Consider the following 72,089-nt stretch of genomic DNA (forward strand, 5'->3'; position numbering starts at 1 on the left):
AGTAGAAGCCCAACTTCTAGCCTATATTCCACCAAGAAAGATCAACCCACCTTACCCCGATTGGTACAAGCCTCAGGACAAATGTCTATACCATTCGGGAGCACCAGGGCATTCAACAGAGAACTGTCTAGCTCTCAAACACAAGGTCCAAGGCCTTATTGATGCTGGGTGGGTTACTTTCGATTCGACAGCGCCCGACGTGAGCAAGAACCCTCTACCGAAGCAGGAGTAGAGAGAAGGGCAAGCCACAATAGGGCCTCTCCTTAATTTTCTTAATTTTCTTTTAGGGACTCATGATCAGTACCCGAGATCATGGGGACCTTTCATGTAAATAAGGGTTTTGTACATATATCAATAAAGAGGCATTTTTCACACATTATTCTCTCATTTTGTTCTATTCTCTCTCTCTCATTAATATTAATAAACTCTAAACCTAAACAGAACCAATAAATAATTATGTCTGTGATTGCTTGCTCTGACCGGAATCCGAAAGCCGAGGATGAATGGGTTGAGTTGGACAGTGATGAGGAGACCATCTCTCCGGATCTGCAAAGGCTGCTAGATCAAGAAGCTCGTTTACTCCAACCGTATCAAGAAGAACTGGAGACCGTGAATTTGGGGCAGGGTCAAGAATTGAAAGAGGTCAACATTGGGACCCATATCAGTGATGGAATAAGAACACAGTTGATTCAATTATTAAGGGAATACAAGGACGTATTTGCATGGTCGTACCGTGATATGCCCGGATTGGACTCTAACATCGTTGAGCATGAGTTGCCATTAAAAGAAGGGTTTCGACCCGTTAAGCAAAAGCTTCGACGAATCAAGCCCGAATGGTCTTTAAAGATCAAGGAGGAGGTGGAAAAGCAATTAGATGCGGGATTCTTGGTCGTATCCCAATATCCTGAATGGCTGGCTAACATTGTGCCAGTCATCAAAAAGAATGGGAAGGTTAGAGTGTGTGTTGATTATAGGGATTTGAATCGCGCCAGTCCAAAGGACGATTTTCCCTTGCCGCACATCGATACACTTGTGGATCACACTGCCACAAACACACTCTATTCCTTTATGGATGGATACTCGGGGTATAATCAAATCAAGATGAATATAGAAGACCGCGAGAAAACTTCTTTCATCACACCCTGGGGCACTTTCTGCTACAGGGTGATGCCTTTTGGACTTAAAAATGCGGGTGCCACCTACCAACGAGCGATGGTGACGTTATTCCACGATATGATCCACAAAGAAATTGAAGTATACGTGGATGACATGATCGCAAAGTCAAAAGACGAGATGGACCACATCCAATATTTGAGAAAATTATTCAATCGGCTTCGTAAGTATCAGCTTAAGCTAAACCCGGCTAAGTGTACTTTCGGAGTTCGGTCGGGTAAGCTTCTCGGGTTCATCGTCAGTGAAAAAGGCATAGAGGTGGATCCCGATAAAGTAAAGGCAATAATGGAAATGCCTCCTCCTAAAACTGAGAAAGAAATTAGAGGATTCCTCGGCAGGGTGAACTACGTCGCAAGGTTCATCGCACAGCTGACTGACACGTGCAAGCCAATATTTAAGCTATTGCGCAAGAATCATTCCGAAACTTGGGATGAGAATTGTCAACGAGCTTTTGACAAGGTCAAACAATGCTTGGCCAATCCACCAGTATTGGTGCCACCTGTCGAGGGAAGGCCATTAATCCTCTATCTGACAGTGCTTGATGAGTCCATGGGAGCCGTGCTAGGGCAACAGGACGAAACTGGAAAGAAAGAACAAGCCATCTACTACCTGAGCAAAAAGTTCCTTGATTATGAAACCCGCTACACGCCATTAGAAAAGACTTGCTGTGCGTTAGCGTGGGCAACACAAAGGCTCAGGCAGTACATGATAAGGCATACCACTTGGTTGGTTTCCAAAATGGATCCAATTAAGTACGTGTTCGACAAACCAATAATCACTGGGAAGATTGCCCGATGGCAAGTGCAATTATCAGAATTTGACATCATACATGTCACACAAAAGGCCATCAAGGGTAGTACCCTAGCTGATTACCTAGCACACGGGCCGACCAATGACTATCAATCCCTTCAGGATGATTTCCCCGATGAGGATATAATGCATTTACAACATGAAGATCCCAAGGATGATACGTGGACCATGTACTTTGATGGAGCCTCCAACATACTTGGACAGGGGATTGGAACAGTACTAATCTCCCCACAAGGAAAGCATATCCCCCTAACGGCAAGACTCAACTTCGACTGCACAAACAACATGGCCGAATACGAAGCTTGCGCGTTAGGAATCCAAGCAGCAATCAACAATGGTATCCTAAAGCTCAAAGTATTCGGAGATTCGGCTTTAGTCATCCACCAACTGCGAGGTGAATGGGAAGTCCGAAATCCTAAGCTGATACCATATGTTGAACATATCAAAGACCTGATACAATTCTTTCAAAATGTCGTCTTTGAATATATCCCAAGGGAGGAAAATCAGTTCGCTGACGCCCTTGCTACACTATCATCGATGTTCGCCTTGGATAAGGAGCATGAAATGCCCATCATCAATATCCGGCGGCACGATAAGCAAGCGTTCTGCCTACTGATAGATGAAGCTGTTGACGATCATCCATGGTTCCATGACATCAAACAATATCTGTCAAAAGGGGAATATCCTGATATGGCTAGTGATAATGATAAAAAGCATATCCGAAGAAGGGCCATGGGATTTCTGTTAATTGGAGAAACCCTCTACAAAAAGAATTATGACTCGGTCTTGTTAAGATGTATAGACCAAGTCGAAGCTCAAGATATAATCAAAGAAATACATGAGGGGGTTTTCGGTACCCATATTCCCGGGCCTGCGATGGCTAAGAAAATCCTTAGGGCAGGATACTACTGGTCGACCATGGAAAGGGATTGTTACCAATACGTTCGGAAATGCCACAAATGTCAAGCATATGCCGACAATATTCATGTCCCACCAACGCCACTCAATGTTCTGGCTTCACCATGGCCATTCGCAATGTGGGGCATGGATGTTATTGGACCCATCGAGCCAAAGGCATCCAATGGACATAGGTTCATCCTTGTGGCCATTGACTATTTCACCAAATGGGTAGAAGCGGCATCGTATGCTCATGTGACCCGAAAGGTGGTAACATCCTTCATCAGAAAGAATATCATATGCAGATACGGTATTCCCGACAAAATCATCACTGATAATGGATCCAATTTGAACAATAAGATGGTGGAAGAACTGTGCAAAGAGTTCAAAATTCAGCACCACAACTCTTCCCCATATCGACCAAAGATGAATGGGGCAGTCGAGGCAGCCAATAAGAATATCAAGAAGATAGTACAAAAGATGGTTGTCTCATTCAAAGACTGGCATGAGATGCTACCCTTCGCTCTCCATGGTTATAGGACTTCAGTACGTACATCCACAGGAGCTACTCCATTCTCCCTTGTTTATGGAATGGAGGCAGTTCTGCCGGTTGAAGTCGAGATACCGTCTCTGAGAGTAATCATGGAAGCAAAACTTTCCGAGGCAGAATGGGTTCAAAGTCGATACAACCAATTGAACCTTATCGAAGAAAAACGACTGAACGCCATATGCCATGGTCAAGCCTACCAAAGGAAGATCAAAAAGGCTTTTGACAAGAAAGTCCATCCCCGAATCTACCATGAGGGAGAGCTGGTGATGAAGAAATTGCTACCAGCTCAAAAGGACAAAATCGGAAAGTGGGCCCCAAATTACGAAGGACCATACGTGGTGAAGCGAGCTTTCTCCGGGGGAGCATTGATTCTCACAGACATGGACGGAGAAGAACTTCGATACCCAGTCAATGCTGACGTGGTAAAGAAGTATTATGCTTGAAGACGTTGCTTGCATCAGCCCGCTAGGATGAAAACCCAAAAAAGGGCATCCTAGGCAAAAGTTAGGGCAAAACGAAAAGCCCGCCAGTACAAGGGTACTAGGCAAAACAAAGGCAAAATTATCCCCGCTAGGACATGTCCTAGGCAAAAATTAGGGGGCAAAAGAATAAAATGCAAAGCAAGCAACGATCACTTGAACCGAAAACCGAAAGGCGGTTCAAGTGATAATCTTCTAGAAGCAAGCGTCTTGCAGTATCTACACTCCTAGCTCAGGCATCTCACCCGAGACAACTAGGGAAACGGGAAGAGCGGCAATTACAGATATAATTGTTTAAGCCAAAAATGTATAGCCTACCCTGGCCAGCCATTCTTCAGAAAATCCCTTTGTAAATCTTTCTGTACAAACATTTGAATATCAATAAAATATCCATTTGTTTCTTTTCTCTCTTGACCTTGTGATTATGCCTTTAAATTGATGTTTCTAAAAATTGTACGAAACTCTTAAATCGGTCAATAAAAGAAAACTGGAGGGGTTCCTATAAAATCTTTAAACTCCTGCATTCAAAGGCTCATGAAAATATTCCCTGGCGTCAATGACAGAAGTTCCTCTAAATAGAAGAAGAGGATAGGGAGAGCCATTCATCTTTCTAAAGAATATATATAATAAACAAATAATAAAGCTTGCATTTCGTGCATCACACACATTAGTTGCACATTCAAAGACCTTATCATGAAGCAATTGCATAAAATAGAAAAATAGAAAATTGCTTGTGTATGACAGCAGTCAGTAAAAAAGCCAAAAAAAAAAAAAAGAAAGAAGAAAAAGGCAAGGATACAGAAAATCCAACAATCAGTTTGCACAGAATAACTGAGCCTGGAGAGGCTTGCCGAAACAATACTCCTCATCCCCCACATCAAAGAATAATTGAGCCTGGAGAGGCTCGCAGAAATAATACTCCCCAGAGAAACCTCAACTCACGCTCTTGGACTCAAAATCCCCAGCAATAGCTATCAAAGCAAGATCGACGACATTCCCAATGGAAGTACGATCACCCAAGCAGAATATCCAAGTCAAAGGACTTAAAATTCCTCAGTGAAGATAGCTCTCCAACTCAAGTGTCGAGTGAGGCTAAGCCTGTAGAGGCTTCCTAAATAATACTCTGGGATACATGAGATCCCCAAATCCCCAGTCGCCTACTCAAGAGGCATCCCTGCAGAAGGAGAAAAAATAAAAAAAATCAATAATCATTCCCCAAGAGGAATCTGGCTCTCAGCCAATCATTGAACGTCAAGCTGATACGCCTAACAGAAGAGGCTAATCAAAATCAACGACAAAATCCCCCAGTGGATAATAGCCTACACAGAGGCAGCAAAATCAGAAAACCAAAAGAGACACCCGAACAAGGATAACCGGGATGCTCCACCAACGTCGAAAGGACGTCAGCCAATCATAAGGCACCGCTCACATCAGAAAGAGCATCTTTGTGTCTGCACCCAAAGGAATCAGAAATTCCTCAGTGGGAACCAACTACGCCATGGAAAGTTGGGACACAAGAACCTATGAGTAACTGCACATCCCCTAGACGGATCCCTGCGTTATCCAGCCCTCAGAGGCACAAAATCAGAAAAAACTGTCGAAGCAGCATAGTGGATTGTGGAGACAAAAAAAATCATCTCAAAACCCTGGAAAGGGTAAACTCGCATTGCCGAAGTGATCAGAAGACACGGACTCAAACTCAGCTGCCGATGTTAAGACGCAGTCCCTGGAGAGGGTAAACTCAGCTGCCGATGTTAAGACGCAGTCCCTGGAGAGGGTACACTCAGCTGCCGATATTAAGACGCAGTCCCTGGAGAGGGTACACTCAGCTGCCGATGTTAAGACGCAGTTCCTGGAGAGGTAAACTCAGCTGCCGATGTTAAGACGCAGTCCCTGGAGAGGGTAAACTCAGTTGCCGATGTTAAGGCGCAGTCCCTGGAGAGGGCAAACTCAATTGCCAAATGTTAAGCGGCAGAGCCTGGAGAGGCGGTACTCAATCATCAGGGTGATGTTAACACACTGGTGTCTAGCTTCCGGCTCGGGCGTCGAGTGAGGCTAGGTCTGGAGAGACGGTACTCAACCATCAGCGTCATCAGAGGTGCGTTGACGTTCAACTTCCGGCTCGGGCGTCGAGTGAAGTTGACCCTGGAGAGGGTAAACTCAGCTACCGAGGATGTCAGAAGCGCCGAGGTATGCACCCACCTGGAGAGGCTACTCAACAATTTTCCGCCGGAAGACATTACAAGTCAGAAGGTCGGCACATCACCCGGACAATTGGGTCAACTCCTTTACTTATCAGCCGGTACACCAAAAGGCCGTCCGACTAAGTAAAGGGGGGGCAGCTGTAGACCCCTAAAATTGTCCGGGTCGGAAATAAAGCTTGAAGACTCTCGAAGACTGAAGGATAATCAGCCAGAAGGACTCCTCGAAGGCCCTAGGAGGGTTCTCTGTAGGTCTAGAGGTCTTAGAATAGCTCAAAATAAGGAAGTGGAGGGAAAAAGCCCAATACGGCCGTACTAAAGTCAATACGACCGTATTGACACTTCAATACGGTCGTACTGAAGTCAATACGACCGTATTGACACTTCAATACAACCGCAGCGAACTCAATACGGGCGTATTGAAATTTCTGAATTTCAATACGACCGTATTGAACTTCAATACGACCGTATTGAAGTTCAAAAATTTCAATACGGCCGTATTGCCCCTGTAGGCCGTATTGCGCCTATTCCCTATAAATATGACGTCAATTGGACGTCATTCCACACTTTTTCACTCAGTTTGGACTCCCTCCTTGAGTATTCTGGGGTTTTTGAGCAGTGTTCTGCCCTAGAAATCTCTCTGGGAGTCAATCCGACGAAGTTCTGGAATTCTGAGCACTTAGCTTGGAGATTCGAACCTAGTCGAAGGGAAATCCTCCGGATTTCCATAGTCAAAAGTTTTTAGGAAGGAGCGAGCGAGCTTGTAGAGCAAGGGAACGCCAAAAAGCTTCCCAGTTTTACTCAATATATAAAAGCACGCTTCAAGAGGTTTCTTCTTAAATCCTTCCTTTTACTGCTTTCTGTGTGCATATTTAAACTGTCATCATGTAGATAGTTAATTTATAATCGCTTATAATAAATAGGGGTAATTTAGTAATTTTACGCTATTATTTTAGAAATAATCTGTCATAGGGAACCCGAAAGGGGCGCTGTGGGGTGCTAACACCTTCCCCACGCGTAACCGACTCCCTTACCCAACTCTGGTTGTAATGGCCAAAGTTGATTTATAAAATCAATTGCCTTATCCCTTTTTCCAATGTTTTGAGTAAAACATTGGTGGCGACTCCACGAACCCTCCTTTTGCGAAAACCACTAATCCATGGAGGGTCCCGCTTGGGATTAATATGGATTAGTGAGACTTTTAATAAAATTGCTCGTTTGACGAGGTCTCAGTTTGAGAATAAGTCATTCTAGCAATCCATATTTTTAAACAAATAAACGAGTCCAACCATCCTTCGCGAATGCCGAAAGCCCGTTTCGGGCCGGTGGCGACATTGCCTTTTTGTCGTTTTTTTTTGGCCTTTTCTGTTGACTGTTGTCATACACAAGCAATTTTTCTATTTTTCTATTTTATGCAATTGCCTCATGATAAGGTCTTTGAATGTGCAACTAATGTGTGTGTGATGCACAAATGCAAGTTTGATTATTTTATTAATGCCTTTTTTTTTTCTTTTTTTTTTTTTAAATGAATGGCTCTCCCTATCCTCCTTTTCTTGGAGGAATTTCTGTCGTCGACGTGAGGGAATATCTTTGTGAGCCTTTTTCACAGGAGATTACGGATTTTATAGGAACCCCTCCAATTTTCTTTATTGACTGATTATTAAAGGAATTTCGTACAATTTTTATGAAATACCAATTTTAGAGGCATAATCACATGGTCAAGAGAGAAGAGAAAATGAATAGATATTTTATTGATATTCACAAGTGTTTTTACAGAAAGATATACAGAAGGAATTTCTGAAGAATGGCTGGCCAGGGTAGGCTATATACATTGGGCTTAACAATTATATCTGTAATTGTTGCTCTTTACATTCCCCTAGTTGCTTCGGGTGAGATGCCTGAGCCAGGAGTGTAGATGCTGCAAGACGCTTGCTTCTAGAAGATAATCACTTGATCCGCCTTTCGTTTTCGATTCAAGTGATCGTTGCTTGCTTTGTTTTTGCATCTTATTCTTTTGCCCCTAATTTTTGTCTAGGACGTATCCTAGCGGGGATAAATTCGCCTTTGTTTTGCCTAGTACCCTTGTACTGGCGGGCTTTTTATTTTGCCCTAACTTTTGCCTAGGACGCCCTTTTTGGGTTTTCATCCTAGCGGGCCTATGCAAGCAACGTCTTCAAGCATAGTACTTCTTTACCACGTCAGCGTTGACTGGATATCGAAGTTCTTCTCCATCCATGTCTGTGAGGATCAATGCTCCTCCTGAGAAGGCTCGTTTTACCACGTATGGTCCTCCGTGATTTGGGGCACACTTTCCGATTTTGTCCTTTTGAGTTGGTAGCAATTTCTTCATTACCAACTCTCCCTCATGGTAGACTCGAGGGTGGACTTTCTTGTCAAAAGCCTTTTTGATCTTCCTCTGATAGGCTTGACTATGGCATATGGCGTTCAGCCGTTTCTTTTTGATAAGGTTCAACTGGTCGTATCGGCTTTGAACCCATTCTACCTCGGAAAGTTTTGTTTCCATGATTACCCTTAGAGAAGGTATCTCGACTTCGACGGGTAGAACTGCCTCCATCCCATAAACGAGGGAGAATGGAGTAGCTCCTGTAGATGTATGTACAGAAGTCCTATAGCCATGAGGAGCGAAGGGTAACATCTCGTGCCAGTCTTTAAATGAGACAACCATCTTTTGCACTATTTTCTTGATGTTCTTATTGGTTGCCTCGACTGCCCCATTCATCTTTGGCCGATATGGGGAAGAGTTATGGTGTTGGATCTTGAATTCTTGGCACAGTTCTTCCACCATTTTGTTGTTCAGATTAGATCCATTATCAGTGATGATTTATTTCTCCATGCTTCCACTAGATTATTCTAAAATCATTTGGGACAAGAGAGAAAAGAAGGGAAAGTTACTTTTATTCTGAAGTTTGTGTTTTAGAGGGGATTTATTTTTCAAAAATGGTTTTTGTAAGAATGGTTAGCCGAGGTAGGCTTATGTGTTTAGGCTTGTTTGATTAAACACTTATGAAGTTAAGAAAATCTTTGTTTATTGACGTTGTGACTTTGACAACTTAGATAGCTTCCCTTGAACCTTTCTTGAATTCGGCTCGTGGTACCATCATGGATTTCTCTCTTTTTTTTTTTGATTTTCCTTATTTTTGCCTAAAACACCCTTTTGTGGCGTTTTAGCGGACTTTTGTTTTTATTCATTTTTGCAACCCTAATTTTTGCCTAGGTCACCCTTTTGTGGGATTCCTAGCGGGTCTTTTGCTCTTATTTTTGCGCAGCCCCCTTTTTGGGTTTCCTGTCGAGCTTTTTTTATTTTAAAGGATTTCTTTTTATCCATGATGGCACTTGTCGAGGCCAAGGGAAGGTGCTCCAAGTTGTCACACACACTTCCACATAAAGATGATGTGGGTTTATTATTATTAAGATGATTTTAACCTCATTCATGTTTATTCAAACAGGGTTAAAAATAATGTGGTTTAGAATTTTATTATAAGCAAGAAAAGAAGCAAAAAGAATGATTTCATTATAATCATAGCGGAAACATGTGTCCTTATTTCATCACTGATATGGGTCCCAATGTTGACCTCTTTTATCTCTCGGCCCTGCCCCAAATTCACAGTCTCCAATTTCTCTTGATACGGTTGGAGTAGACGAGCTTCTTGATCTAGCGGTCTTTGCAGATCCGGAGAGATGGCCTCCTCATCACTGTCCAACTCAACCCATTCATCCTTAACTTTCAGATCCCGGTCAGAGCGAACAATTACAGACATAATTATTTTATTGGTTCTGTTTAGGTTTAGAATTATTAATGTTAATGAGGAAAGAGAGAAAAGAACAAAAGAGAGAATGATATGTGAAAAAATGCCTCTTTATTGATATGTATTAAAACTGTACAAAAACCCTTATTTACATGAAAAGGTTCTCATGATCTCGGGTACTGATCATGAGTCCCTAAAAGAGAAATATGAAGGGGCCCTATCGTGGCTTGTTCTTCTCTCTATTCCTGCTTTGGCCGAGGATTCTTGCTCACGTCGGGCGCTGTCGAATCGAAAGTGACCCACCCAGCATCAATAAGGCTTTGGACCTTGTGTTTGAGAGCTAGGCAGTTCTCTGTTGAATGCCCTGGTGCCCCCGAATGGTATAAACATTTGTCTTGTGGCTTGTACCAGTCGGGGTAAGGTGGGTCGATCTTCCTTGGTGGAACATAAGCTAGAAGTTTGGCTTCTACTAGCTTCGGCAGGAGATCGCTATAAGTGGTCGGAAGTTTATCAAACTTCTTCACAGGGGTAAATTGCGATCTTCCCGACTTCGAAGTGGAAGTAGCCGAGGGTATGGTTATAGCATTGACTCCTCCCTCTTTCTTCTTCCCGAAGGCCTTCTTAGCTTCATATGATTGGGAAGGTTTAGCTAGCTTCCCACTTTTCAGCTCTTGTTCCACTCTTCCTCCAACATGATGGGACTCATGGTCACTGTGCTCAGCCCCGTGTATGTTGTGGTGACGCATGAGTTCCATCATTTGCGCCATTTGCTCCTTGAGCTGTGAGAGCTCAGCTGTAAGCTTCTTATTTTGTTCCTCCAACGCGTCCATCTTCTTGATTTTCTGCGCGCGCGTGAGGACAGAGAGATGACCAGCCACTTTCTAAAATGAATGTTTAATCTAATTTTATTTATGGAGTGAATACACTCTTGACATGGGCTTGATAACCCTCCATTTTTAAGGCGCTGCCTTTTTAAAACAGAGTGTTACCACCCTCCTTGACTTATGATCTCTCCTCAACGGAGAATCTCGATAATTATGGGTCTCTTTTACTCATGTCAAGAGGTATTGGTGAACCTAGAATGCATGGTTTATGAGGATGCATGATATCTTATTGGTAATGATGCACTTGCTCCTCACTTTTATTATATTTCCACACATGGTCTTTCCTCTCATGTCATGGTATTTTCATGCATGGGGATTATTCTTAGACCTTATCACGAGGTTTTATTAATGCACAAACAATATCACATAAACCTATACACAAACAATTCACTCATCCACGAACAGTCACAAGCGAATCACGAGGTAGGGGTATCCTACAGAAAAGTGCATATTCAAGGTGGTTCTAACTGTTCTCACCGGTCTGAGGCCCCCAAGGTGCCCCCATTATAAGGACCCAATTCCTCTCGTCGTAAGTCGATGGAAAGTTCCAACGCACTGTCGGATTCGAGTTCATGGTTATCACCTTGAGTGATGTTTTCCGACAACGGTCTACGGGCACCTATAGACCCATTCGACAACCGGCCGTACTAACATCCACTCCCTATGGCTTTCCACTCATGCCCCCGGGTATAGAGGGAACTGTTGTGTGCAAAGGTTTGTGTGCAGTTTTTATTTCAAACAATTGCGAGAATTTAAACATACAACAATTATTAAAGCCAAATAGATAAACATGTTATCATACAAGTGAAGGGTAATAAAGTAATTTTAAACTATTATTTTAGAAATAATCCATCACTAAATGGGACTGACTCTCGAGGCTTCCCCAGTGGAGTCGCCATCTGTCGCCACCCGCCGAAACGGACCTTGGCATTCGCGACGATGGTTGGACTCTTTTTAAAGTTTTGAAAAGTGGTGGATTGATAGAACGACTTATTCTCAAACTGAGACCTTGTCGAGCTACCAATTTTATTAAATGATTCACCAATCCATATTAATCCCAAGCGGGACCCTCTATGGATTAGTGGTTTTCGCAAAAATTAGGGTTCTTGGAGTCGCCACCAATATTTTACTCAAAACATTGGAAAAAGATTTAAGGCAATTGATTTTATAAATCAACTTTGGCCATTACAACCAGAGTTGGGTAAGGGAGTCGGTTACGTGTGGGGAAGGTGTTAGCACCCCCACAGCGCCCCATTAGGGTTCCCTATGACGGATTATTTATTAAATAATAGCGCAAAATTACTAAATTACCCCTATTTATTATAAGCGATTGTAAATTAAATATCTACATGATGATAAATTTAAATATGCAACAATCAGAAAGCGGTAAAAGAAGGGATTTTTAGAAAAGAAACCTCTTGAAGCGTGCTTTTTATATATCAATGAAGTCTAGGAGGCTTTTTGGCACTCCCTCCCTCTACAAGCTCGCTCGCTCCTTCCTAAAAATAATTTTTGACTATGGAAATCCAAAAGATTTCCCTTCGACTAAGTTCGAATCTCCAAGCTAAATGCTCGGAATTCCAGAACTTCGTCGGATCGACTCCCAGAGAGATTTCTAGGGCAAAACACTGCTCAAAAACCCCAGAATACTCAAGGAGGGAGTCCAAACTGTGTGGAAAAGTGTGGAATGACGTCCAAATGACGTCCTATTTATAGGGATGAGGCGCAGTACGGCCCCTGGGTTCAATACGGCCCGTATTGAGTTTTTGTACTTCAATACGGACGTATTGAATTCAGTACGGCCGTATTGAAATACAGAAACTTCAATACGGCCGTATTGGTTTCAGTACGGCCGTATTGTAGTACAAAATGTGCAATACGGCCGTACTGAACTCCAAGGAGGCCGTATTGAGCTCCAAACCTCCCACTTCTTTATTTTTAGGTACTCTAAGACCTCTAAACCTACAGATAGCCATCCTATGGTCTTCTAGGAGTCCTTCTGGCTGACTTTCTTTCGATCTTTGAGAGTCTTCGAGTCTTATTTCCGACCCGGACAATTTTAGGGGTCTACAGTCGGCCAACTGTCTCCATGTGCACACTTGATTTCCATCCAGCTGCATATACCAATTGAGTGCGGTTTCAGCCAAGCTCTCTTGAAAGCAATGAATTAAGAGCTTTTCATTGGTAGCATATGCAGCCATTTTTCGGCAATACATGGTGAGATGACTTTTGGGGCAAGTCGATCCCACATATTTTGGGAAATCTGGCACTTTAAATTTGGGAGGGAATTGGATGTCCCTCACCAAGCACATGTCGGCGGCATCTTTGATGTCAAAATCATGCCCCTCCATAGCCCTTAGCCGATCCTCAAGAGCATGGAATTGTTCCTTTGAAACCTCGGGCTCTTTAATCATGATCCCCGCCCCAAGGGGTACAGCTCGTGGAGGTTCTTCTTCGTGCTCCTCCTCCTCATGATGATGGGACTCATGGTCACTGTGGTGAGACCTATGTACATTATGGTGACGCATGAGTTCCATCATTTGCGCCATTTGTTCTTTGAGCTGTGAGAGCTCGGCTGTAAGCTTCTTATTTTGGTCCTCCAGCGCTTCCATCTTCTTGATTTTCTGCGCGCGTGTGAGGATAGAGAGATGACCAGCCACTTTCTAAAATGAATGTTTAATCTAATTTTATTTATGGAGTGAATACACACTTGACATGAGCTTGGTAACCCTCCATCTTTAAGGCGCTGCCTTTTTTAAGACGAAGTTTTACCACCCTCCTTGACTTATGACCTCTCCCCAACGGAGAAACTCAATAATTATGGGTCTCTTTTACTCATGTCAAGAGGTATTGGGGAACCTAAAATGCATGGTTTATGAGGATGCATGATGTCTTATTGGTAATGATGTACATGCTCCTCACTTTTATTATATTTCCACACATGGTCTTTCCTCTCATGTCATGGTATTTTCATGCATGAGGAGTATTCTTTAGACCTTATCACGAGGTTTTATTAATGCACAAACAATATCACATAAACCTATACACAAACAATTCACTCATCCACGAACAGTCACGAGCGAATCACGAGGCAGGGGTATCCTGCAGAAAAGTGCATATTCAAGGTGGTTCTAACTGTTCTCACCGGTCTAAGGCCCCCAAGGTGCCCCCATTATAGGGACCCAATTCCTCTCGTCGTAAGTCGATGGAAAGTTCCAACGCACTGTCGGACTCGAGTTCATGGTTATCACCTTGAGTGATGTTTTCTGACAACGGTCTACGGGCACCTATAGACCCATTCGACAACCGGCCGTACTAACATCCACTCCCTATGGCTTTCCACTCATGCCCCCGGGTATAGAGGGAACTGTTGTGTGCAAAGGTTTGTGTGCAGTTTTTATTTCAAACAATTGCGAAAATTTAAACATACAACAGTTATTAAAAGCCACATAGATAAAGCATGTTATCATACAAGTAAAGGGTAATGAAGTAATTTTAAACTATTATTTTAGAAATAATCCATCACTAAATGGGACTGACTCTCGAGGCTTCCCCAGTGGAGTCGCCATCTGTCGCCACCCGCCGAAACGGACCTTGGCATTCGCGACGATGGTTGGACTCGTTTTGATTTTGAAAAAATGATGGATTGCTAGAACGACTTATTCTCAAACTGAGACCTTGTCGAGCTAACAATTTTATTAAATGATTCACCAATCCATGTTAATCCCAAGCGGGACCCTCCATGGATTAGTGGTTTTCGTAAAAAGAAGGGTTCTTGGAGTCGCCACCAATGTTTTACTCAAAACATTGGAAAAAGGGATAAGGCAATTGATTTTATAAATCAACTTTGGCCATTACAACCAGAGTTGGGTAAGGGAGTCGGTTACGTGCGGGGAAGGTGTTAGCACCCCCACAACGCCCCATTAGGGTTCCCTATGACGGATTATTTATTAAATAATAGCGTAAAATTACTAAATTACCCCTATTTATTGTAAACGATTACAAACGAGATATCTACATTATGAAAACTTTAAACATGTAATGCAGCAATCAGAAAGCAATAAAGGAAAGCGATAAAAGAAAGGATTTGGAAAGGAAACCTTTGAAGCGTGCTTTTATATATATCAATGAAATCTAGGAGGCTTTTTGGCGCTCCCTCTCTCTACAAGCCCGCTCGTTCCTTCCTCCAAAATAATTTTTTACTATCGACTAGTTCGAATCTCCAAGCTAAATGCTCGGAATTCCAGAACTTCGTCGGATCGACTCCCAAAGAGATTTCTAGGGCAAAACACTGCTCAAAAACCCCAGAATACTCAAGGAGGGAGTCAAAACTGTGTGTGAAAGTGTCAAATGACGTCCAAATGACGTCCTATTTATAGGGATGAGGCGCAGTACGGCCCCTGGGATCAATACGGCCCGTATTGAGTTTTTGTACTTCAATACGGCCGTATTGAATTCAGTACGGACGTATTGAAATACAAAAACTTCAATACGGCCGTATTGGTTTCAGTACGGCCGTATTGTAGTACAAAATGTGCAGTACGGCCGTACTGAACTCCAAGGAGGCCGTATTGAGCTCCAAACCTCCCACTTTCTTATTTTTGGCTACTCTAAGACCTCTAAACCTACAGATAGTCATCCTATGGTCTTCTGGGAGTCCTTCTGGCTGACTTTCCTTTGATCTTTGAGAGTCTTCGAGTCTTATTTCCGACCCGGACAATTTTAGGGGTCTACAGGGCATGATTCATCAACCTCATGAATGTGCTAGGTGCATTAGTAAGCCCAAATGGCATTACTAACCATTCATATAATCCAAACTTAGTCTTAAAAGCGGTTTTCCACTCATCACCTTCTTTGATTCTAATTTGGTGATATCCACTCTTAAGATCTACCTTGGAAAATATGGATGACCCATGCAATTCGTCAAGCATGTCATCAAGCCTAGGAATTGGGTGCCTATATTTTATGGTGATGTTGTTGATGGCTCTACAGTCACAACACATCCTCCATTTTTCATCTTTTTTTGGCACCAAGATGACAGGTACAGCACAAGGACTTAAACTCTTTTGAATCCAGCCCTTCTCCAACAATTCTTGTACTTGCTTCTCTATCTCATTGGTTTCTTGTGGATTAGTCCTATAGGCTGGTCTATTCGGAAGACTAGCCCCAGGCACAAGATCTATTTGATGTTCTATTCCCCGAAAAGGAGGAAGTCCAATTGGGCCTTCCTTTGAAAATATATCATCAAATTCTTTTAAAAGATTTTTAACCACAAGAGGTAGAGAAGTTTCCAAAGAAGATGTGGCAGTGCAAGTTAATGTTCCTCGACACATGAGGATATGAGAAGATGGTTCAATAAAGAGAGAAGTTTTGTGTAAAGGTTTTGGTTGAAAACTCTCTTCTTGAACTATCTCTAGAGAGGGAACATTAATCTCTCTAGAATCCCCTTTTTCATCAATTTTTAGAAGTTTTTTTTTTTCAACCTTTTTTTGTTTTCCTTTTTCTTGCTCACGTTTGGCCTTCATTTGTACTTGATCTTCTATCACTTGTGAAGGTGACAAAGGATGAAGCACAAACTTTTTACCCTTATGAGTGAAAGTTATTTTATTAGTTAGGCCATCATGATGAGTTTGTTTATCAAATTGCCATGGCCTACCCAATAAAATATGACAAGCCTCCATAGGAACTACATCACATTTAACTTTATCTTGATAGTTCCCTATAGAAAACTCTACTTCTACTTGTTGGTTGACCACCATATCCCCATCATCATTAAGCCAATGAAGTTGATAAGGTTTTGGGTGGGGAGTGGTAGTCAAACCCAACTTTTCAACCATCCTAGTGCTACAACAATTGCACCAAGATCCACTATCCACTATGAGAGAACAAGCTTTGTTTGAAATATTACATCTTGTATGAAAGATGTTCTCTCTTTGGGATTGTGTATCACTAGGTTGGTTATTGAGGACCCTTCTCATCATAAGAAGTTCTCCATTATAAGGATAAGTGACCTCACATGATTCTCCTTCACTTGCTTCTTCTTCATCCTCACTTGAAGATGAAGAAGCAGTAGCTTCATCTTGGCTACTATAAATGTCTTGGCCCCTTAAAATCATCACTTTTTTGTTAGGGCATTGAGAAGCAATGTGGCCTCTCCCATGACACTTAAAGCATTTTATGTCACTAGACTTGGTGCTAGTGTATGAGGTGTTTGTTTTTTTATCTTTTTCTTTACCTTTATCTAGATTTTTGGAGGAAGAAGTATTTTTCTTGTCAAAATCATTTTTCTTACCCTCCCTCTTGTAGTTATCCTTAGAAAAAGAAGATGAGTATGAGCTTACTTTAAAACCTTTTCGTAAATTTTGTTGTTCAACCTTTATGCAAAGTTGAACCAAATCATCCAAATCCCTATAAGGGAGAAGCTCAACCTTATCTCTTATTTCATAGGATAATCCACTCAAAAACCTAGCAATGGTAATATTTTCCTCTTCTCTAATGCCAGCCCTCATGATGTACAACTCCATCGTTTGTCTATATTCTTCCACAGTCATATTTTTTTGATGGAGTCTTTGGAGCTTGTTGATAAGCTCCCTAGTGTAGTAAGAGGGTATATGCCTCCTCCTCAAGGCACTCCTTATTTCATTCCAATATTGAATTGGAGGTTCATTATGGAGACGCCTATCTCTCACAAGAGAGGTCCACCAATACATGGCATGACCTTGAAAACTCAAAGTGGCTAGGGAAACTTTTCTTTCTTCACTTACTTGGTGGCAAGTGAAGATTTGTTCTACTTTCATTTCCCAGTCTAGGTAACCCTCCACATCATCTTTTCCATGAAAATAAGGGAGATCTACCCTAGATTCCCTTGTCTTGGAGTTCCTATGGATTCTCCTAGGAGGTGGTTGATAATGATCTCCTAAAGCTAGGCTGTTATGTATTGACTCTCCTAGTGTGGAACTATGAGCGTAGGAACTATGTTGACCATGGTGATGTTTTCTTTTATCTTTCTCCTTTAATAAACGAATTTCCTCCTCCATTAGAGCAAATTGAGCTTCTTTTTCAAGTTTTTGTTGTAATTCTTGCTCTTTCCATAGTTTTAGTGATCTTAATTCACGTGACAATTTAGTAAAACTTTTGTTGTCACTTGAATTAGTATCACTATGAGGAGTAGAAAATTCTTCCATTATAGGTGAAAGATTATTTTTTATGAATGAACTTTGAAAGGCAATTGTTTTTATGCAAGGTTAAGACTAAGTACTTAGAGGATTATGTATACAAATTGAACTTTGGAGGGAGGTGAGCTACTAAGAGCCACTTAAAAACCAAGCCTCTTCAAGTAAAAATTACTAATCCCCTTTGTAGTTAATCTCTACCAAATTCTTTTCAATGAAAATGATTTTTGATGTTTTTTTGTGATTTATGACAAACTAGACGTATGAAAGCAAATAAAAACAAGTATTAAGCCACAAATTAAACTACCTAAACGTGTCCTAGGGTGAGAGATTGAGAGATACCAAAGATCAATCAAGGACCACTCCCACCAAGTACTAACGAAAATTGACTAACTAAGGAGAGATGGTTGTGTACCAAAGACACTTCCAAGACACTCCTTGAAATGGCCAAATACAAGGTAATTACAAAGCTAAACAACAATGAAACAAGTGGCTTTTTAAGAGAAATTAAAACAGCCACCAAAAATTAGTGAGGAATTAGTGACCAAATTTTGCAACAAAATTCAAATTAGTAAGGAAAAAAGTGGTCTCTAATCCGTCACTAATGCTCTGTTTTTTTTTTTTAAATTCAAATACAATTTCCAATTGATTCTCCAAGAGGTCTTCACGGAAATTCTGGTCCAGCAACTTCAAAAAAAATTCAGCCACAAGTGTTTGGTGTTTGATCTTTTGAATTTTGATAGCCAAATCCGAGAGTCTCCTTTTTCCTTTCCTCCTCCTTTTCTTAGTCCTCTTTTGATGACCCTTGTAGAACTAGCTTCTAAGAAGATAGGCTAGGTCAAGCATAGGTCACATTTGAGTTCCATAATGAATACAAACAGCAAAGGTATTTAAGAGTTAAAGAAAACAAGATTAGAGTAGGAGAAGATGATATGGATGACAATAGACAAGATTAGGCTAGGTCAAGGAAGAATAACCCTAAGAAAAAGGTTCTAGAATTGATTTATAAAACCAAAACACTCAAGAAGAATGTGAGCTGAAAATTTTAAGGTGCAATTTCACATCCAAGCCGAGAAGACAACAATGTAGATTCAACTCCTTAATTGGCTTTTTCCTTTCAAATTTAGGTTTAGCACTTCTTTTTTTTTTAATCAAATTTCTTTTGCATATTTTTTTTTTTATAATCCTAGGAGTTGCCTTTTTTTCTTTTAATCAAAAAGTCACACAAGTCTCGGTCACACCTTAATTGAAGCTCCAAAACCGGATTCAAATTGTAATTCAAATGCCACTCAAATTAGGTTAAAATGTAATGAACATGTGACATGCTTTTGATGCTTGGTTGTTTTATGTAGCACATGCACGGTTTTGGCTCCAATTTTAAAATTCAAATTGCAATTTAAACACAATTTTCCAGCACACACCAATGAAACAAGATCAAACCTCACGGATTTAAAATTTTTTGTGTAAGACATTTCAAGATTTTAGAAACCTAAAAAATTTCTAAGAAAACTACTAATGATCTAGTAGTAGTTTATGAACTCAAACAAAACCAAAATGATGAGCTTATACCAAAGAAAAATAGATCTCGGCCAAATCCAGAAAATGATTCAAAATTCACTCAAAACAAATTTCAAATGGATTACTCAACATAACTAGGAAATATGAACATAATAAGAACTACACATGACTACTAAACATTGATTCAAAATAAAAATGACTCAAATACACATGGACCGAATAAAATTTCAAATATGACTCAAAGAAAACAACAAGATCATAGGCAGAATTTTCCTAATAAGCACAAAGAATTGGAGCATGATTCATGGAGCATATAATCAAAGACGCATATATGAACCATTCAAGCACAAGAAACTAGATCCATCAAATTTTCAAGGCAAAATTAGATCTAGGAAGGAATCAACTCAATAGTGACAAAAACTCAAGATGAACAATATGAACATAAGATGAACACAAGAACAAGTTGAACCACGGATCAAAATTCAAGAAGATGAACTTATCTCTTGAAGACCGAAGCTCTTGATACCACTTGATGAGGTTCCACTTGGTGAATCCTCAATGAACACATTCAAATCCTTCTCGGTTCCTTGGAAATATGGCAAGGAAGGAAGCTCCAAGAAGCATCAATGTTACCTAAGCTTGACCATGCCAAGTCCGGAAGAAGAAAGGGATAACCTAGCTCTACAAAGAGAGGAGCTCAAGGAGGGTAGAGGTAGGCTATGAGTGACTTTCGGAGGGAGAGAGTTCAATGTGAGAAATCTCATTCATAAATCCCAAAAGTGAGGTACATGGCTCGGTCATATGAATTTATAAGAGTAAATTAGGTTTAGGTAACCATGGGTTAGCCTAAGGTTAAGTGAAACCATGGTATGGTTCACTTAACTTTAGGCACCCAAAATTTGAATTCAAAATTCAAATTTTGGTGCCTTAAACCGGATCACCCATGTGCAAGCTCATTTGAAATGTAATTAGAGTTCCATTTGAGTTGCATTTCGGATCACACCATGTGCATGTGTTGCACATGGCCGAAATGCACACCAAATGTGATTCTAATTACATTCTAATGTAACTACACATGTAACCTAAATAACCCTAAATTTAAATGACCTCTAAATGAAAAAGCTAAGCTACATGGCCGGAAATACAAGGCCCAAAAGAAATACAAGGCACTAAGGCACAATCCTATACTAACCCTAATCTAATGGGCTTGAGACAAAGCCCAACAAAATAAAGTGGTGGGCTTTCCTTGGGCTTGGGCCCACTCTTCATGTATCATCCTTGCCATAGCCCTAGTAGTTGGGCCCTTAGCCCATGGGCCTCCTCCATCATCAGTAATGCCTTTTGGGCTTACTAATGCACCTAGCACATTCATGAGGTTAATGAATCATGCCCTTAGGGATTGCATTGGTAGATTTGTAGTAGTTTATTTTGATGATATTTTAATCTATAGCAAAAGTCTAAGTGATCATGTGGATCACCTAAGGCAAGTCTTTCTTGTCCTTAGAGACAATCACTTGTTTGCCAATGTAGACAAGTGCACTTTTTGTGTGGATAATGTTATTTTCTTAGGATTTGTGGTCAGCAAAAATGGGGTTCATGTGGACCCCGAGAAAATCAAAGCCATCCAAGAATGGCCTATTCCTACTAATGTTAGTGAAGTTAGGAGCTTCCATGGTTTGGCAAGCTTTTATAGATGTTTTGTTCCTAACTTCTCTACATTAGCTTCACCTCTCAACGAGTTGGTGAAGAAGGATGTGGCTTTTGAATGGAAGGAAAAACATAACTTAGCTTTCCAAGAACTTAAGCTTAAACTTACTCAAGCACCTGTTCTAGCTCTGCCTGATTTTTCAAAAACTTTTGAGCTAGAATGTGATGCTTCAGGTCTTGGCATAGGGACTGTATTGTTACAAGGTGGTCACCCCATAGCTTATTTCAGTGAAAAACTTCATGGGGCTGCCTTGAACTACCCCACCTATGACAAGGAGTTATATGCTTTAGTTCGTGCCCTTCAAACTTGGGAACATTATCTTGTAACCAAGGAATTTGTCATACATAGTGATCATGAATCACTTAAATATTTGAAGGGTCAACATAAATTAAATAAGAGGCATGCAAAATGGGTTGAGTATTTAGAACAATTTCCTTATGTCATCAAATATAAAAAAGGCTCTACAAATGTAGTAGCTGATGCTTTGTCTAGAAGACATGTTTTATTGAACACCCTAGGTTCTCAAATACTAGGGTTTGATGACATCAAGGAGTTGTATGATAAAGACCTTGATTTTGCTAACTTTTATTCTTTATGTATTCAAAAACCTTACCAAGGTTACTATATTTCTGAGGGGTTCCTTTTTAAAGAAAATAAACTTTGTATACCCCAAGGATCTATTAGAAAACTTTTGGTTAGGGAGAGCCATGAGGGTGGGCTCATGGGGCATTTTGGAATTGAGAAGACTCTTTCACTTTTGAGAGAGAAATTCTTTTGGCCTCATATGAAGAGAGATGTCCAACGGTTTTGTAGTAGTTGCATTGCTTGTTTACAAGCAAAGTCTACCACTAAACCTCATGGGCTATATACCCCCTTGCCTATATCCTCTTCTCCTTGGGTAGATATTTCCATGGATTTTATCCTTGGATTGCCTCGAACCCAATGAGGAAAGGATTCCATATTTGTGGTAGTGGACCGTTTTAGCAAAATGGCACACTTTATTCCATGCCACAAAGTGGATGATGCAAGTCACATTGCTAAATTATTCTTTCAAGAAATTGTGAGACTACATGGGTTACCTAAGACTATAGTCTCAGATAGAGATGTTAAGTTCCTAAGCCACTTTTGGAAAACTCTTTGGGCAAGGTTAGGAACTAAACTTCTATTTTCTACCACATGTCATCCCCAAACTGATGGGCAAACTGAGGTAGTAAATAGGTCTCTAGGGACTATGTTGAGGGCAATCCTCAAGGGCAATAAAAAGTCATGGGATGACTACCTCCCTCATGTGGAGTTTGCCTATAATAGAGTGGTTCGCAAGACCACTAACATGTCTCCTTTTGAGATTGTTTATGGCTTTAATCCTCTTACTCCCTTAGATTTATTACCCCTACCCGATGTTGCTTCCTTTATTCATAAAGAAGGGACATCTAGGGCTGAGTTTATCAAGAAATTGCATGAGAGGGTTAGAGATCATATTCAATCCCAAACAGAAAAATACCAAAAATACAATAATAAGGGTAGGAAGGAAGTTATCTTCAAGGAAGGTGACTGGGTTTGGCTCCATCTTCGGAAGGATAGGTTTCTTTCCAAAAGAAAGTCAAAGCTGAGTCCTAGAGGAGATGGACCCTTCCAAATCCTTCAGAAAATAAATAACAATGCCTATGTCCTAGATCTCCCGTCTGAGTATGGTGTTAGTTCTAGTTTCAATGTTTCTGATCTCTCTTTGTTTACAGGACTAGCTACCCATGAGGAGGATGCATTGGATTTGAGGACAAATCCTCTTCAAGAGGGAGGGGATGATGGAGGAAGCCCATGGGCTAAGGGCCCAACTACTAGGGCTATGGCAAGGAGGATGCATGAAGAGTGGGCCCAAGCCCATGGAAAGCCCACCACTTTGTTTTGTTGGGCTTTGACTCAAGCCCAAGTAGATTAGGGTTAGTATAGGGTTGGGCCTTGGTGCCTTGTATTTCTTTTGGACCTTGTATTTTCGGCCATATAGCATAGGAATTTCATTTCATGGTTATTAAGATTTAGGGTTAATTCAGGTCACATGTTCACTTCATTTGAATGTCATTAGTATGACATTTGAAGGTGCATTTCGGCCATGTGCACACATGCACATGGTGTGACCGAAATGCAACTCAAATGGATACTAAATCACATCCAAATGAAAGCACATGGAGGGGGTGGCCGGTTGGCACCAAAATTTGAATTTTAGAATTCAAATTTTGGCGCCTAGAGTTAAGTTAACCATACCATGGTTTTACTTAACTCTAGGTGAACCCAACTTAAACCCTTAACCTAATTTCTCCTATAAATCTTCCCATGGCCGGATATTGTAGCACTTTGGATCATATATTGATGAGATATTCTTCTTTGAATTTCATCACTTCCGAAGTCACTTTGCATCCTACTCTACCCTCCTTGAGTGCTTCTCCTTGTAGAGTTAGGATCTTGTTCTTCTTTGGGACTTGGCTACACGCTAGCTTAGGTCACCTTGGGCCTTGTGGAGACTCCATTCCTTGAAGCATCTTCCAAGGAACTCCGTGAAGGCTTGAAGAGTTCATGTGCTTCCAAGAGGAATCACATCACCTTCCCTCTGTGAGTATTCACTGTGCATATTCCGTGTATTTTTTCGGTACCATTTTAATGCCATAAGGGTTAAGAGAAAAGAAAGAAGGGATGTTTGTATTTATTATTATTATTTTTTTTTTTTAAAAGGGTTGTTAGAAGGGGTTGCCTCAAAAGGGGATTTTAGAAGAATGGCTAGCCAAGGTAGGCTTTGGTGTTTAGGGTTATCAAACAAAATGTATTCGCTACAAGGAAGTTATCATTGTGTTTTAGCCTTTTTGAAAAATGGAGTGATGACCTGGTGATGGAAGAAAGTAGGGAGAAGTGATGGATGTTCTTCTCCTTAGCTCCTCCTAGCCACGGATCCTCTTTAAGGAGATAACACCGAATGGAAATGAAGCTTGAAGGATGAATGAACACAGATGATGAAGGCTAAAGCCTTGGATGGAAGTATCCAAGCTCAAGATGCAAGAGAAAGCTCACACTCAAAGAGAAGGAAATCCTAATGAATTCCTAAAGGTGAAGCTCACTCTCTCTCTCTAGAAGACTTTGAAGAAACTCGGCACTTGGCTCTCAAATTTCAATAATGTTCAAAGTGAGTACAATAGATGAGAGGAGGGAAACATATAGCATCCGAATTTGAGGAGAACACTTGGCGCCACATGATTGGTCACATGTTGGCGCCAAGATTTGAATTCAAATTCAAATTTGAATTCAAACCTTGTGTCACATGCTCATGACCGGTCATGTAGAGCTAAATGAGAGATTAGGTTGAATTTAGAGTGAATTTAGGGTTGCATTTCGGTGTCACACTTGTGCAACCAAGGTGGTGCCAAAAGTGTGACCTAAATGCAACTTAAATTCATCCTAAATTTGACCTAATTTGTCCTAATTCAAATGAACTATTAAACCTCCTTAAACCCTAAACTAATGACCAAAATACAATGGTCTAATGAATACAATCAATAGGAAATATTACAAGGAAAATAATGAGCCCAATATTGGGTACCAAAAGCCCAAAGGCCCATGAAACCCAAAACTAGGCCCAACTAGCCTAAACCCTAATCTATGGTCAAAATACAAGACCAACATGAAAATAGATTCCTAAACTAAGAAGTACAAATAAACATGGTGTTCAATCAATAAAAGCCCAAGTGAGAAGCACCCTAGGCCCACCAAGCCTATTGGGCCCACTAAGCTCTAAAGCAGTCAAATCTTCAAATAACCTCCTGGCCATAGCTCTAGTGGTTGGGCCTTTAGCCCATGCTCTTCCATCATTCCCTCCCTCTTGAGAAGGATTCGACCTCGAATCTGAAGAGTCCTCCTCATCATCACTAGCACCTACAAAAGGTTTAAGATCACTTACATTAAAAGTGGTGCTGACTCCATAATCAAAGGGTAAATCAAGTCTATAAGCGTTATCATTGATACGCTGTAAGACCTGAAAGGGACCATCTCCTCTAGGATTGAGTTTGGACTTTCTTTGATTTGGAAAACGTTCTTTTCTTAAGTGAAGCCAAACCCAATCTCCTTCCTCGAAGATCATAGGTTTCTTGCCTTTATTTCCTTGTTTGGCATATTTCTCATTTTGATTTTGAATATGAATTTTAATCCTTTCATGAAGTTTTTTAACAAAATCAGCCCTTGAAGTCCCTTCTTTATGAATGAAATGCTCAACATTAGGAAGAGGTATCAAGTCTAAAGGGGTTAAAGGATTAAACCCATATACAGCCTCAAAAGGAGAAATATTGGTAGTTTTGTGAACTACCCTGTTGTAGGCAAATTCAATATGTGGCAAAAACTCATCCCAAGATTTGTGATTACCCTTTAGGACTGCCCTAAGCATAGTAGACAGAGATCTATTCACTACTTCAGTTTGGCCATCTGTTTGAGGATGACAAGTAGTTGAAAAGAGGAGTTTGGTTCCTAGTCTTGACCACAAGACACGCCAAAAGTGGCTTAGGAATTTTGTATCTCTATCTGAAACAATAGTCTTAGGAAGCCCATGAAGTTTAACCACATCTCTAAAGAAGAGTTTTGCAATGTTGCTTGCATCATCTACTTTGTGGCATGGAATAAAATGAGCCATTTTACTAAAACGGTCCACTACCACAAAAATAGAATCCATTCCCCTTTGGGTTCTAGGTAAACCTAGCACAAAATCCATGCTAATATCCACCCAAGGAGAAGAAGCAACAGGCAAAGGTGTGTATGTTCCATGAGGCATTACTTTAGACTTAGCTTGTAAACAAGCTAAACATCTAAAACAATGCCTTTGGACATCTTTTCGCATATGGGGCCAATAAAATTTTTCTTTTAGCAAACTAAGGGTTTTATCAACACCAAAGTGCCCCATAAGCCCACCTTCATGACTCTCTTTAATTAATAGTTTCCTAATGGATCCTTGGGGTATACACAATCTTCCTTCTTTGTATAAATACCCCTCAGCCATATAGAAACCATCAAAAGCTTTTTGTTGACATTTTTTATAATTAACACCAAATTCAAGATCTTCTTCATACAATTCCCTAATATTATCAAATCCAAGAATTTGAGTCCCTAGGGACACAAGCAAGGTATGTCTCCTAGATAAAGCATCAGCTACAACATTGGATTTTCCTTTCTTGAATTTAATAATATATGGAAATTGTTCAAGAAACTCTAACCATTTGGCATGTCTCTTATTTAATTTACCTTGACCTCTTAAATATTTAAGTGACTCATGGTCACTATGGATGACAAACTCTTTGGACACAAGATAGTGCTCCCAAGTTTGTAAAGCTCTAACCAATGCATACAACTCCTTATCATAGGTAGGGTAATTGAGGGAGGCACCTTTTAGTTTTTCACTAAAATATGCAATGGGGTGTCCTCCTTGCAATAACACAGCTCCTATGCCAACTCCTGATGCATCACATTCTAGCTCAAAAGTCTTTTCAAAATTAGGTAGAGCTAAAATGGGTGCATTAGTAAGTTTATCTTTAAGTAATTGAAATGCTTGGTCATGCTTGGAAGTCCATTCAAATAAAATATCTTTTTTGACAAGCTCATTCAAGGGTGAAGCAATGCTAGAGAAGTTAGGTACAAATATTCTATAAAAACTTGCTAAACCATGAAAACTCCTAACTTCACTAACATTTTTAGGCTTGGGCCACTCTTGAATGGCTTTAATTTTCTCGGGATCCACTTGAACCCCATTTTTGCTTACAATGAACCCTAGGAAAACCACATGATCCACACAAAAAGTACATTTTTCAAGATTTGCAAATAATTGGTTTTCCCTAAGGATCATCATAACTTCTCTAAGATGTCCTAAATGATCATCTTGAGACCTACTGTAGATTAATATGTCATCAAAATAAACAACAACAAATTTTCCTATACATTCTCTCAAGACATGATTCATAAGCCTCATGAATGTACTTGGTGCATTAGTTAAACCAAAAGGCATAACTAACCACTCATACAATCCAAATTTGGTCTTAAAAGCAGTTTTCCACTCATCACCCTTTTTAATTCTTATTTGGTGATAACCACTTTTAAGATCAATTTTAGAAAATATGGAAGCACCATGTAACTCATCAAGCATATCATCAAGTCTAGGGATTGGGTGCCTGTACTTGATTGTGATATTGTTAATGGCCCTACAATCACAACACATTCTCCATTTTCCATCTTTCTTGGGCACTAACAATACAGGCACAGCACAGGGACTCAAACTCTTTTGTACCCAACCTTTATTCAATAATTCATTGACTTGATTCTCGATCTCCTTAGTTTCTTGAGGATTTGTCCTATAGGCTGTCTATTGGGTAGACTAGCCCCAGGTACAAAATCAATTTGATGTTCTATACCCCTAAAAGGAGGAAGGCCTTGTGGACCTTCACTAGGGAATATATCATCAAATTCTTTTAATAAATGAGAAACTTGAGGAGATAAAGAACTAAGTTCAATGCTTAAATTATGACACTGAAGCATACCTTTACAAAGAAGAATGTAAGAAGGTTTTTCAACAATTAAAGTTTCTTTTAAAGGTTCTTGTTGAATTCCTTCTTTTAGAAAAGATTTCTCTTCATCCTTCTTTGAAAACTTATGCTTCTTTTCCTTCTTTTCTTTTTTTTTATTCAAGTTTTTTTTTTCTTCTTCTCTTTTCTTTTTCATTTGTACTTGATCCTCTATCACTTGTGAAGGAGACAAAGGATGAAGTACAAATTTCTTTTCTTTATGAGTGAAAGTAATTTCATTGGTAAGGCCATTGTGCATGGTTTTCTTGTCAAATTGTCATGGCCTTCCCAACAAAATATGGCAAGCTTCCATTGGAACTATGTCACAAACCACTTGGTCTTCATAGTTACCAATAGAGAACTTGACTTTCACTTGTTGATTAACATTAATATCCCCATCTTCATTAATCCAATGAAGTTGATATGGTTTCGGATGAGGAATAATAGTAAGACCAAGCTTCTCCACCAACCTTGTGCTACAACAGTTGCAACAAGACCCACTATCCACAATGAGAGAACAAGCATTGTTTAAAATTTTACACCTTGTGTGAAAAATGTTCTCCCTTTGTGAAAGATGGGACTCATGAGGTTGGCTTCCTAGAAGCCTTCTAATCATGAGAAGTTGACCATCACAAGGATATGCACTTTCAATGGAATGGTCTTCCTCACTTGATTCACTATCACTTGAAGTAGTGGAACTAGATTCATCAACACTACTATAATTGTCTTGCCCTTTCAAAATCATCACCTTTTTAGTTGGGCATTGAGAGGCTATGTGTCCTCTCCCAAGACACTTAAAGCATTTGATATCACTAGTTTTGCTACTAGAAGTGACAATATTTTTATTTTTCTCATTTTCTTTTTCTTTTTCTTTGCCAAATTTCTTAGAGGAATCAAAGTGACCCTCCCTCTTGTAGTCTTTCTTAACATAAGAGCTAGATTGAGTTTTACCTTTAAAAGAGGATTTTCTCAAATTTTGTTGTTCCACCCTTATACAAAGTTGGACCAAATCATCAAGGTCCCTATAAGGGAGTAACTCAACTCTATCTCTTATGTCAAAATTAAGACCACTTAGAAATCTAGCAATGGTCAATCTTTCTTCTTCCCTTATCCCAGCCCTCATGAGATATAACTCCATCTTTTGCCTATACTCCTCAACACTCATTCCCTTTTGTTGGAGTCTTTGGAGCTTATCCATAAGCTCCCTACTATAATAAGAAGGTATGTGCCTTCTTCTCATAGCACTCCTTAACTCATTCCAATAAGTGATGGGAGGATTATTATGAAGTCTTCTCTCTCTTTCCAAGGATGTCCACCAATACATGGCTTGTCCTTGAAAAGCTAGGGTGGCTAAAGGAACTTTTCTTTCCTCACCTACTTTATGACAAGTGAAAATTTGTTCCACTTTCATCTCCCAATCTAAGTAGGTGTCCACATTATCTTTTCCATGAAAGTAAGGGAGATCAACCCTTGATTCCCTCACTTTGTGTTCTTTAATGACTCTCCTAGGTGTTGGTTGATAGTAAGCATCCATATGCATACTACCATCATTATCTTGGCTTTGAGAATCATTGGAGCTCTTGGTTGAGCTCCTAGAAGAACCTTTTGGACTTTTATTTTTATTTAATCTTTTTAAAAGTTTTTCTTTCCTTTGCTTAATCTTTTGGATTTCTTGTTCCAAAGCCATGATTTGTACTTCTTTTTCAAGTTTCTCTTTTTGTTTTTGAAGCATCTCATCATTTTTCCAAAGTTTTAGTGCTTCAACCTCCTTGACAATTCTTTCAAAACTTTTAGGAGTATCAAAGTCACTACTACCTTGAGAATGATGACTCATGGTTAAGCAAAAAGAATTTGTATGCTATGCAAAAAGTTATAAAATGTTTTTGGTATTTCTAGGAATGAAAATAGCACTTGGAAGTCTAAGTGTACAAGTTGCACTATCAAGGGAGGTGAGCTACAAAGAGCCACTTAATAACCAAGCCTTTTCAAGTGGAAATCACTAAACTCCTTTGTGGTATTTCCAATTCCCCAAAACTTTTCACAAAAATTTTGTATGCTTTTTTTACAACTTTGTTTGTTTTTGATACTTAACTAAGCGTGAACAAATAAACTACACAATTCTAGACGTTTCAAGGCAGCAAAATTAAACAATTAAGGACAAGAAACTTAAAGGAAGCAAGAACAAGTAGCTAGTCGGATAACCCTAAGTGGAAGCTTGAAACATATGAAATTTCCAAGCCACTTCCACTAGTACTACACGTGAGATGCTATCAAGGATGTAGATATACCTGACCAGCTTCTTAATACTCCCTCCAAGCTTTACAAATTGACTTAAAATACAAGAGTTTTGACAAAAATGTAAACTAGCCTAGGAAAAACAAGTAAATGATGGCTTTAGTGACCAATTAGTGACGGATTGTTGTGCAAATTTTCCAACACTTAACCAAGTGTTTAATCCGCCACTAATCCTTCAATATGATGCTCCTGGACCTGCAAAAGAAACACAACAAAGAGGTTAAAGTGGCTGCCTCACAAGGTGAAGGGATTGGTTACTCAAGTGAAGGAAATTTAAGAGGATTTTGGTCACTAAATTAGGTCAAATTTGGTGATTATAGTGTCCAAAATTTTTCCTACTCTTTGTTGAGCAATGCTTGATCCTTGAGCAAGGATTTAAGGCCACTTCCAGCACAGGAAATTATTGAAAGAAAACTAGACAAGCAACAAAGCACAATTTGGAAAGCTTATACCAAAATTAAGAGTAATATGTGTATATGACAAGACTCAAAGAAGTTCAACAAGTAAAACTGGAAAATTAAGACTCCAAAATGAAGCTAGCACTCAGTTAGAATGAATCCTAGATAGGTACTAGAGTAGATGAAGAAAACAAAAAAAATTTGAAAGCAATTGGACAAGTATAGCAAAAATAGTAGCCAAAACAATAACAAGGAACCAAATGAATTTTCACCAATGTACACCTCTCGGCTTTTGTATTTTAAATTGTCTTATATATTTTTTTTTTAATTCTTTCTTTTTCCAGTATCAAATTAAGATTCCAGAGAGTGTTTTTGCCTTTTATTTCAAATTTTTCTAAGGTTCCAAGCTATAGAAAACGAGAATACAAATCAGCCAAAAATTAGGTCAAATTTCAAGTGAGAATGATAAACTAGTGCACTATGTAGACCCCTAAAATTGTCCGGGTCGGAAATAAAGCTTGAAGACTCTCGAAGACTGAAGGAAGATCAGCCAGAAGGACTCCTGGAAGGCCCTAGGAGGGTTCTCTGTAGGTCTAGAGGTCTTAGAATAGCTCAAAATAAGGAAGTGGAGGGAATGAAGCCCAATACGGCCGTACTGAACTTAATACGGCCGTATTGAAGCTTCAATACGGCCGCAGTGAACTCAATACGGCGTATTGAAGTTTCTGAAACTTCAATACGGCCGTACTGAAATCAATACGGCCGTATTGAAGCTTCAATACAGCCGTATTGAACTCAATACGGCCGTATTGAAATTTCTGAATTTCAATACGGCCGTATTGAACTCAATACGGCCGTATTGAAGTTCAAAAATTTCAATACGGCCGTATTGGTTCTGTAGCCCGTATTGGGTCTGTTCCCTATAAATATGACGTCAATTGGACGTCATTAGGCACTTTCACACTCAGTTTGGACTCCCTCCTTGAGTATTCTGGGGTTTTTGAGCAGTGTTCTGCCCTAGAAATCTCTCTGGGAGTCGATCCGACGAAGTTCTGGAATTCCGAGCACTTAGCTTGGAGATTCGAACCTAGTCGAAGGGAAATCCTCCGGATTTCCATAGTTAAAATTTTTTAGGAAGGAGCGAGCGAGCTTGTAGAGCGAGGGAACGCCAAAAAGCTTCCCAGTTTTACTCAATATATAAAAGCACGCTTCAAGAGGTTTCTTCTTAAATCCTTCCTTTTACTGCTTTCTGTGTGCATATTTAAACTGTCATCATGTAGATAGTTAATTTATAATCGCTTAGAATAAATAGGGGTAATTTAGTAATTTTACACTGTTATTTTAGAAATAATCTGTCATAGGGAACCCGAAAGGGGCGCTGTGGGGTGCTAACACCTTCCCCACGCGTAACCGACTCCCTTACCCAACTCTGGTTGTAATGGCCAAAGTTGATTTATAAAATCAATTGCCTTATCCCTTTTTCCAATGTTTTGAGTAAAACATTGGTGGCGACTCCACGAACCCTCCTTTTGCGAAAACCACTAATCCATGGAGGGTCCCGCTTGGGATTAATATGGATTGGTGAATCATTTTAATAAAATTGCTCGTTTGACGAGGTCTCAGTTTGAGAATAAGTCATTCTAGCAATCCATACTTTTCAAAACAATAAAAGAGTCCAACCATCCTTCGCGAAAACCGAAAGCCCCGTTTCGGGCCGGTGGCGACACACTAGTTTTAGGTTTTGGTTTGGATTCTTTTTGAACTATTTTGCTTTTCAACTTCTAGGTCTTTTAGGCTCTGTTTTAAACTCTGTTTTCCAGCCTCTTAATCATCATTTTTTTTTAAATTGAATCCACAAGAAGAGTGCACTAGAAGTAGGATTACACTTGAAATTTTGAGTCACAAAATGTTTAGAAGATTTTCAAGAGAATGTGATTTGAAAACTTAAAGAACACAATGGAAACCTAACTCTAAGGAAACTTGCTAGGACTAATAGCAAATCATGAACATAATAAGGTAAAAGAAAAACCACATATAGGAGGCAAAAGAGACACAAATCCGAGAGCAAAACATGAGACAAAATTCAAAACAAAACAAGGTTAAACATGCTATTCAAGGAATTTGCAACATATAAGGATTAAACACAAACTTCTAAGACAAAACATAGATTCAAAACCAAAATCTAAATGCAATGCATGAGGTCCAATCACGGACACATACAAGGAATGGAGAGACTCAAAATAAAATCAAAATAGCACAAGCAAAAAGTTCCTAAACATTTGATTGTGGAAGAAATTCAAAACAATCAAACAATGGATCTATGGAACAATATATGATTAAAAGCATATAGATCCGAATTGAAAAACTCAAACAAGACAATTAGAACACAAAGAACACAAAAACAATCGGACCAAAAACTCAAGAACTTATCTCCTTGAAGACCTTGCTCTTGATACCAAAAATGATGGAAGAAAGTAGGGAGAAGTGATGGATGTTCTTCTCCTTAGCTCCTCCTAGCCACGGATCCTCTTTAAGGAGATAACACCGAATGGAAATGAAGCTTGAAGGATGAATGAACACGGATGATGAAGGCTAAAGCCTTGGATGGAAGTATCCAAGCTCAAGATGCAAGAGAAAGCTCACACTCAAAGAGAAGGAAATCCTAATGAATTCCTAAAGGTGAAGCTCACTCTCTCTCTCTAGAAGACTTTGAAGAAACTCGGCACTTGGCTCTCAAATTTCAATAATGTTCAAAGTGAGTACAATAGATGAGAGGAGGGAAACATATAGCATCCGAATTTGAGGAGAACACTTGGCGCCACATGATTGGTCACATGTTGGCGCCAAGATTTGAATTCAAATTCAAATTTGAATTCAAATTCAAATTTGAATTCAAACCTTGTGTCACATGCTCATGACCGGTCATGTAGAGCTAAATGAGAGATTAGGTTGAATTTAGAGTGAATTTAGGGTTGCATTTCGGTGTCACACTTGTGCAACCAAGGTGGTGCCAAAAGTGTGACATAAATGCAACTTAAATTCATCCTAAATTTGACCTAATTTGTCCTAATTCAAATGAACTATTAAACCTCCTTAAACCCTAAACTAATGACCAAAATACAATGGTCTAATGAATACAATCAATAGGAAATATTACAAGGAAAATAATGAGCCCAATATTGGGTACCAAAAGCCCAAAGGCCCATGAAACCCAAAACTAGGCCCAACTAGCCTAAACCCTAATCTATGGTCAAAATACAAGACCAACATGAAAATAGATTCCTAAACTAAGAAGTACAAATAAACATGGTGTTCAATCAATAAAAGCCCAAGTGAGAAGCACCCTAGGCCCACCAAGCCTATTGGGCCCACTAAGCTCTAAAGCAGTCAAATCTTCAAATAACCTCCTGGCCATAGCTCTAGTGGTTGGGCCTTTAGCCCATGCTCTTCCATCACCTGGGGTTGTGCTTTGTTTAGATGATTCCCTGAGCCGCCTTTCGGTTTTCAACTCAAGTTGCTGCTTTAACGTCTTAACATTTGCCTAGGTCACTCGGGATGTGTTTTCTAGCAGACATTTTTCTTTTGATCTTTTTCTTTTGCCTAGGTTACCCATTTTTACTTGGGGATTGCCTAGCAGATCTTGCCCTAACTTTTGCGCAGCCCCCTTAGTGGGTTTCCTGTCGGGCCTTCATTTTTTTTGTAGCACTCATGAGGTATGGGATGACTTTATTTTAGCAAACCCCTAGTCATGTTTGAATTCCTGATTGTTCTTTTGTTATCCTTTCCATGCTATTATTGAGTAACATCTTCGTTGCAAATACATTTTGTTTGTTAAGGGTTGATGGATGAGGCCTAGAGTGGATATTTAGAGGGAGAAGAGAAACAAAAGAGTGTTATGGCATTTAAAATAGTACTTTCAATTTACACGTGCCCCTTTAACAAAGCTCGAAGGCCCGGGCATGCCCCGAGTTCGTGATTCATACACAGAGAGATAGACGAAGGTTGCCCCCTAGAGAGGCATGGTCGACGATTGGTTGAACTATGTTAAGAACACATTCCCACTTGCTTGAGTGTGAGTGTTTCGACTTCGGAGTGAAACCTTTATGAATTCTTGCTTTCTAAAGGGAATACTCGAGCCACCTTTCGATTCCAACTTAGATAGACATTTCTTATTTATATATATCCCTAACTTTTGCATAAGACGTATCCTATCGAGATTTTGATTCTTTTTCTCCACCCTAATTTTTGCCTAGGACGCCCTTTACGGGTTTTCATCCTAACGGGTTTTCGTCGCGCAATGTCTTTATTTCTCACTTGGATTTTGTCTTGTGATTCCCTAGAAGCAAGGATTCGTCCATTCTTGAGCATTCCTCCTATCCCGACAATTGTCATTTCGTCATGGGAAAGTCTCGCTGTTTGAATCGTCGATTTGGGCGTGTGATGCCCCTAATTACTGATAAGTGTTTCCCGATTTGATGTATCAGGTTCGCATTTGATTACAGTAATTTCCATTGTCCGGCTAACACGCACAAATTATATTTCCCTTTTTATTCGTATTTATTATTTACAAGGAAGACGTATTGTCTATATGAAACGTAAAATAGGATGCAAAGACATATGAGAAATTCAACGGATATCATTCTCATTGATTTTTGTTTAGAGAACATTCTTTGCATACTATTACATGTGTCTTCCATTTCTAATGAATGTATGCTAATGTACTATCCTAGGAGATGCATGATATTTATTTTTTGCCTAAATCTTATCATATTTTTAACTAAGAGTTATGATTCATGATTTTTTTTTTGCTATATATATATTTATTTTTTTATTTTTTTTTTAAATAAACTACCCTATATGATGCTTTAGAGTTAGGGTATACAGAAGGGAATTAAAATTTTTATCATATTTTTTTTTCATTAATATCTACTTGTTTGTAATTCTTATCTATTTGAAATAAATAAACACAAACAAATGCAACACGCATATGCTCAAACAAATGTACACCCGCGAACAGTCACGTTTAAATCCTTGGTCTGTGGTCCCTGCAAGAAAAGTGCATTGTATAGGACGATTCTAATCTCACTAGTCTTAAGGCCCCCAAGGTGCCCCCATTATAGGGACCCAGTACCTCTGTCGCCGTATTTCGGGCTAGAGTAACCGGTTATCACCTTGAGTGTGATTTCCGACAAGGCTCGCAGGCTCCAAGGCCAAACTTGGGCCGGTCGTACGTCAACCACTCCCTATGTTTAATACCCTCATGCCCCCGGGTGTAGGGGAAACTGTTGTGTGCAAAGGTTTGTGTACAATTTTATTTCAAATAGGTGCGAAATTTAAATAAGCAAACAGATATCAAAGCCAAACAAAGAGAACAAACAAAGTAAAGGGAAAAAATATTTAAATTATTATTTTTTATTTTATTAACTTCATCAACTAAATGGGCCTGACCCTCTTTAAACGTCCCCAGTGGAGTCGCCATCTGTCGCAACCCAAAAATTTTTGATCTCGCGACATATGGTTTAGACATCCTTTTAAAAGTCTCATTAATTAAGGAATGCCCGGACATCAGACTAATCCTTAATCAATGGTTTTGAAAATAGGTTCATGGAGTCGCCACCAATATTTTACTCAAAACATTGGAAAAAGAAAAAGTTTTTAAAGATCCAATAATGGCCTTGATAACCAGAATTGGGTTCGGGAGTCGGTTACGCGTAGGGAAGGTATTAAGCACCCCTACAACGCCCTCAATCGGTACCCTATGATGAAGTTAATATGATAAAAATTAATAAATTAAATATTGAATCTCCTTTATTAATATTTATTTACATATTTAAAATATAAATTAAACGATTAACCCTAAAATATCTACATTATGAAGTTTTTTATAACAAAAAAGAGATAAAGATGAATAATAAAAGAGAGAGAGAAAAAGATTGACTGAAATACCTCTTGAACGAGCTTTATTGAATCTTCAAATATGGAGGAGGTGCTTTGTGGTGACCTTTCACACTACAATATGCCTCACAGATCTCAAGAAATACAATAGGAGGGAGAGAGAAGATAGAGATGCGACACAAATCTCAAGAAATACAATAGAAGGGAAAGAGATAGAGAATTTTCGTGCTCAAAGGAGTCTTATTCGAAATTTCTCTGGCCGCCTAGTGAACTGTGCCCAAGGCTTCAATTTATAGGGATCAATAGTGGGCCAAAACGGCCTGTTCCGGTTTCGGAACGGCCCGTTCTGACCCAATTATTATGTGAAAATTTCGTACTCTGGAACGGCCCGTTCTGAAAACGGAACGGCCCGTTCCAGAGTAGAAAATAACACGAACTTAACCTTTCTAGAACGGCCCGTTCCAAATTTGCCTTGTTTGGAACGGCCCGTTCTGTTATTGGAACGGCCTGTTCCACACAAGCCTCTTTAGGTGTTTTTAGTTATATTGGAACGGCCTGTTCTGATATTGGAACGGCCCGTTCTGATATTGGAACGGCCCGTTCCGGGGTTCAGAACGGCCTGTTCCGATTTTGAAACAGCCCGTTCTAACTTTGGAACGGGCCGTTCCGATTTTGGAACAGCCCGTTCCGGGCTACTAAAAACACCATATTTAGCCTTTAGGCCTTTTGATTGTCCTGTCTTGTTATTTGCCTGCTTCGAAAGTTCCTTTCCTTCATAATGGAGGTCCATTTCTTTGTTTGTGTGCCCCCCGAACGAAATTGGGTGTCTACAGTAAGGTGTAGCTAACCATCCATGATTTCTAAAACTTGTAGGAGAAGCTAACCTTGACCATGGTTCATTTAAGAACCATGGTAAGGTCAGCCTAACCTACTAAGGTTTAGAAGCTTGGAAGGCAAGCTTCAAAGCTTGTAGGAGAAGCTAGAAATTTTGGCCAAGAACAAAGGAATGGGCTAGGCGGCCAAGGCTAAAAAATGCTCCATGATTTATTTCAAAAATATTTGATTTGGTTTAGTTAGGTTCATCATATGATGATGAGACCTAGCTAAATCAAATCTATGAAAAATTAGGAGAAAAATGAGTCTAATATGCAAAATTTTGCCTAGGCCTAGTTCTGGTCCAATTACTAGTCACACCCTCAAGCATTGCTAAATGCCACCCCTTTTTCCCTACTGAAAAAATATAAAATAAATATATCAACAAAGGAGGTTAAATGGAGTTAAACTCTCCAAGTAACCCACCCTAAAATCAATATACAATCACTAATTAAAAGCAAGTAAAGTGCCTCATAAATACAAAGGCAAAATTAGACCTATACAAAGGAACTATGTACAAAATATATGAAAAAGGTCTTTAAGATCATCTCATTCCTCTTGGTTCTTTTAAGATATCACCTCTTGGATTCCTTGGCCTTGGCCATAGTCTATCAGAAAGGTATGACCTTCCACACTTTAAGTTTTCATAAGGTGAGCGATGGATACTTTTTTGTACCTATCTTTTAAATTTGTTTAGTGTTATATAGTATTTTGTTTTATAAGGATAAAATATCAAATCATCTTGAATTAATATAAAATTTTGTATATATAATTTAAGAGCAAAGAACTTTCAATCTAACGGTTGAATTTACAAAATTCATATTTAATATAAAGTTATTAAACGGTATAATATTTAGTAAAAGTTATACTAATGTAGTTAAATCCTCTCTCTCTATATAGATATATATAATTTCAATTATTTTTTTTATTTTAAACAAAATACACGAAGAAATTAATAATAAAAAAAGAAGCTAAGCGCCTTAAAAATAAATTATCACTAGGTGCCCCGAAAACAACCGAATACTAATTAATCTCCGTTTGGCGAAGTGAGAGAGTGAGTGAGAATACTTCTTCCAAATCTCACACTTCAAAATTTCCACCAGTTCCCAGGTACTTTTCCCCTCTCTTTTCAGTGTTAGATTCAACTTTTTTTTCTCCGACCCAACTTCCCAGTCTTTGCAAAGTTCCCCACTCTACTCAAATATTAAGCGCTCCCCCCACCCCGCCCCCCCCCCCCCCCCCCAAAAAAAAATTGTTTCTTCAGTTCGTTGGACTTCAGCACCCTTAGATTTCGTTACGAAGGAGAAACCCCAAAGTGTAATAAATGGTATGCTCGTCGCCTTTTTAATTCGGATCGTTGTTCACTCCGTTGAAAATACTTTGAGGAATTTTGCTATAAAATATGGCTTCAAATTGGAAGTTAAAAAAATTTGGGTTTGCGTGTTTGTTTTGAAGTCATTCCAAGTACAGTGAGGGAACATGTAGGAATTGTTGTAGAAGTCAACAAAATGTTCTCTTCTCCTTTTGTTAATAGGTTGTGAAAAATAATCAATGAGAGAAGGTATTGGTGAAAACAATTGTCTTTGCTGTGCTTTCATGAGAAAGAAAAGAGGAGACAGCATGTATTTTTGTCAAATTACCCTCATTTAACCCAACAGTGTGTTAATGTTTGAGTCTTGAGACATTTCTTGGATTTTTATATGGTTGTGATGTTAGGACCATGGAGGTCATGAAGATATTTATAGCTTGTTTATTTTTTATGTTTTAATTTTGTTTCCTTAAAGCTACACATGCTTTTACATCTGTTAGAATCATGCTATGTGGTAGTTATTTTGATTTGTGTGTGTAAAATAATAGGTTATTCCCTGTTTTCTTTCAATTTCATTATCAATTTCTAGTGGTCTACCTGGTGTGCTTTAAAATCTTATCGTATACTCTCAGACATGGTAATCAGTCAGGGCTATAAGTTAGTTATGAACTCATAACAATGATAACATAGATGGGTATTTGTTATCTAATTGTTTTTAGATATCTGTGGTGCATTATGAGAAATTTAGAGTGATCTCAATCCAAGGTATCAATTTAGTAAAACTTTTTCCCCACGATATGTTCCAAGAAAGAGATAATCTGGAACTTAAAGTTATAAATTATATTCTTTCTAGAAATGGAAAATCAATTCGGGGAATTTATGATACAAGTATTCAATTAGTTTGGACTAGTTTCGTCTTAAATTGGGATCAAGACAAAAACTGTTCTTCTTTTTCATTTTTTGACAGGATATGTACATTCGTGTTAAACGTAGTAAGACAACATACTTCATCCGGTGCAAGCCGTCTGATAAAACTCTTGACATAAAGCAGAAGTTGCAAGAACTTGTTGATCAGCCAGCTAATAATCAACGGTTAATTCTACATGGAACAGGGGAAGTGTTAGAAGACTCTAAGACTCTGGCAGATCAAAAGGTACTGTATCATCACATTTTATGTGATATATACATATATATATACACACACATATTGTAATTTTTTAGTGGCAGCATTTAGGATAAATCTAAATCCTGGGTCTTTTTACATATTAATTCTTAATCTCAAACTGGCCAAAATGTTCTAGTTGCCCCTCAAATGACTTATACCTGCATGTTGTAGATGTTGACAGTTTCCTATAATTCTTTTACTGTTCAGGTTGAAAATGATGCTGTTGTTGCACTGACCTTGAGAAAAGGTAATGTGTATATTATTTTCCTTTTCCTTGCTGCCTATTTAGTTTTCTTTGTTCCTTCACTGATTGTGTGAAGAGTCCTATTGCCTGTTGTGTTTGTTGTTCTTTGAAGGATCCTTCAAATTGGATGATAGAGATAAATTATTCAGGCCATCCAGGGGTTTTTGTTGGATTACTTTTGAACAGTGTAATTCCTTCTAGGGAATTAAAGTAACTAGGGACTATTTCTGCAAGCCATAAAATTGTAATGGTCTTCAATTTTCATGGGCTACTTTGGAATTTTTTAGATGTATTTTAGGCATAAAAAATAAACTCTAATTTCCTTTTTGGCATGCATAAAAAATGCATAGGAATTACGTACATATATTAACTTTAATCACTTAGCTCCTTTACTTATCTGAAATCTATTCATTTGGTATTTTTCTTTTGAATTTTTTTTTTAATTTGTAGAATCTTAAACTAATCATAGTGGGTTCTTGTTTGATAAAAAGTGGTTTTTTACTCTCTAACTAGACCATATCCATATTCCTTTTATTAAAGAATAGGATTGAAATCCATATTATACAACCTAGCCTTTTCCCACTATTGTAAATTTATTTAATTTAATATTGTGAATAATGACTGAGAAATAGATGTGGAGACAACCATTGAAAGCACATGGCTTTTATTTAAGTAGAAGTTAGATGGAGTATATGAAATGTAAGTATAACAAGAGGCACGTCAATCCAAACTTAGTGGTGAAAATTACAGACCATACCTTACAAGTCACGGGTTTAAGCATCATGGGTCCATAATACAATACGATGGAGAAATTGGGGAGATGTAAATGTTAAACTGGTACCTAAAGTTAAAGAAAGAATGGATTTATTTCTATAAAAAAATGTTGTTTCAGTCCTGGCCCAGGTGACAAGTATTGAACTACTGATCAAGAATCACAATAAACTCTCCTACTCTTGGCTCTTTGAAAGGAGAACACTTCATACACTGATCATTCTCCTCCCTCCATTTCTATACCACTTTCCTACTTATTTTCTGCCCCCTTCTAACTAACTGCTAGTATTTCGGTTATGACATCTGTAACAATTGTTATTTTCAAAATAGAATAACTAATTTCCGTTATTATTATTTCTCCCTGTATGCTGTCTAACATGGTTTTAAATTGTGGTCCGCAACCACAATTGCGGCTGCATCAGCCACATTTTTTCTGCAATTTCCCACAATGTTAAGGGTTATGAGTTATGACGCAACTGCAATTGCGACTGCAATCACAGTATAGATTCATGCTGTCTAATTCTAATATACACCTTTTTAACTAATGGGCGACTATTTAGTAAACCATAGGATTCAAGGGGGGAGGATGAAATAGAGGATGTGCCTCAAGTATTCAGTGGCGATATCACTCAAGCTTAGAGGAAATTTTTATCTCAACTAAAAGACCTGTGGTATTATAGGCAAACGATTCTGAAAAAAGAAATTATAGGCCAAACCATTAGGAAGGATTTAGAGGTCAATGGTACATAAAACATTATTTGTCACCATTCAATCCACGTCGCTGACCAAAATGTAGAGGGAAAAGGGTTGTTTGTTGTATAGTGAATTATTGCACTATAGTTCATTACTTTTAATGCTTCAGTGGAACTTTTTATTTGGCATTGGCTTCACTTTATCTACTGTGCAAGGGTCTGAAACCAGTGATCAATAGTCTCCTATTGGATTATTTCTCCTTTTCCCTAATGGAACACTATTCAATGGCATTCTTCTAATGATTTCTTGCTGCTTTAATCGTCATCATTGTCATGGTCGTTATTATTATTATTATTATTATTATTATTATTATATAGAGAAGTCATGGTTTTGAATCATGGAATCATATACTTATTCTCATTCTGAAAATGGAAGTCATAATATATTTATGTCAATTTTAGTGGAGGAATTGAATTATCAATTTCTGCTTTATTGTTATTCGTAACAGAAAAAAAAAATCAATTGTTATAGGTAATTAGCATGACATGGCTGCTTATAAGTGCACCCATTATTCATTTATTACCTCAGAAAAATGGTTTCTGTTGGATTTTACTGTCATTGTAAGGGTCAACTGTTTCAAATGTCACTAAAACATATCATGTTCTTTTAATGGAGTTTACTGAGGTTTGGGGAAACGAAATAGGTGAAAATGGTAAAGAAGAAAATAATTCTTTTCAATCCAAAAGTTAACTTGAGCTACAGTTGTCAAGTAATGAATTGGATTGAGAATTTGAGATTTTGTGTAGAATTAAAATTGTCATGTCAAAGTGATAATAAACATATTGAGGGGATATATAATATATATTAAGTGGTAACTGATGGAAAAGAAAGCAGATTGAAGAAATTAATGGAGATATTCTAAATGGCCATTTCATTGATCCTTATAATTTTTTATCTAGGTCAAGTAACTAGTCTCCCCCTTCTTCGCCCCCTTCCTTTATCTGGGGTCTTTTTGTAAGAAACAAATATAGGCGCTTTTCTTTGTATCTTTGATCTTCACAATCATGCAGCTGGCATTTACATGTAGTTTATATTCTCTTTGTTAGCTTAGCTGTCAATTACGTGATCTTAGGAGTTAGTTACTCCTTGATTCTCTAAATTAGTTTCTGATTGTAATCTTTTCCTATTATTGTGATTGATTTGGTTGTATTGGATAATACAACCACATGTATATAAGTAACTCGAATTAATGAGAATCGAATAAGGGGTTTTTTCCCAGAATTGGCATGGTATCAGAGCGATTGATCCCATGGTTTTGTTCTAAAGATCAAAAGCTTAAATGGAAAATGAGAGCACGAGGAATGAACTTGAGGCATCCTCTAACATCTTAGAGGACCTCGTGTAGTCTGTAGCTGCTACCATGGCTAAAGTCTTGGCACAGAACCAATTTTCTCTACAAACCGGTTCACAAGAGTCAGGCAGCAACACAATTAACATAAAACTTGACGAATCTGATTATGGTCAATGGTCTCAGGTGGTCGAACTTCACCTCTTTGGGAAGTACAAACTGGGATACATAAACGGAGATGTACAGGAACCTACTGTGACAAATTCTACATATCGACGGTGGAAAATGGAGAATGCCAATGTTAAAGGCTTGATCTTGAACTCTTTAGACCAAAGTTTGGTGGGAAACTTCATACGATTCTCTATTGCAAAACAAGTGTGGGATGCTATCGCTACCACCTATTTTGACAGTAGTGACTCCTCTCAGATTTATGATCTCAAAAGGAAAGTCAATAGCGTGAAACAAGCTGGTGGAACCCTGGAGGCTTATTATAATTCTCTTTAAGGATTATGGAGAGAAATAGATTTTCGGAGACCAAATCCAATGGTATGTGCTCATGATAATCAGAAATTTAAAGATTTATTGCAGGAAGATCATGTTTATACATTTCTTGATGGTCTGGATGACCACTTGGATCATGTAAGGGGAGATGTGTTGCAGATGAAGCCATTCCTATCTCTTGAATAGGCATATAGTTATGTTAGAAGGGAGGACACACGACACAGTGTGATGCTCTCAGGCACTGATGCTGGATCATCTACAGCAATGGCTACAAAGGGAAGCTTAAGGAATGGTGGTAAGTTTACCAAGAAGCAATCAAATACTGAAAGCGGGTGTACCCATTGTGGGAACAAAAAGCACACCAAGGAGACATGCTTCAAGATACATGGCTACCCGGACTGGTGGCATGAACTCCAATCTAAGAAATAAAAGGAAAGAGGGACAGCGAAGGTCACTTTAGTACATACTGAGCCTCAATTATCTCTTGTTACTCAAGTTGAATCTTCCTCAATTAACACCTATGATGAAGGTAACATATACTTTACATACTTGTCTTCTAATAATGGTAATAATGGAGGGTGGATCGTTGACTCGGGTGCTACTGATCATATGACATATCGTGCCAGTGATTTAGTAGAGAAATCACTACCTAGACAATCGTGTATCATAAATGCTAATGGAGAATCATACCCAGTGAAAGTAGCTGGGACAGTTAATTTTTCAAACCATATCTCTTTGCCTAATACTGTACTTGTTCCCTCTTTATCAAATAAACTTATCTTCGTTGCGCAAGCTACTAAACAATTAAACTGCGTGGCACTTATGTATCCTAATTTCTGCCTTTTTCAGGATATCTTCACGAAGGAGATCATTGGGTGTGGTACTAAGAGGGGAGGACTCTACTACATGGAAGATCTGAATTCTAGCATAGTGAATAACGTGGGAAAGGCTAGTGACAACAAAGGAGAGATTCGGGTTTGGCATGAACGTATGGGTCATCCATCCTTTTATTACATGAAGCAGGCACTTCCAAAACTCTTTGCTGGTGTAGATTTGAGTAAATTAACATGTGACACTTGTATAGTTGCAAAGAGTCCTCATGTACCTTTTCCCACACATTTGAATAAAATTAATACTCCTTTTGGTTTGATACATACTGATGTTTGGGGGCCATCATCTTTGTCGTCTTTAGTTGGTCATCAATGGTTTGTAACCTGTATCGATGATTGCACGCTTGTTACTTGGCTATATTTTCTTAAGCATATAAATGAGGTTTTTGATATATTTAAAACTTTCCACAGTACGATTCGAACACAATTCGACTTTTCTATTTGTATTCTTCGTTTAGATAACGGAGGTGAATACGTTAATAATCAATTTCGGCATTTTTTAATACCCATGGGATTATACATGAGACCTCTTGTCCTAACACACCTCAATAGAACGGTGTTGCCGAACGGAAGAATCAACATATCCTAGAAACAGCAAGAGCCTTGCTCATAGGTGCTCATATGCCATCTAAATATTGGGAAGAAGCTATTGGGACTTCTATTTATCTCATGAATCGTATGTCGTCTAGAACTCTTGACTTCAAGACTCCTCTTGAAACCTTGAACAACTACTTCTCAATCTTTCCCCACTCGCTACTTCCTACCAAGGTTTTTGGTAGGCATGATCTAACCCGTTCCCGTGGGTACTCGTCCGAACCTGCCCCGATTTGGACGAGGAAAACCCGTGTTTATCGGGTTCGGGTTCGGGTTTTCCCCGATTGATAAAATCGGGGGCGGGGGCGGGGGCGGGGACGAGGATGTTAATACCCACCCTGGCCCCGCCCCCATACCCGCCCCCGCCCCCGCCCCGCTTCGCTTAATAATATAATTAAAAAATTATTTATATATATATAAACTAAAATTAGAAATATTTATATGTAAAAATTTATATTATTTTTCTTTTCTTTTATTTTTTTAAAATTGTTCATATTTATTTAAAAGAAAAAAGAAAAAAAAAATAGGAGCGGGAGCAGGGGCGGGACGGGGAAACCCGAACCCCGCCAGGGGCGGGGATGGGGACCTACATTTTACCCCCGGCGGGTATTGGGGTCAGGGGCGGGGAACGTAAAACCCGCCCCTGCCCCGCCCTGTTGCCATGCCTAGTTTTTGGGTGCATGGTCTTTGCACATCTTCCTCGGCATCTACATTCCAAGTTAGATCCATGTGCTGCTAGATGTGTGTTTTTGGGTTACGGGACACACACCAAAGGTTATTGTTGTTTTGACCCAATTAACCGTCAAACATGTTACCATGGATGTGTCTTGTGGAAATTGAGCTCTATTATGCTAACCCTACTCATCTTCAGGGGGAGAAGAATGGTGAAGATGGCAATGTAGGAGGCATATTTGGCACAGGTGGCGTGTTTACATATGATGTACCATAGGGGCCCAAAATTATTGGAGTAAATCATGATATGGATATTAATACAGGACTGGTTGGTATTAATGAGACAACTTTTATTGGCAGTGGTTCACATAATGTGTTGCACAATGAGGGCAGCTCTGACAACTCTACTACTTACATGTCAGAAGACCATCCATCCGAGGAATTGAGAGAAATTCAAAATCAACCCGCCTCATCCTCTACTCCATGTGGGATGGATTCATAGAATGAAAATGCATGTCGAATTGAACTAGGCAAAGCAATGCAAGGTGACATAACACCGTCTTCTACTCCTCCCTTTATATCCACTTATGTGTCTTTTGAGGATATCCAGGTACGCATTACTTTTGAGACTAATTTGCCCAACACCTAGAAAATATACATTGCCGTTCAGGTCCAATAGAGGTAAACCTCCTCTTAGATACTCTCCAGATGTGAAAGGGAAGGGAACAAAGCATCCTATAACAAACTTTGTTACTACTGAAAGGCTATCAGATTCACTTAAGGCCTTTGTATATAAATTGTATACTCAATCAATACCTACTAGAGTTGAGGAAGCTTTGAAAGATCAAAACTGGACTCAAGCTATTCAAGTGGAAATGCAAGCCTTACAAAAGAATAACACTTGGGATCTTGTACCTTTACCAGAAGGGAAGAGTACAGTGGGTTGTAAATGGGTCTTTTCCGTAAAGTATAAACCTGATGGGTCTATTGAGAGATACAAAACTATGTTGGTGGCTAAAGGTTATACTTAGACATATGGAATAGACTACCAAGAGACATTCTCGCCTGTTGCAAAACTCAATACCATTCGAGTGCTATTATCTCTAGCTATAAATTTAGATTGGTCTTTACACCAACTGGATGTGAAAAATGCGTTCTTACATGAGAACTTAGAAGAGGAAGTGTATATGGATATCCCACAAGGGTATATTGTTTCAACAAATGGAAAATTGGTGTGCAAGTTGCAGAAAGCTTTATACGGGCTGAAACAGTCGCCTCAAGCATGGTTTGGACAGTTTAGTTTGGCAATGAAGAAGTATGGATATAGACAAAGTAATGCTGATCATACTATTTTTTTGAAGAAGAGGAAAGGAAAGCTCACGGCTCTTATCATCAATGTAGATGATATGATAATCACAAGGGATGACTCTGAAGAAATTAACAGGAGATAGGAGCAGCTTAACTCTGGATTTGAAATGAAAAATCTTGGGGAATTAAAATATTTTCTTGGAATAGAGGTTGCAAGATCACGAGAAGGAATTTTTTATTTCTCAAAGGAAGTATGTGTTAGATCTTTTATCTGAAGTTGGGTTGCTAGATTGCAAACCAGCAGAGACACGTATTCCCCAAAATTTGAAATTTGTGGAGACTAATGACCTGGTACCAGCAAACCGAGAGCAGTACCAGAGATTAGTGGTAAAGCTAATTTATCTCTCACATACCCGACCAGACATAGCATATGCAGTTAATAGGCCTTTTTTTTTATATAGGATAAAAGCTAGAAATAACTGGTACAGAAATAGAAACTTAAACTCATCCAATAAACGGAGATTTAGAAAAAATCTCTAAACAACTTTCTAAGCTCAGTCTTGGAACTAATACTTCTACCATTACCAGTTCTAACAAATATATTCTAGCCAAGCCTAGAAAATGACAAACAGAACTCAAACACAAACTCTTCCTTTTACAGATCTTTTATTTCTCAAACACAAACACGAGAAGGAATTTTTTATTTCTCAAAGGAAGTATGTGTTAGATCTTTTATTTGAAGTTGGGTTGCTAGATTGCAAACCAGCAGAGACACGTATTCCCCAAAATTTGAAATTTGTGGAGACTAATGACCTGGTACCAGCAAACCGAGAGCAGTACCAGAGATTAGTGGTAAAGCTAATTTATCTCACATACCCGACCAGACATAGCATATGCAGTTAATGTGGTCAGCCAACACATGCAGAACCCAAGGGAGGAACATATGGAGGTAGTAGCCAGAATACTACGGTACTTAAAATCTTCACCAGTAAGAGGGTATATTCAAAGAATAATCATCTAGAAATAGAAGGTTACTCGGACTCTGATTGGGCTGGAACAAAACCAGATAGGAAGTCCACTGTAGCCTATCTTACTTTAGTGGTGGAAACTTAGTAACTTGGAGGAGCAAGAAGCAAAAGAAAGTCTCAAGATCAAGCACTAAAGCTGAATGGAGAGGCATGGCAAATGGGATTTGCGAACTACTTTGGCTTAGAAGATTATTGACAGAATTGGTATACAAACCAAAGTCAGCCATGAAGCTACATTGTGATAATCAATCAGCCATTGAATTATCTGACAATCCCATACAGCATGAGCGAACGAAGCATGTTGATGTGGATAGAAATTTCATCAAGTAGAACCTAGATGACAAGATTATTAGTTTCCCATATGTGAGGTCTGAAGACCAGCTGGCTGATAAGTTGACTAAGGAAGTATCTGGAAGGATCTTCCATGACTCTCTTGGCAAGTTGAGGATTAAAGATATTTACTCCCCAACTTGAGGGGGAGTGTTAGCTTAACTGTCAATTACGTGATCTCTGTCAATTACATGATCTTAGGAGTTAGTTACTCCTTGATTCTCTAAATTAGTTTCTGATTGTAATCTTTTCCTATTATTGTGATTGATTCGGTTGTATTGGATAATACAACCACATCTATATAAGTAACTCGAATTACTGCGAATCAAATAAGGGGCTTTTTCCCAGAATTTGCACTCGTATCTTCCATGTTAAGTTGTCACAGACACACTTGAAATTTTCATTTTGACTGCATTGCCTGTTAGTGAATCATTTTGCATGTGCCTACATTATATTAACTTTACTTTTCAGAAAGAACATAATGACAAGTTACCCATCTGTTATTTCCAGATGATAATGAGTTTGAGGAGATCAACATTGTCCGGCCAAATGATTTCTACCAAGCACGGGATGCGGACGGTGCCAGTTGGTAAAAATGGCAGGCTCACAATTACTGGTACCCTGCCCATGGAATCATATAATAAATATTTTTGTAACCCTTTAAATGAAATTTCCATGTTATGTGCTAAAAGTACCGTCCCATTAATTTATCAGGTTGCATGATGAAATCCATAATGGTTCAGGAAACATCTCCCCAAATGATTGATCAATTGTTGGGTTAATGATGTACTTGTTTACGTAATACTGAATTGATTGCCCGCAGAGAACATGGCACTCTCTGCGATGATTTTTATCATTTGAATCAAATTTGTGATTAAGGTCTTGATTGACTTTATACCAATGTAAATGTAATGCTAAAGGACTAATCATGTTAGGCTTAGGTCGTCTAGAAGACTTGAACCCTTTACAAAATATTATTTATTTGGGCAGTGATAATTTAGATTTTCTTGAAAAAAAAATTATTCGGTTAAATTATGGTGAAATTACATTTTTGGTCCTATTTTTTTAATCTGTAATTTTTGGTATTTTTATTTTAAAATAATGACATTTAGTCCTCCTATTTTCTAAAATACGAAATTTTGGTTGTCCTATCAATTTGGTGTTTATTGATTATTAAATTTTGACAATGTTTGATAATCCGTCATTATTTAAGTGGTGTGATATTTAATGACATGATGCATAGTAATAAAAAATTAAAAATAACACAATATTTTTGTATGTATATATTTTTACAAGTGATTAATATTTATTTTATTAATAAAATTTTTATTTGTATTATTTTTTTAATTTTTAAATATTATGTTATTAAATATTATATTACTTAAACATGAATAAATATTAATACTCAATGATAATTTTATGGAAGGATTAAAATTATGTATTTTTAAAATTAAAAAATTAAATGCCTCTATTTTAAAATAGAGATCAAGACCAAATTCAGTTTTAAATAACTGATCACTTTGGTCTGACATTAAGGTTATATTTGATAGTTGAGAATGAAATGGAATGAAATGAAAATTTCATTTTATTGATATTTATATACATTGTTAAAGGAACATGAATTCGCTGTTTTCCATCTCTCCTCACAAGGACACGACTCACAAACAGCACACAATTCTGGACTTTCCTTTTATTTACGACTTTTATTGCTGGTGCGGGTTTGAAAACCCATCTAATATGCATATATACTTAAAGAACCATGTCAAATCAGGTGAATCATTTGGAAGTTGACTTATTGCTTCTGGTAGACGATCGTCAAATTTGTGAAGTTGCAGAAACATACACGCTAAAATGATGCCTCCTAATATCTTATTGTTAAGAGTCACTTTCCCCACCCCGTCACTTTGAAAAAGAAAATTTGGAATCTGACATTTCTTTGGAAAAATCCTCCACCATTATGAATTGCTTGCGTTGCTTGTCGACCGTGAGAAATATAGTACTTTATTGGTTAACTGTACAAATAAATTTGTTATCTATTAACATAGTTGCAGTTCCATAATTTGATTAGATGATTAAGGGAGTGTTTTGGCAGATAACTTCAATGGTCATTTGTTATGCTCTTGTGTCTTATGTAATACATCTGAAAACTTATTGGAATAAACTAAAATGAACTCATTTTATAAAAATTATACCAATAAATTTATTAATTTTAAGAATACAGAGGTATGATTGAAAAAAGGTTCAAATAGTTGGGCTCATAAGTAGGGGTGTTCACAAAACTATTTAAAACTAAACTTTTTAAATAACTAAACTAAACTAAACTAAAATAAACTAAATTATTTTTTAATAGTTTAAATCAAACTATTACTTTTAGTATAGTTTATAAAACTAAACTATTAAAATTAATAGTTCAGTTTACTAAAACCAAATACAAGCACTGCACATTTACGGAAGCACGGGAGGCTACGGTTCGTCGTTCAAAACTATTAATGTATGTGGTAGAATCATTTTCTCTTAAGCACTGCACATTCACAGAAGCACGGAGGTATTAAAGTCGTAGTGTCATTTTCTCTTTTTTTTTTTTAATTTGGGATAAAAAAGGGGTAAGAATTTGCTACTATTTTTTTCCCTTTTTCTTTTTTTTGGGTAATTTGGGCCTAGATTTGATGCAATTTATGGTGAAAACCGACGAAAAGGCTTGGTGCAAGGTAATTACTTTTTGCACAGCTAATTTTCTCTACATACATAACTTATCTGTCTCATTTTTTTTAAAAGTTAATATGAATTAATTTTAAAATATAGGTAGTTAAAATTTAAGATAAAATGAAGAAAAAAGTAATATAAAAACAATTAATATATGTTTGGATGCAAGCAAAAAGTACTTTTAAACTTAGGTTCAAACAAATCCTTGATGAAAATAATCTTTAACCATATTTTATTTACCTCTAATTTTATTTATTTCTGAACAAACCAAATTAGTTTAAGATAAACAAGAAAGTAGAAGCCAGAATAGCACTGCAGATTCTAACATTGTTTTACAAAAATTATTTTAAATTTAATTTATAATTAATATCAATGATTTGGTAGCTCAATTTAAAAATGTTGATTTTAAATTTATTTTTTTAATGTAGTTCAATTTAGTTATAATTAATAATAATTTAATTTATAATTAATAATAATTTAATTTAATTGATATTATAGTTTAGTTCAAACTCCTAAAACTATAGTGCACTAATCTAGATAATAGTTTAGTTTAGTTTAGTCAATATTTATATTAGTTCAATTTAGTTTAGTGAACTATTTATTATAGTTTAGTTTAGTTTTCTTTTAGTTTAGTTTAGTTTAACAATTTGAACACCCCTACTCATAAGCCAACCTAAGCCCAAACATGATTGGATTGGGTCCAAAATACCGGTAAAGCAAGTCCAGCAATGATGCACCCAAGACACGACGTTTCACGGTTGGCAGATGATAAACATACCTCCACTCTTATATAAACACACCCCTTTTTAAAAAAAAAGTATATAAAATGTCTAAATTACCCTTAAAAAAAAGAAATTCCTAAATTTACACCCCCTTCCCTGCACTCCCGTTCCCCGCACCCCCTTCCCCTCATCCCACACCTCCCTTCCCCGCTACAATCTTGCACAGTTGGAGAGAGAAGTTTCAACAGAATTAATAAACAAAAACAATAAAACAAAACTAATTAGCCTAAAAGTATAACAAAAGAATGATCATGATAAATATTCAATATTAACCGACAAAAATTAAGTTTCAATGAAATTCCAAAAGAAAGAGTCTCAAACAATACAATTATCAGACGAAGTCTGCCCTCTAATTAAAACACCGAAACCTAGGTAAACCGAAAGCCAGACATAGAACTCCGTTAACGGGATCCACAACTTCTTTATCTATGATAGCAATAGCAGCAAATGAAACTTCAAAAGATTCCACTTGAGAGCGGCATCCATCCCCTTGGTTATTTCGACAATATGGTATTCTCTATAGCACCGTTTTCTTCCCTCAAAGCGGAAAGGGATTGTTCTTCTTGGCCTCTTTTCACATTATCACATCACTTAGTGATATGGGACTGTGCTCAGAAAGTGTATCCTGGTCAGCACTTTAGAAAGTATGTGGTGTTGGGTGAAGACGTCTGTATAATGGATGCCAACGTCGCCGACGCTTATCAGCAAACCCTTGATAGACTTGGAGTTGAGATTTCAGTCTCAAAGTCTCTGGTCTCTGCAGCTGTGCAAGATTGTAGCGGGGAAGGGGGGTGTGGGGTGAGGTGAAGGGGGTGCGGGAAACGGGAGTGGAAGGAGGTGTAAATTTAAGAATTTTATTTTCTTTAAGGGTAATTTAGATATTTTATATATTTTTTTCTAAAAAAGGAGTGTGTTTATACGAGAGTGGATGTGTGTTTATCATCTGCCTTCACGGTTTGAGTTTGAGTGACCGCGAAGTCAGCAATTCATAAAGGATCATGATATATACACTTTCTTTTAAGTACACTCCCTTTTTTTAAAAAAATAATAATAATAATTAAATTCTTAAAATATTCTTAATTTTTATCATTTTTAATTTTTTTTAATTTTACATTCCTAACATTTAATTTAACACTTTTTTTACACACCTTTTTTCTTTATTTTCACATGCATCTCTTTAATTTTTCTTCACTCCCACCTATTTTAGTAGGTAATTTTAATTCTTTTAATTTTACATTATTCTTTTTCCTTCCTCTGTCAATTTTTTTACTGATTTCACTATCCACATAATATTCTAGAATAGTGAAAATATTTTTTTCATAACACTAAATTTAATATTAAGGTTTTTGAAGAGGAGAAAGGAAATGAAGTTTTGGAAAAAAAAAATGTGTGTCTACTAAAAACTGTCGAGGAAGTTGCATGTATGATGTGATTCCACTTGGAAATCACAAGATCTCTTCAAGCCTTCACGGAAATCCTTGGAAGATCTTAAGGATGGAGACTCCACAAGGCTTCAATGTGACCTAAGCTTGCATGAAGCTAAGTCCGGAGAAGAACTAAGGGTCCTAACTCTACAAGGAGAAGCACTCAAGAAGGGTAGAGTTTAGGATGCAAAGTGACTTCAAAGGAGATGAATTCAAAGAGAGAAAACTCATCAAATATATCCAAAGTGCTATACAAGTCTTGGCCATAGTGATTTATAGGAGAAAATTAGGTCAAGGTGACCATGGGTTAGCCTTGTCGCCACCGGCCCGAACGGGCTTTCGGCATTCGCGAAGGATGGTTGGACTCGTTTATTTGTTTGAAAAATATGGATTGCTAGAATGACTTATTCTCAAACTGAGACCTCGTCAAACGAGCAATTTTATTAAAAGGCTCACTAATCCATATTAATCCCAAGCGGGACCCTCCATGGATTAGTGGTTTTCATAAAAGGAGGGTTCGTGGAGTCGCCACCAATGTTTTACTCAAAACATTGGAAAAAGGGATAAGGCAATTGATTTAAAAATCAACTTTGGCCACTACAACCAGAGTTGGGTAAGGGAGTCGGTTACGCGTGGGGAAGGTGTTAGCACCCCACGGCGCCCCTTTCGGGTTCCCTATGACAGATTATTTTTAAAAGAACAGTATAAAATTACTAAATTACCCCTATTTATTCTAAACAATTATAAATTGACTATCTACATGATGACAGTTTAAGTATGCACACAGAAAGCAGTAAAAGGAAGGATTGAAGGGAAACCTCTTGAAGCGTGCTTTTATATATCGCAAAGAACTGGGAAGCGTTTTGGCGTTCCCTCGCTCTACAAGCCCACTCCTCGCTCTCCTAGAACAAAATTTTGACTAAGGGAATCAAAAAGATTTCCCCTCGACTAGGTTCGATCCTCAAGCAAAATGGCTCGGGGCTCAAGAACTTCGTCGGATCAACTCTCCGAGTGATTTCTAGGGCAGAACACTGCTCAAAAACCCCAGAATACTCAAGGAGAGGGTTGAAACTATCTAAAAAAGTGTGGTTGGACGTCCAAATGACGTCATATTTATAGGGAATAGGCGCAATACGGCCTACAGGGCCAATACGGCCGTATTGAAATTTTTGAACTTCAATACGGTCGTATTGGAGTTCAATACGGTCGTATTGAAAGTCAGAAATTTCAATACGCCCGTATTGAGTTCGCAGCGGTCGTATTGAAGTGTCAATACGGTCGTACTGACTTCAGTACGGCCGTATTGAAGCTTCAATACGGCCGTATTAAGTTCAGTACGGCCGTATTGGGCTTTTTCCCTCCACTTCCTTATTTTTAGCTATTCTAAGACCTCTAGACCTACAGAGAACCCTCCTAGGGCTTTCCAGGAGTCCTTCTGGCTGATTATCCTTCAGTCTTCGAGAGTCTTCAAGCTTTATTTCCGACCCGGACAATTTTAGGGGTCTACAGCTGCCCCCCCTTTACTTAGTCGGACGGCCTTTTGGTGTATCGGCTGACAAGTAAAGGAGTTGACCCAATTGTCCGGGTATTGTGCCGACCTTCTGACTTGTAGCGTCTTCCGGTGGAAAAATGTTGAGTAGCCTCTCCAGGTGGGTGCATACCTCGGCGCTTTTGACATCCTCGGTAGCTGAGTTTACCTTCTCCAAGGTCAACTTCACTCGACGCTCGAGCCGGAAGTTGGACATCAACGCGCCTCTGATGACGCTGATGGTTGAGTACCGCCTCTCTAGGCTTAGCTTCACTCTTTGTTCGAGCCGGAAGCTAAGTATCCTTGTGACGACGGTGAGCAGTGTGAGTTTCGCCTCTCCAGGCTTTGCTTTGCTTGCTGCCCAAGCTGGAAGCTGTGAGTACCCGCCTCTCCAGGCTTAGCTTCACTCTTTGTTCGAGCCGGAAGCTAAGTACCCTTGTGACGACGGTAGCAGTGTGAGTTTCGCCTCTCCAGGCTTAGTCTCGCTCTTTGTTCGAGCCGGAAACTAAGCACCTTTGTGACGACGGTGAGCAGTGTGAGTTTTGCCTCTCCAGGCCTTGCTTTGCTTGTTGCCCAAGCTGGAAGCTGTAAGTACCCGCCTCTCCAGGCTTAGCTTCATTCTTTGTTTGAGCCGGAAGCTAAGTACCTTTGTGACAACGGTAAGCGGTGAGTACCCCTTTTCCAGAGATAGCTTCGCTCATTGCCCGAGCCGGAAGCTGCATACCTCCGTGTTTGTGACGACGGGGTAGCGTGAATATCTCCTTTCCAGGGATTTGTGATGATTTTGTCTCCACAGTCCACGATGCTGCTTCGACGGTTGTTTTTTTGATTTTGTGCCACTGAGGGCTGGATAACGCAGGGATCCGTCTAGGGGATGTGCAGTCATTCACAGGTTCCTGTGCCCCAACTTGCATTGCATTGTTGGTACCCTTGGGGAATTTCTGACTCCTTGGGGTATAGACACAGATGCTCTTTCTCTCTGAGTTGAGCGATGCCTTATGTTTGGCTGACGTCCTTTTGACGTTGGTGGAGTATCCCGGTTATCCTTGTTCGGGTGTCTCTTTTGGTTTTCTGATTTTGCTGCCTCTGTGTAGGCTGTTATCCACTGGGGGATTTTGTCGTTGATTTTGATTAGCCTCTTCTGTTAGGCATATCACCTTGATGTTCAATGATTGGCTGAGAGCCAGATTCCACTTGGGGAATGATTATTGATCTTTTTATGATTTTTCCTTTTGAAGGAGTGCCTCTTATGTAGGCGACTGGGGAATTGGGGTTCAGTGTTCGGCTGAGTGCCGGATTCCGCTTGGGAAATATTTATTGATATTTTTGATTTTTCTCTTTTTGCAGGGATGCCTCTGAGTAGGCGATTGGGGAATGAGGGATCTTATGTATCCCAGAGTATTATTTAGGAAGCCTCTACAGGCTTAGCCTCACTCAACACTTGAGTTGGAGAGCTATCTTCACTGAGGAAGTTTAAGTCCTTTGACTTGGATATTCTGCTTGGGAGATCGTACTTCCATTAGGGATTTTGACGATCTTGCTTGATAGCTCTTGCTGGGGATTTTGAATCCAAGAGCATGAGTTGAGGTTCCTTCTGGGGAGTATTATTTCTGCGAGCCTCTCCAGGCTTTAGTTATTCTGAGGAAGTATTATTTCTGCAAGCCTCTCCAGGCTTAATTATTCTGAAAGAGTATTATTTCAGCAAGCCTCTCCAGGCTCAATTATTCTGAGAGTATTATTTCGGCGAGCCTCTCCAGGCTCAATTATTCTGAGAGTATTATTTCGGCGAGCCTCTCCAGGCTCAAATATTCTGAATGAGTATTGTTTCGGCAAGCCTCTCCAGGCTCAGTTATTTCTGAGAGAGTATTATTTCAGTAAGCCTCTCCAGGCTCAGTTATTCTGATGAGAGTATTATTTCAGCAAGCCTCTCCAGGCTCAATTATTCTGAGAGTATTATTTCGGTGAGCCTCTCCAGGCTCAGTTATTCTGAAAGATGTGAAATCTTTGTCTTTTTTTTTTTTTTTTTTTTTTTTTTTTGTCGACTTTTGACTTTTTCTGTATGTTTGCCTTTTTTGTCATTTTTTGGCTTTTTCTGTATTTTTGCCTTTTCTGTTGTTTTTCGGCTTTTTCTGTACAGAAATGTCTCAGTTATTATGAGAGAGTATTATTTAGGAAGCCTCTCCAGGCTCAATTATTCTGAGAGTATTATTTCGGCGAGCCTCTCCAGGCTCAGTTATTCTGTATGAGTATTGTTTCGGCAAGCCTCTCCAGGCTCAGTTATTTTGAGAGTATTCTTTCGGCAAGCCTCTCCAGGCTCAGTTATTCTGAGAGTATTCTTTCAGCAAGCCTCTCCAGGCTCAGTTATTCTGAGAGTATTCTTTCGGCAAGCCTCTCCAGGCTCAGTTATTCTGTATGACGCTGTTGATTTTCTGAATCTTTGCATTTTGTTTGCTGCTGTCATACACAAGCAATTTTTCTATATTTTTATTTTATGCAATTGCCTCATGATAAGGTCTTTGAATGTGCAACTAATGTGTGTGTGATGCACAAATGCAATACAATTTTTTTATTTTTGTTCATTTATTTAGAAAAGTGAGTGGCTCTCCCTATCCTCTTCTTCTTGGAGGACTTTCTGTCATTGACGCGAGGGAGTATTTTTGTGAGCCTTTATGCAGGAGATTATGGATTTTACAGGAACCCCTCCAATTTTCTTTTATTGACCGATTATTAATGGAATTTCGTACAATTTTTATGAAAAACCAATTCAGAGGCATAATCACATGGTCAAGAAAGAAAAGAAACAAATGGATATTTTTATTGATATTCACAAGTGTTTTTACAGAAAGATATACAGAAGGAAATTTCTGAAGAATGGCTGGCCAAGGTAGGCTATACATTTTTGGCTTAAACAATTATATCTGTAATTGTCGTTCTTTACGTTCCCCTAATTGCTTCGGCCTGAGCCAGGAGTGTAGATGCTGCAAGACGCTTGCTTCTAGAAGATAATCACTTGAACCGCCTTTCGGTTTTCGATTTAAGCGATCGTTGCTTGTTTTGCTTTTACATCTTATTCTTTTGCCCCTAACTTTTGCCTAGGACGTATCCTAGCGGGGATAATTTTGCCTTTGTTTTGCCTAGTACCCTTGTACTGGCGGGCTTTTATTTCTCCCTAATTTTTGCCTAGGACGCCCTTTTCGGGTTTTCATCCTAGCGGGCTTATGCAAGTAACGTCTTCAAGCATAATACTTCTTTACCACGTCAGTGTTGACTGGGTATCGAAGTTCTTCTCCATTCGTGTCTGTGAGGATTAATGCTCCTGCTGAGAAGACTCGTTTTATCACTTATGGTCCTCCGTGATTTGGGGCATACTTTCCGATTTCGTCCTTTTGAGTTGGTAGTAATTTCTTCATTACCAACTCTCCCTCATGGTAGACTCGAGGGTGGACTTTCTTGTCAAGAGCCTTTTTGATCTTCCTCTGATAGGCTTGACCATGGCATATGGCGTTCAACCGTTTCTTTTTGATAAGGTTCAACTGGTCGTATCGGCTTTGAACCCATTCTGCCTTGGAAAGTTTTGTTTTCACGATTACCCTTAGAGAAGGTATCTCGACTTCGATGAATAAAACTGCCTCCATCTCATAGATGAGGGAGAATGGAGTAGCTCCTGCAGACGTGCGTACTGAAGTCCTATAGCCATGAAGAGCGAAGGGTAACATCTCATGCCAGTCTTTAAATGAGACAACCATCTTTTGCACTATTTTCTTGATGCTCTTATTGGTTGCCTCGACTGCCCCGTTCATCTTTGGCCGATATGGGGAAGAGTTGTGTTGGATCTTTGAATTCTTGGCACAGTTCTTCCACCATTTGGTTGTTCAGATTAGATCCATTATCAGTGATGATTTATTTCTCCATGCTTCCACTAGATTATTCCAAAATCTTTTGGGACAAGAGAGAAAAGAAGGAAAGGATATATTTTCAAAAGTTTGTGTTTTAGAGGGGATTATTTTATTTTTGAAAAATGGATTTTGTAAGAATGTTTGGCCAAGGTGGGCTTATGTGTTTAGGCTTGTTTGATTAAACACTTATGAAGTTAAGAAAATCTTTGTTTATTGACGTTGTGATTTTGATAACTTGGATAACTTCCCTTGAACCTTTCTTTTTGAATTCGGTTCATGGTACCATCATGGATTTCTCTTTTTTTTGATTGTCCTTATTTCTGCCTAAAACACCCTTTTGTGGCGTTTTATCGGACTTTTGTTTTTTTATTTTTTTGCAACCCTAACTTTTGCCTAGGTCACCCTTCCGTGGGATTCCTAGCGGGTCTTTTGCTCTTATTTTTGCGCAGTCCCTTTTTGGGTTTCCTGCCGAGCTCTTTTTTTGTTTTTAGGATTTCTTTTTATCCATGATGGCACTTGTCGAGGCCAAGAGAAGGTGCTCCAAGTTGTCACACACACTTCCACATAAAAATGATGTGGGTTTATTATTATTAAGATGATTTTAACCTCATTCGTGTTTATTCAAACAGGGTTAAAAAAAATGATGTGGTTTAGAATTTTATTATAAGCAAGAAGAGAAGCAATGAAGAATGATTTTATTATAATCATAGCGGAAGCATGTGTCCTTATTTCATCACTGATATGGGTCCCAATATTGACCTCTTTTATTTCTCGGCCCTGCCCCAAATTCACGGTTTCCAATTTCTCTTGACACGGTTGGAGTAGACGAGTTTCTTGATCTAGCAGTCTTTGCAGATCCGGAGAGATGGTCTCCTCATCACTGTCCAACTCAACCCATTCATCCTCAACTTTTGGATCCCGGTCAGAGCGAACAATTACAGACATAATTATTTTATTGGTTCTGTTTAGGTTTAGAATTATTAATGTTAATGAGGAAAGAGAGAAAAGAACAAAAGAGAGAATGATATGTGAAAAATGCCTCTTTATTGATATATGTAAAAAAAACTGTAAAACCCTTATTTACATGAAAAGGTTCTCATGATCTCGGGTACTGATCATGAGTCCCTAAAAGAAGAATATGGAAAATTAAGGAGGGGCCCTATCGTGGCTTGTTCTTCTCTCTAATCCTGCTTTGGCCGAGGATTCTTGCTCACGTCGGGTGCTGTCGAATCAAAAGTGATCCACCCGGCATCAATAAGGCTTTGGACCTTGTGTTTGAGAGCTAGGCAGTTCTCTGTTGAATGCCCTGGTACCCCCGAGTGGTATAGGCATTTATCTTGTGGTTTGTACCACTCGGGATAAGGTGGATCCATCTTCTTTGGTGGAACGTAAGCTAGAAGACGTGCTTCCACTAGCTTCGGCAGGAGATCGCTGTAGGTGGTCGGAAGTTTATCAAACTTCTTCACAGGGGTGAATTGCGATCTTCCTGACTTCGAAGTGGAGGAAGATGAGGAAATGGTTATGGCACTGACTCCTCCCTCCTTCTTCTTCCCAAAGGTCTTCTTAGCTTTAAATGATTGGGAAGGTTTAGCTAGCTTCCCACTTTTCAGCTCTTGTTCCACTCTTCCTCCAACATGATGGGACTCATGGTCACTGTGCTCAGCCCCTTGTATGTTGTGGTGACGCATGAGTTCCATCATTTGCGCCATTTGCTCCTTGAGCTGTGAGAGCTCGGTTGTGAGCTTCTTATATTGTTCCTCCAGCGCTTCCATCCTCTTGATTTTCTGCGCGCGTGTGAGGACAGAGAGATGACCAGCCACTTTCTAAAAATGAATATTTAATCTAATTAATTTATGGAATGAATACGCTCTTGACATGAGCTTGATAACCCTCCATTTTTAAGGCGCTGCTTTTTTAAAACAGAGTGTTACCACCCTCCTTGACTTATGATCTCTCCTCAACGGAGAATCTCGATAATTATGGGTCACTTTTACTCATGTCAAGAGGTATTGGTGAACCTAAAATGCATGGTCTATGAGGATGCATGATGTCTTATTGGTAATGATGTACATGCTCCTCACTTTTATTATATTTTCACACATTGGTTTTTCCTCTCATGTCATGACATTTTCATGCATGGGGATTATTCTTTAGACCTTATCACGAGGTTATTTATTAATGCACAAACAATTTGCACATAAGCATTTACACAAACAATTCACTCATCCACGAACAGTCACGAGCGAATCACGAGGTAGGGGTATCCTGCAGAAAAGTGCATATTCAAGGTGGATCTAACTGTTCTCACCGGTCTGAGGCCCCCAAGGTGCCCCCATTATAGGGACCCAATTCCTCTCATCGTAGATCGATGGAAAGCTCCAACGCACCGTCGGACTCAAGTTCATGGTTATCACCTTGAGTGATGTTTTCCGACAACGGTCTACGGGCACCTATAGACCCATTCGACAACCGGCCGTACTAACATCCACTCCCTATGGTTAATCACTCATGCCCCCGGGTATAGAGGGAACTGTTGTGTGCAAAGGTTTGTGTGCAGTTTTTATTTCAAACAATTGCGTAAATTTAAACATTCAACAGTTATTAAAAGCCACATAGATAAACATGTTATCATACAAGTGAGGGGTAATGAAGTAATTTTAACTATTATTTGTTAAAATAATCTGTCACTAAATGGGACTGACTCTCGAAGCTTCCCCAGTGGAGTCGCCATCTGTCGCCACCCGGCCCGAACGGGCTTTCGGCATTCGCGAAGGATGGTTGGACTCGTTTATTTGTTTGAAAAATATGGATTGCTAGAATGACTTATTCTCAAACTGAGACCTCGTCAAACGAGCAATTTTATTAAAAGGCTCACTAATCCATATTAATCCCAAGCGGGACCCTCCATGGATTAGTGGTTTTCATAAAAGGAGGGTTCGTGGAGTCGCCACCAATGTTTTACTCAAAACATTGGAAAAAGGGATAAGGCAATTGATTTAAAAATCAACTTTGGCCACTACAACCAGAGTTGGGTAAGGGAGTCGGTTACGCGTGGGGAAGGTGTTAGCACCCCACGGCGCCCCTTTCGGGTTCCCTATGACAGATTATTTTTAAAAGAACAGTATAAAATTACTAAATTACCCCTATTTATTCTAAACAATTATAAATTGACTATCTACATGATGACAGTTTAAGTATGCACACAGAAAGCAGTAAAAGGAAGGATTGAAGGGAAACCTCTTGAAGCGTGCTTTTATATATCGCAAAGAACTGGGAAGCGTTTTGGCGTTCCCTCGCTCTACAAGCCCACTCCTCGCTCTCCTAGAACAAAATTTTGACTAAGGGAATCAAAAAGATTTCCCCTCGACTAGGTTCGATCCTCAAGCAAAATGGCTCGGGGCTCAAGAACTTCGTCGGATCAACTCTCCGAGTGATTTCTAGGGCAGAACACTGCTCAAAAACCCCAGAATACTCAAGGAGAGGGTTGAAACTATCTAAAAAAGTGTGGTTGGACGTCCAAATGACGTCATATTTATAGGGAATAGGCGCAATACGGCCTACAGGGCCAATACGGCCGTATTGAAATTTTTGAACTTCAATACGGTCGTATTGGAGTTCAATACGGTCGTATTGAAAGTCAGAAATTTCAATACGCCCGTATTGAGTTCGCAGCGGTCGTATTGAAGTGTCAATACGGTCGTACTGACTTCAGTACGGCCGTATTGAAGCTTCAATACGGCCGTATTAAGTTCAGTACGGCCGTATTGGGCTTTTTCCCTCCACTTCCTTATTTTTAGCTATTCTAAGACCTCTAGACCTACAGAGAACCCTCCTAGGGCTTTCCAGGAGTCCTTCTGGCTGATTATCCTTCAGTCTTCGAGAGTCTTCAAGCTTTATTTCCGACCCGGACAATTTTAGGGGTCTACAAGCCTAAGGTTAAGTGGAACCAAGGTAAGGTTCACTTAACCTTAGGCGCCCAAAATTTGAATTCAAAATTCAAATTTTGGTGCCTAAACCCGGATCACCCATGTGCAAGCTCATTTGGAATGTCATTAGAATTCCATTTGAGTTGCATTTCGGATCACACCATGTGCATGTGTTGCACATGGCCGAAATGCACACCAAATGTGATTCTAATTACATTCTAATGCAACTACACATGTAACCTAAATAACCCTAAATTCAAATGACCTCTAAATGAAAATCCTAAGCTACATGGCCGAAAATACAAGGCCCAAAAGAAATACAAGGCACTAAGGCCCAACCTACACTAACCCTAATCTACTTGGGCTTGAGTCAAAGCCCAACAAAACAAAGAGATGGGCTTTCCTTGGGCTTGGGCCCACTCCTCATGGATCCTCCTTGCCATAGCCCTTGATGGATTCCTCCTTCCATGAATGACGTAGGGATTGAAGGGAGAAAGCCTTGGCCCTTGATCTAGGTTCAACAAGGTAGACAAAAGGAAGGTGTATGGTGAAGAAAAGGAAGTTGGCGTGAAAATGATGGTGTTTGGGCGGAAGCACTTAGGGTGGTGGTGTTTGGGTGCTCAAAGTTGGCTCACTCCAAGGTAGGTGGAGGCCACTCTAGGTTTCCTACTCTCCAAGGGTGGAGATAGGAGGGGGATAGCCGAAACTTACCCTAGGGACTAAGGATGAGACGTTGAGGCATAAGAATGCTCACTCAAAATCTATATAATCCAAAGTATTTACAAGTGGTGGGGTGTTGGGTATTTATAGGAGGGGAGGCATCTAGGGTTGCATTTGGAGCAATGCATGGCCGAAATTCACAAGGCAAATGCACTCCAAATGCAATGCCAAATGAACCCTAGATGCTACTTGGTGGCCAAGGATGGAATCTAAGGGGTTAGATTGGCTACAACTAGGTGCATGATAAGTCCATGCAACCTTTGCCCTCCACTTGTAGACCCCTAAAATTGTCCGGGTCGGAAATAAAGCTTGAAGACTCTTGAAGACTGAAGGAAAGTCAGCCAGAAGGACTCATGGAAGGCCCTAGGAGGATTCTCTGTAGGTCTAGAGGTCTTATAATAGCTCAAACTAAGGAAGTGGAGGGAATAAAGCCCAATACGGCCTCCCAAAAGTTCAGTACGGCCGTATTGAACATTTTGAACTACAATACGGCCGCACTGAACTCAATACGGCCGTATTGAAGTTTCTGAACTTCAATACAGCCGCACTGAACTCAATACGACCGTATTGAAGTTTCTGAACTTCAATACAGCCGCACTGAACTCAATACGACCGTATTGAAGTTTCTGAACTTCAATACAGCCGCACTGAACTCAATACGGCCGTATTGAAGTTTCTGAACTTCAATACAGCCGCACTGAACTCAATACGGCCGTATTGAAGTTTCTGAACTTCAATACAGCCGCACTGAACTCAATACGGCCGTATTGTAGTTCAAAACTTCAATACGGACCGTATTGACTCCAGGGCCCGTATTCCGCCTGTTCCCTATAAATAAGACGTCATTTGGACGTCATTAAACACTTTTACACTGAGTTTTAACCCTCTTCTTGAGTATTCTGGGTTTTTGAGCAGTGCTCTGCCTAGAAATCACTCGGAGAGTTGATCCGACAAAGTTCTCGAGTTCTGAGCTTTTTGCTTGAGTCTCGAACTGAGTCGAAGGGAAATCCTCCGGATTTCCATAGTTAAAATTTTCTAGGAGGGAGCGAGCGGGCTTGTAGAGCGAGGGAACGCCAAAAAGCTTCCCAGTTTTACTTGAATATAAAAGCACGCTTCAAAGGTTTCTTCTTAAGACCTTCCTTTTACTGCTTTCTGTGTGTATATTTAACTGTCATCATGTAGATAGTTAAGTTATAATTGTTTAGAATAAATAGGGGTAATTTAGTAATTTTGCACTATTATTTTTAGAAATAATCTGTCATAGGGAACCCGAAAGGGGCGCTGTGGGATGCTAACACCTTCCCCACGCGTAACCGACTCCCTTACCCGACTCTGGTTGTCATGGCCGAAGTCGATTTTTGAATCGATTGCCTTAAACTTCTTTTTCCAATGTTTTGAGTAAAACATTGGTGGCGACTCCATGAACCCTTCCTTTTTATGAAAACCGCTAATCCATGGAGGGTCCCGCTTGGGATTAACATGGATTGGTGAGCCTTTTAATAAAATTGCTCGTTTGACAAGGTCTCAGTTTGAGAATATGTCATTCTAGCAATCCATATTTTTAAACAAATAAAAGAGTCCAACCATCCTTCGCGAATGCCGAAAGCCCGTTTCGGGCCGGGTGGCGACAGATGGCGACTCCATTGGGGAAGCTTCGAGAGTCAGTCCCATTTAGTGATGGATTATTTTTAAAATAATAGTTTAAAATTACTTTATTACCCCTCACTTGTATGATAAAATGTTTTATCTATGTGGCTTTTAATAACTGTTGTATGTTTAAATTCTCGCAATTGTTTGAAATAAAAACTGCACACAAACCTTTGCACACAACAGTTCCCTCTATACCCGGGGGCATGAGTGGTAAGCCATAGGGAGTGGATGTTAGTACGGCCGGTTGTCGAATGGGTCTATAGGTGCCCGTAGACCGTTGTCGGAAAGCATCACTCAAGGTGATAACCATGAACTCAAGTCCGACAGTGCGTTGGAACTTTCCATCGACTTACGACGAGAGGAATTGGGTCCCTATAATGGGGGCACCTTGGGGGCCTCAGACCAGTGAGAACAGTTAGAACCTCCTTGAATATGCACTTTTCTGCAGGATACCCCTACCTCGTGATTCGCTCGTGACTGATCGTGGATGAGTGAATTGTTTGTGCATTGTTTATGTGACATTGTTTGAGCATACATTGCATTTCTTTAAACATACAACATTCCTTTTTTAAAATAAGAATAAATAGGAATAAGAATCTTCCATTGCATGGTGTTAACATCTACCTTCATCACATTCATATAGGTAGTTTCCCTTTTCACCCTAAAAATACAAAAAAAATATATATTCAAAAAACAAAGAAAAATGATATTTATCCAAACCAAGCAATATCATGCATCATCTTAGGGACATCCTAAAAACATGATAATGCTTAGTTGAATAAACACAATGCATGCATATTCAACGTCATCATCTCATATCATGCATTCTTATCAAAGATCATGGAGGGATCTAGATTTGCATTTCATACATCCCTCCTAGTAATTCATTAATAAACATTAATAAAAATAAATAATTAATCGATGCGTATGTTCAAGATGGATCGCACGCCGTTTGTTATTAAGTGTAAGCCAACAACCGCGCCAAGCGAGCATACGTCAACTCCGTTGTTGGTAATCAAGACAAACAAAGGGGAAGGTCCAACGCCGTTAAGGATCATCGCTCCAAGGCCTTTTCCCTACGAATCAAATAAGGCTGTGCCATGGATATACGACATCCATTCTTCTGCCGACAGCGATATTTCCAACATCGCTGGACTTGGGGGCATGACTAGGAGTGGCAGGATCTACACTCCCGAAGATCTTCATGATAAAGCCCCCAAGAATAAAGAAAAAGAAGAAAAGAAAACCGAGGAAAAAGAATCCGAGAAGGAGACAGACGAGCTGTTAAAGTTTATCCGACAGAGCGAGTACTCCATCGTGGATCAACTTCATAGGACGCCAGCAAAGATTACGCTGTTGTCGTTGATCCTAAGCTCCGAACCGCATCGGCAAGCTCTGTTGAAAGTCTTGAACGAGGCATATGTGTCGCATACTATCTCCCAAGACAAATTTGAGGGGATTGTTAGTCACATTACGGCTAATGATCACCCCTCTTTCACCGATGAAGAGATCCCCGCTGAGGGACCGAACCACAACAAGCCCTTTCACATCTCTGTAAAGTGCAAGGAGTATCACATTGCTAAAGTCTTGGTAGATAATGGATCTTCCTTGAACGTGATGCCAAAAAGAACGCTCGATCAAGTGGAAATCAAGGGAGTCCAAATGCGCCCGAGCAACATGATCGTTCGAGCTTTCGACGGATCTAAAAGAGAAGTAGTGGGAGAAATCAATCTTCCAATCCAAATTGGACCCACTATCTTCAACGTCGAATTTCAAGTGATGGACATTACTCCCGCATACAGCTGTCTCCTCGGCCGACCTTGGATTCATGATGCGAAAGCTGTTCCCTCTACGCTCCACCAGAAAGTCAAATTCATAGTGGATGACAAACTGGTGACCGTACAAGCTGAAGATGACATACTCATCAGCAAGCCATCCAACATACCTTATGTGGATGCAGCAGAGGAAGCTTTAGAAACCGCCTTCCAAGCATTGGAGATCGCCAATGTTGAGACGTTTCCACGAGAAATGAAGAAGGTAGCCCATATGCTCACCAAGAATGGATACTTGCCTGGACAAGGACTTGGCAAGGATTCCCAAGGAATTCCCGAGCTACCCATTATCAAGGATAATTCGGGGAAACAAGGGTTAGGATACAACCCTAATAAAGATCAAAGGACGAAGAGGAACCAAGATCCTTCTCGACGTTCTTTAAGCCAGATCTTTAGGAAGGCCGGTTCACAAGCGTCAAGGCCGGTCGTTGTCATCAAGTGCTTTTCTCCTTCTGATAGGGATGTATAGACTTGATGACTATTAGAGATCACTCCTCGGGGACAGCCCGACCCCCGAGCCTCGATAGGGCACATGTTTCCATTATGATTATAATAAAATCATTCTTTATTATTTCTTACTGCTTCTCTTCTTGCTTACAATAAATTTCTAAACCACATTATTTTTAACCCTGTTTGAATAAGCATGAATGAGGTTAAGATTGTCTTAATAACAATAAATCCGCATCATTTTTATGTGGAAGTGTGCGTGACAACTTAGAGCACCTTTCCTTGGCCTCGACAAGTGCCATCATGGATAAAAAGAAAATCCTTTAAAAACAAGAACCATAAAAACAAAAAAGCTCGGCAGGAAACCCAAAAAGGGGGCTGCGCAAAAATAAGAGCAAAAGACCCGCTAGGAATCCCACGAAAGGGTGACCTAGGCAAAAGTTAGGGTTGCAAAAATGAACAAAAACAAAAGTCCGCTAAAACGCCACAAAAGGGTGTTTTAGGCAAAAATAAGGACAATCAAAAAACGAAAAGAAATCCATGATGGTACCATGAACAGAATTCAAAAAGAAAAAGTTCAGGGAAAGCTATCTAAGTTGTCAAATCACAACGTCAATAACAAGATTTGATTAACTTCATAAATGCTTAAACAAACAAGCCTAAACACAATAAGCCTACCTTGGCCAGCCATTCTTACAAAAACCATTTTTCAAAATGAAAATAAAAACCCCTCTAAAACACAAACTTTCGAAAAATATATACCTTTCCTTTCTTTTCTCTCTTGTCCCAAGCGATTTTAGGATAATCTAGTGGAAACATGGAGATATAGTGGTCAATAGGAGGGTTGACATATCTTCTAAAGGAAGGGAAGGATCATTTGGTTGATGACGCCAAATCTCAATATAACATGCATTATTCCTCGGTTATAGAAGTCGGCAGCGCACAGTCCGTCTTGAGGAATGGCAAAATCCAAACAGAAAAACGCATCGGTTAATTCTTTTGAAAAATGAATCAAATAGAATTAGGTGCATCATATTTGCATACATGCATACAGATGATAGGTGTACTAGAAGATCACTTATTCTCTGTTTATCTTAAAAAAAAAAAAAAAAAAAAAAAATTTCAATACGCTCGTATTGGTCCCAATACGGCCGTATTAAGACGACCGTTGAAGCAACCTTTCAGCTTCAATACGAGCGTATTAAATCCAATACGCCCGTATTGACCTCCAATACGCCCGTATTGAATTCAATACGGGCCGTATTGGTTGCCAAAATTGCCCAATAACGGCTACACCAATACGGCCGTATTGAATCAATACGGGACGTATTGGCGAAAATTTGTCTATAAATAAGCGTTTTCCTTCTCATTTTTGCATTCCAATCTTCATTCCTCTGCATCCTGCTTGTGAGTGAACCCCAAGAAGAAACCTCAGAAATGGCAGAATCATCTAGAAAGAGGCAGAGGGCCCCAGCTCGACGTGAGATGACAGACAGACATCAGGAACGGCTGCAGCTCATAGAGTCATTCACCTTCGAGCCGTCGAGGGCGCTCGACTTCGACATTCTCCGTACAGTGGGCTTGGAGGATGAAGTCCGAGGCTACTTCGACAGTATAGGATGGGGATTCCTCCTTGATCCCCCTTCTCACCTGTACTTGACGGCGACGAAGGAGTTTCTAGCCACTGTCGGCGTTACTGAGTCGACAAACAGTTTTGGGGAGGCTGTCTGCTCAGTTGACTTCTGGATGAACCAGGGGTACCGCTCACTGACGTTGGACGAGTTCAACGTCCAAGCAGGATTTTTCAGCAGGACTGATCAACTGGCATATCGAGATGCTATATGCGAGTGGCCTGATCAGTGGACCCTGGTCGGCATGTGGAGAGCGATCACAGGCCACGAAGACTATCATGCCGGGGTGAAGGGCACCCGGCTCCCGACCGCTCTTCGGATCTGTCACAAGATCCTCACCAGCACCATCCATGGCAGGTGGAAGAGCCCCGAGTCGGTGACACGGCCGGATTTATTAGCATTATACTGCATGGCCACCAGTCGGAGGGCCAACCCCGGATACTTCTTCCTCGAGCACGTCAAGAACTTGGGGGCACGAGAGGGAGGATCTAGGCAGGGATACATCCTGGTTGCCCCACTCCTCTCACGGCTTGCGGAGACTTGGGGATGCCCAGACGGCGCAGAGCCAGGGCCATTGGCACCGAAGCCAATTAATGCCTCCACCTTGATCAGTATGAAGATCATAGCGAGGTCAGGAGGGGGGTATGTACGAGCGGATGGCCCCGATGCCTTCGCCGAGCTCTTCAATGACGTTGATCTTCAGGGCGACGGCAGCCCACAGCCAGAGGCCGGCACCTCACAGTCGGATAAGGCCTACTTTGATGCCCGCTTTGACGCTTTACAGCAAAGCATCGATACTCGATTCGATGCTTTTCAGCACAGTATCGGCGCATGGCAGCAGAGCACCGATACTCGACTGGACACTTTGGTGCAGGGGTTCGACAACCTCTCGGTCTGGATGCACCGCCAGTTCCCCGCTCCTCCACAGGACCCGCCGGCAGAAGAATGAAGACCGGCTTTCTTTTTCCTATTTTTATGTATTTGTTTGAATGGGCTGCGTCCCATCATTTCCCTTGTACAAAATTTCATGTTTATTTAATGAATGAAATTTTTCACTCTTTGAGTCTAAATCTTTTAGCACTTTTATTTCTGTACAACAAAAGCCAAAATCAACAAAAAAGGCAAAATACGGAAAAAGCCCAAAAATCGATAAAAGGCAAACATAGAAAATCCACAAAATTGTACAGAATAATTGAGCCTGGAGAGGCTTGCTGAAATAATACTCTCTCAGAAATAACTGAGCCTGGAGAGGCTTGCCGAAATAATACTCCTTCAGAATAACTGAGCCTGGAGAGGCTTGCCGAAATAATACTCTCTCAGAATAACTGAGCCTGGAGAGGCTTGCCGAAACAATACTCTCTCAGAATAATTGAGCCTGGAGAGGCTTGCTGAAATAATACTCCCCAACTGTACAGAATAAATGAGCCTGGAGAGGCTCGCAGAAATAATACTCCCCAGAGAAACCTCAGCTTAAGCTCATGGAACAAATCCCCAGCGAGAGCTATCAAAGCAAGATCGTCAAAATCCCCAATGGAAGTGCGATCATCCAAGCAAAATATTCAGTCAAAGGACTTGAAACTTCCTCAGTGGAAGATAGCTCTCTGACTCAAGCGCTGAGTGAGGCTAAGCCTGCAGAGGCTTCCTAAACTGTCCGGGTCGGAAATAAAGCTTGAAGACTCTTGAAGACTGCAGGAAAGTCAGCCAGAAGGACTCATGGAAGGCCCTAGGAGGATTCTCTGTAGGTCTAGAGGTCTTATAATAGCTCAAAATAAGGAAGTGGAGGGAATAAAGCCCAATACGGCCTCCCAAAAGTTCAGTACGGCCGTATTGAACATTTTGAACTACAATACGGCCGCACTGAACTCAATACGGCCGTATTGAAGTTTCTGAACTTCAATACAGCCGCACTGAACTCAATACGGCCGTATTGAAGTTTCTGAACTTCAATACAGCCGCACTGAACTCAATACGGCCGTATTGAAGTTTCTGAACTTCAATACAGCCGCACTGAACTCAATACGGCCGTATTGAAGTTTCTGAACTTCAATACAGCCGCACTGAACTCAATACGGCCGTATTGTAGTTCAAAACTTCAATACGGACCGTATTGACTCCAGGGCCCGTATTGCGCCTGTTCCCTATAAATAAGACGTCATTTGGACGTCATTACACACTTTTACACTGAGTTTTAACCCTCTTCTTGAGTATTCTGGGTTTTTGAGCAGTGCTCTGCCTAGAAATCACTCGGAGAGTTGATCCGACAAAGTTCTCGAGTTCTGAGCTTTTTGCTTGAGTCTCGAACTGAGTCGAAGGGAAATCCTCCGGATTTCCATAGTTAAAATTTTCTAGGAGGGAGCGAGCGGGCTTGTAGAGCGAGGGAACGCCAAAAAGCTTCCCAGTTTTACTTGAATATAAAAGCACGCTTCAAAGGTTTCTTCTTAAGACCTTCCTTTTACTGCTTTCTGTGTGTATATTTAACTGTCATCATGTAGATAGTTAAGTTATAATTGTTTAGAATAAATAGGGGTAATTTAGTAATTTCGCACTATTATTTTTAGAAATAATCTGTCATAGGGAACCCGAAAGGGACGCTGTGGGGTGCTAACACCTTCCCCACGCGTAACCGACTCCCTTACCCGACTCTGGTTGTCATGGCCGAAGTCGATTTTTGAATCGATTGCCTTAAACTTCTTTTTCCAATGTTTTGAGTAAAACATTGGTGGCGACTCCATGAACCCTTCCTTTTTATGAAAACCGCTAATCCATGGAGGGTCCCGCTTGGGATTAACATGGATTGGTGAGCCTTTTAATAAAATTGCTCGTTTGACAAGGTCTCAGTTTGAGAATAAGTCATTCTAGCAATCCATATTTTTAAACAAATAAAAGAGTCCAACCATCCATCGCGAATGCCGAAAGCCCATTTCGGGCCGGTGGCGACAGATGGCGACTCCACTAGGGAAGCCTCGAGAGTCAGTCCCATTTAGTGATGGATTATTTTAACAAATAATAGTTAAAATTACTTTATTACCCCTTGTTTGTATGATAACATGCTTTATTTATATGGCTTTAATAACTGTTGTATGTTTAGTTTCTGCAATTGTTTGAAATATAAATTGCACACAAACCTTTGCACACAACAGTTCCCTCTATACCCGGGGGCATGAGTGGTAAGCCATAAGGAGTGGATGTTAGTACGGCCGGTTGTCGAATGGGTCTATAGGTGCCCGTAGACCGTTGTCGGAAAACATCACTCAAGGTGATAACCATGAACTCGAGTCCGACAGTGCGTTGGAACTTTCCATCGACTTACGACAAGAGGAATTGGGTCCCTATAATGGGGGCACCTTGGGGGCCTCAGACCGGTGAGAACAGTTAGAACCACCTTGAATATGCACTTTTCTGCAGGATACCCCTACCTCGTGATTCGCTCGTGACTGTTCGTGGATGAGTGAATTGTTTGTGCATTGATTATGTGAAATTGTTTGAGCATACATTGCAT

General features: G+C 39.5%; 1 protein-coding gene across 3 annotated transcripts; it reads left to right on the top strand.

The window, feature by feature from the left end:
• The first annotated feature begins 38,185 nt into the window (after nucleotides 1-38,185).
• LOC109793922 (Ubiquitin-like superfamily protein) lies at nucleotides 38,186-48,946 on the top strand. Of its 3 annotated transcripts, XM_020353393.3 has the most exons (6): nucleotides 38,241-38,308; nucleotides 38,463-38,525; nucleotides 39,475-39,660; nucleotides 39,880-39,919; nucleotides 48,562-48,667; nucleotides 48,766-48,946. In XM_020353393.3, the coding sequence occupies exons 2-5, from the start codon at nucleotides 38,523-38,525 to the stop codon at nucleotides 48,642-48,644; spliced, it is 312 nt and encodes a 103-aa protein (XP_020208982.1). In that variant the 5' UTR covers nucleotides 38,241-38,308; nucleotides 38,463-38,522; the 3' UTR covers nucleotides 48,645-48,667; nucleotides 48,766-48,946. The 3 variants fall into 3 exon arrangements, with proteins under 3 accessions (XP_020208983.1, XP_020208984.1, XP_020208982.1); XM_020353395.3 differs by lacking the exons at nucleotides 48,562-48,667; nucleotides 48,766-48,946 and adding an exon at nucleotides 44,079-44,383 and having other exon boundaries at nucleotides 38,226-38,308; XM_020353394.3 differs by lacking the exon at nucleotides 38,463-38,525 and having other exon boundaries at nucleotides 38,186-38,308; nucleotides 48,562-48,946.
• The last annotated feature ends 23,143 nt before the right edge of the window (nucleotides 48,947-72,089 follow it).

The sequence above is a fragment of the Cajanus cajan genome, chromosome 2 (genome assembly GCF_000230855.2).
Source record: "Cajanus cajan strain Asha chromosome 2, NIPB_CcT2T_4, whole genome shotgun sequence".
In the NCBI taxonomy this organism is placed as follows: Eukaryota; Viridiplantae; Streptophyta; class Magnoliopsida; order Fabales; family Fabaceae; genus Cajanus; species Cajanus cajan.

What these genes read in the sequence shown, in the direction of transcription:
- LOC109793922 (XM_020353393.3), top strand. An exon ending in AGACTCTGGCAGATCAAAAG is followed by an intron (nt 39,661 to 39,879) that starts GTACTGTATCAT and finishes TTTACTGTTCAG; the next exon opens with GTTGAAAATGATGCTGTTGT. An exon ending in TGCACTGACCTTGAGAAAAG is followed by an intron (nt 39,920 to 48,561) that starts GTAATGTGTATA and finishes TGTTATTTCCAG; the next exon opens with ATGATAATGAGTTTGAGGAG.